At 45.7% G+C, this 72,089-nt stretch overlaps 1 protein-coding gene across 1 annotated transcript; it reads left to right on the top strand.

The window, feature by feature from the left end:
- The first annotated feature begins 21,900 nt into the window (after positions 1-21,900).
- LOC143961909 (uncharacterized) lies at positions 21,901-56,781 on the top strand. Its single transcript, XM_077471243.1, has 6 exons — positions 21,901-22,058; positions 39,081-39,835; positions 45,257-45,367; positions 46,768-46,822; positions 50,013-50,180; positions 56,365-56,781. The coding sequence occupies exons 1-6, from the start codon at positions 22,013-22,015 to the stop codon at positions 56,511-56,513; spliced, it is 1,284 nt and encodes a 427-aa protein (XP_077327369.1). The 5' UTR covers positions 21,901-22,012; the 3' UTR covers positions 56,514-56,781.
- The last annotated feature ends 15,308 nt before the right edge of the window (positions 56,782-72,089 follow it).

Genomic DNA, 72,089 nt, shown 5'->3' on the forward strand with positions numbered 1-72,089 from the left:
CTCCAGGGAGAGGGAGTAGTCAGGCTAAGACACGTCTGCCTCAACTACCCTAATGGCAGTTCCCACTGTGATAAAAGAATGTTGCCAGGTTAAGATCAGTAAGCGCTCGTCATATGGCCTTATTTTTGCTCAGCGAGTTTGATGCTGACATTTTGTTTTTGCAAGAGACCCATCTGAGTAGTTTGGCTGATATACATCTGGCTAGAAGGAACGGAGACGTGGTACCTCATTTTGATCTATTGCGGCTGAGCCTTACAGCGGGGTTGCAGTCCTTTTTTCTGGTATGGTAACGTGCCGGCGGGTAATTGAGGTAGAGATTGGGAGATGCATGGTCTTGGACATCTCTGTAAGGGGACAGGACTTGCGCCTGATTAACATCTATGGTCCCCAGACAAAGTGGGACGGGAAATGCCTCTTTACAAAGATTAAGCCTTTTCTTTTTACGGCCCAACAGGTTATCTTTGGAGGTGATTTCAACGCCATTACTAGGTCTAAAGACAGGAGAGGTTTCAGAGATAAGCTGGGCTATGACACCCTTTTTCTCAATGCCATAGTTAGGGAAGCAGGTCTGGTGGATGCGCACATTAAGCGTTGCCCAGACAGCACGGGGTTCACTTTTCAGCGAGGTAGTAGTCAGAGTAGGATACATTTTTTTACATTTTTTTTAAAGGGAGACTCTGCTTTTTCGGCACCTGTGTGTCAGAATACAGTGATCAGAAAACTCCACTGCCCATCTGTGACTCTCAATGCCTCAGACATGCCACCTGGGGGGGTATCTGGAGATTGAATTCGGCCCTCCTGGAAGACGAGAGAGTAAGACAATCCTTTGAGGATTTTTTTCAAGCACAGGTAACGATCCTAGACTTTTGCAACAGCAAGTCAGAATGGAGGGAGCTTGTAAAACAGCGGACTGTTAGGCTTTTCAAGGCCATAGGAAGAAAGAAGCAGCAAGATAAGTATATCACCTACTAGCGTTTGCGGAGGAAACTTGACCGGCTTTTTTCGAATGGAGGAGATTCTGGGGCGATCTCTGAGGTGAAGATCCTCCTTAGAAGACATGAATATGACCGGCACGCCTCTTTGGTTCAGGAGAGGGATTACGGGAAATACCATTCGCCTGACCCTTACCAGAACTGTAAACAGAGCGTAGCAGTTAAGACGGTCCATGGCCTGAAGGACAGTACGGGCTCTCTGACGAAGTCTAGGTCAGGGATCCTGGAGGTTGTCAGGTCATACTATGCCGATCTCCTGGGAGGAAGGAACCTTTATCGGGCAAGGATGTTGGGTTTTTTGGACTCTACAACAGGACTGGAAAGTAATGTTCCTTTGATGAATTTGACAGATGAAATCACTGCAGATGAGGTAGTCCAGGCTATTGATAAACTGGCCATCAAGAAAACGCCAGGGCCAGATGGGTTGACAGCTGAGTTTTATAAATGTTTTAAGACGATCCTGGCTCCCTACCTTGCGGAGGTTTTTAATAGCTGTTTGCAGGAGGGTTCTCTCCCTCCCTCCATGAGGCAACCTGCAGTGATCCTTCTGTCAAAGGGTAAAGATCCTTCGATGATTGAGAATTGGTGCCCCATTAGCCTTCTTAATGTCGATAGAAAGATACTGGCAAAGATTTTTTTCTGCCGATTATCACCAGTGGCAGGCAGTTTTTTATCCCACCACCAGCACTGTTCGGTCCAAGGTAGAAGCACTTTCTCAGCAGTGTTAGCTGTCCAGGAGGCCTTGAAGCGTTTTAGGGCTGCTGGTTGGGGTACATTTTTGCTGACATTGGATCAGGCTAAGGCCTTTGATAGGGTTAATCATGAGTACTTATGGCTCCTTCTTGGCAGATATGGCCTGGAGGGGGGTTTCATTGATTGGCTCAAGATTTTGTACAAAGGGCCTGAAAGCTTTCCTCTGGTTAATGGTTGGGTCGGGCAACCCTTTGTGGTCATCTCGGGTGTGCGTCAGGGGTGCCCATTGAGTCCTCTGTTATATGCATTTGCAATCGACCCCATTCATTAGAAGGCTAGAGAATGGGCCATTGTGTGGGGTACCTTTGGGCATCGCTGGTAAGCCTCCTTTGAAAGTTGTGGCCTATGCTGATGACATTTCTGTTTTTGTCTCTGGGACTGGGAAGGCGCAGGAGGTGGTCTCAGTGATAACGCAGTATACAGAAGCATCAGGTTCAAAGGTCAGCCAGGACAAGTGTGAAGCTTTCTGGTTGGGCGTGGAAGATGAGAGCTTTGTTCTCACGGATGACTTCCCGGAGCCCCAACGAAAAATGAGAGTTCTAGGCATTGAATTTGGCCCAAGTGACTATGGTCATGCAAATTGGGTGAACAGGCTGGAGAATGCCCATGCCAAGGTGGCAAGCTGGAAAGGTTGGTGACTTTCCTTAAGGGAAAAGGTTGATCTGATCAAGACTTACCTGATTCCGTTTATTTTGTTCTTGTTCTTTCTTGTTTGTATAGTGATATTCAATTATTTAGTAAATATGTTTTATTTATTATGGTTTTATTGTATATATGTTGTTGTTTGTAAGATTTTCCAATAAATAAAATTAACCCCTCACAACAGGTGAGCACAACAGGTGTACAGACCTGACAACTCAGGACAGGGATGGTGGTAACCCCTCATGATGGACACAGCAATTGTATAGACCCAGGAACTCAGCTCAGGGATAACAGGAACCCCACAGACCCACTAACTCACCACATGGATGGTGGGAACCCCTCATAATGGGCACAGCAGGTGTACAGACCCAGTAACTCAGCGCAGGGATGGTGGGAACTCCTCATAATAGGCACAGTAGGTGTACAGACCCAGGAACTCAGCACAGGGAGGGTGGGAACCCCTCATAATGGGCCCAGCAGATGTACAGACCTGGGAACTCAGCACAGGGATGGTGGGAACCCCTCATAATGGGCACAACAGGTGTACAGACCTGGGAACTCAGTACAGGGATGGTGGGAACCCCTCATAATGGGCACAGCAGGTGTACAGACCCAGGAACTCAGCACAGGGAAGGTGGGAACCCTTCATAATGGGCACAACAGGTGTGCAGACCCAGGAACTCAGCACAGGAATGGTCAACACATGTGAATGGTCCCTACACCCAGGGGTGTCATGGGTAGGGGACGCTGGATGTGGACCTACTCCTGGCCTCAAGGTTAAACAGTAATCTGGATATGTTTCTCCCCATGTACAGCAGACGCTCTGGTGGCTTTGTGGCATCAGTACAGCCTGCCCTACACCTAGATTCCCTGGAAATCTGCCATTTCTGTGACCTTCTTAGTTCTGGAATGGCCCAGGAAAATGTGGTATGGACTCCTGGCAACTGATCCTTGGGCTTTTCCAGATCGCCCAGATCTTCTGTCCCAAGGCTCGGTTTACCTCCCTGATTTGCATTCACTGGCTCTAACCATATGGTGGTTGAAGTTCAGATCTTGAAGAACAGAAGCCTCATTGAATTGGTGATTTCTATTATACTGAATTCGAGGAAGTCCACTTTCCACAAGATCTATTATCACACATGGTAAGCAAACTTTCATCACAAAAATTTCCCAGCGGCACAAATCCTGGCCTTCAATACCACCAATCAGTAGATCTCAGCATTGCGATCTTGTTCCACAAGCCACTAGCCTTCCACTCTTTCATGTAGACTTTTGTACAAGGTGACTGTCATGTGGCTCCCCATGTGGGATCTAAATCTAGTTCTCATAATTCAAAAACTAACTTTTGATCCTATCAAGGATATTTGCCGTTCAACCCCTATGTGGATTTTTCCTGTAAAGAACTCTTCCTGTTCTTACCATAGACAATCTGGTGTTGAGGCCTAGAGCCTCCTTTCTTCTTAGGATGACTTTGGTCTTTCAACTCAACCAGGACATTGTGCTTCTGTCCTTCTGTCTGGCTCTAATACTATCAGAAGGAGATCTCCCTCCATCGCCTGGATGTAATTGGTTCGGTGTGTGTCTGCCTATATAGACTGACTAGAAAGACAGACTGTATTTGTCATCCCTTAAAGTCCCCGTAAAATGGGACCAGCTTCTTGTTTCACCATTTCTCCATGGCTCATGCAGACCACCATCCAAGCTTAGGGTCCTAAGGATTGGGTTCCTCCCTTTCCTGTCATGGAGCATTCTACTAGATCAGTGGTCTCCAAACAGTATGTGGCCCTTTGCTTGCCTTTTTTTGGCCCTTAGGGTGCTATTCCTCTTATTCATATAAGACATTTTTCCTCCTACTGACACCAATAATGGGGCACTATTCCTCCAACTGACACTATACCTCCCACTGGCGACAAACTACAATACTTAAAAATTTCCATAGGCGACGCTTTAAAATTTTTGCAGGCTACCAGTTTAGAGTTACAGAAGAGGTCTAGCGCTGGAATTATTGCTCTCACTCTAACGTTCCCGGTGATACCTCACATGTGTGGTGCGAACCCCATTTACATATCTGTGCCTGACTTATACAGTGGTGTGAAAAAGTGTTTGCCCCCTTCCTCATTTCCTGTTTCTTTGCATGTTTGTCACACTTAAGTGTTTCGGAACATCAAACCAATTTAAACAATAGTCAAGGACAACACAAGTAAACACAAAATGCAATTTGTAAATGAAGGTGTTTATTATTAAAGGTGAAAAAAAATCCAAACCATCATGGCCCTGTGTGAAAAAGTGATTGCCCCCCTTGTTAAAACATACTATAACTGTGGTTGTCCACACCTGAGTTCAATTTCTCTAGCCACACCCAGGCCTGATTATTGCCACACCTGTTCACAATCAAGGCATCACTTAAATAGGAGCTGCTTGACACAGTAAGGTCCACCAGAAGATCCTTAAAAGCTACACATCATGCCGAGACCCAAAGAAATTCAGGAACAATTGAGAAAGAAAGTAATTGAGATCTATCAGTCTGGAAAGGGTTATAAAGCCATTTCCAAAGCTTTGGGAATCCAGCGAACCACAGTGAGAGCCATTATCCACAAATGGCGAAGACATGGAACAGTGGTGAACCTTCCCAGGAGTGGCCGGCCACCCAAAATTACCCCAAGAGCGCAGCGACGACTCATCCAAGAGGTCACAAAAGACCCCACAACAACGTCCAAGGAACTGCAGGCCTCACTTGCCTCAGTTAAGGTCAGCGTTCATGCCTCCACCATCAGGAAAAGACTGGGCAAAAATGGCCTGCATGGCAGAGTTCCAAGGAGAAAACCACTGCTGAGCAAAAAGAACATCAAAGCTCGTCTCAATTTCTCCACAACACATCTTGATGATCCCCAAGACTTTTGGGACAACATTCTTTGGACCGATGAGACAAAAGTGGAACTCTTTGGAAGGTGTGTGTCCAAGTATATCTGGCGTAGAAGGAACACTACATTTCATAAAAAGAACATTATACCAACAGTAAAATATGATGGTGGTAGTGTGATGGTCTGGGGCTGTTTTTCTGCTTCAGGACCTGGAAGACTTGCCGTGATAAAAGGAACTATGAATTCTGCTGTCTACCAAGAGATCCTGAAGGAGAATGTCCGACCATCTGTTCGTGTACTCAAACGAACTTGGGTTCTGCAGCAGGACAATGATCCTAAACACACCAGAAAGTCCACCACCGAATGGCTGAAGAAAAACAAAATGAAGACTTTGGAGTGGCCTAGCCAAAGTCCTGACCTGAATCCTATTGAGATGTTGTGGTATGACCTTAAAAAGGCCGTTCATGATCGAAAACCCTCTAATGTAACTGAATTAGGACAATTCTGCAAAGATGAGTGGGCCAAAATTCCTCCAGGACGCTGTAAAACCCTCATTGCACGTTATCGTAAACGCTTGGTTGCAGTTGTTGCTGCTAAGGGTGGCCCAACCAGTTATTAGGTTTAGGGGGCAATCACTTTTTCACACAGGGCCATGATGGTTTGGATTTTTTTTCACCTTTAATAATAAACACCTTCATTTACAAATTGCATTTTGTGTTTACTTGTGTTGTCCTTGACTATTGTTTAAATTGGTTTGATGTTCCGAAACACTTAAGTGTGGCAAACATGCAAAGGAACAGGAAATGAGGAAGGGGGCAAACACTTTTTCACACCACTGTATATGCGAGCACAAAGGGTTGGGGGTGCTTTAAAAAAAATCTATATATATTATTTATTACACTGTCCCTTGATTATTTTTTTTTTAATCACTTTTATTCCTCTTACAAGGAATATAAACATCCCCTGTAATAGAAATAATGATGACAGGTCCTCTTTATGGAGAGATCTGGGGTCTATAAGACCCCAAATCTCTCCTCTACCTTTGAAAGCAAAAGGTAAAAAAAAATAAAAATGATCTTTTGCTTTAAAAAAAAATAAATAAAAATGATTAGTTTCACCCTAGACCGGAAATGAGACCTCGCTCCAATCTTCCGAGATCATAGAGTTGATCAGAGATGATCTGGTCTCTGTTCACCTCTGTGGCCAGCCGTACGAACCGTTGGATCGTTTCCTGGGCTCGCCGGTAAGAAAGGTAGGCCTGAGAAACACCGGTGAGCGACGGGTGGGGCTGGGAACTATCCCTCAGCCTCTTAATCAGCCGCTTGGATTGCTTTTATGAAAAACAGAATCGCCGGCTTAAAAAAAAATATCAGGGTTATGGCTGACGCTTTACACCACTTCAACATATACAGTGTAAACTGTATATATTGCAGTCGGCAAGTGGTAGGATAGCAAATTAGCTTGACTGTGCATTGGAACTGTGTTGGGAAAGCACGCCAAGCTCAATGCATAGGGTGGGAATTGTCTCCAAGCACAAAAATAACAATAATTTTTGTGCTTTTGTGCATAATTGCAGTTCTTACAACTTACAAACTCATCATAGACGCGGCAAGTGATTGAGAAATCTTTGCGCAAGGAATTTTCTGAGAGCATCTGTTCTTACTTCCCCTTTGGATGGTCACACGACCAGAATGAGTCAACCCCTTATGTATCAATAGAGGGATATGTTCATCATTCTGACAGAGCCACGTAAGACAGCAGGCAGGACACCAGTAACCGCATAGACTCAGCGTGACCCAACCCCATTGTCACAAGTGATGGTGGATCTCTTGACTTGCCATCACATGAACCAACCAAGTCATCCTGCCATGTGCTATTAGAAGATCTGATGGCCTCGCCACTAGTGATGGACGAACTTCCGACGGGACGTTTCGCGAACGCGAAACGCGAACGGGCACAAACGTTCGCGAAAACGACCGTTCGCCGCGGGCTCCATTGACTTCAATGGGAGGCGAATTTCGCAAACCTTTAGGTCGAATTTGCGGCCACGGGGTAATTATTAGGGGGTAGCACGCAGTCCCACCACCTGGACAATAGCATAATACATGTATGAGGTGAATTTGGGATCGATAACTACAAGCATTTTTTTTTTATTTGGGAAATTGTTCTGACAATTCAGGACTATGGAGCTAATGAAGGCAATGGAGGAGAGGGAAGGTCAGGGACCAGGGTAGGCAAACAAGAGGGTGCAGGAGATACAGAGCACTGACAGCAGCACCGTAATACAGAGCACTGACATCAGCACCGTGACATACAGCGCTGACAGCAGCTCCGTGACATACAGCGCTGACAGCAGCTCCGTGACATACAGCGCTGACAGCAGCTCCGTGACATACAGCGCTGACAGCAGCTCCGTGACATACAGCGCTGACAGCAGCTCCGTGACATACAGCGCTGACAGCAGCACCGTGACATACAGCGCTGACAGCAGCTCCGTGACATACAGCGCTGACAGCAGCTCCGTGACATACAGCGCTGACAGCAGCTCCGTGACATACAGCACTGACAGCAGCTCCGTGACATACAGCGCTGACAGCAGCTCCGTGACATACAGCGCTGACAGCAGCACCGTGACATACAGCGCTGACAGCAGCTCCGTGACATACAGCGCTGACAGCAGCTCCGTGACATACAGCGCTGACAGCAGCTCCGTGACATACAGCGCTGACAGCAGCTCCGTGACATACAGCGCTGACAGCAGCTCCGTGACATACAGCGCTGACAGCAGCACCGTGACATACAGCGCTGACAGCAGCTCCGTGACATACAGCGCTGACAGCAGCTCCGTGACATACAGCGCTGACAGCAGCTCCGTGACATACAGCGCTGACAGCAGCTCCGTGACATACAGCGCTGACAGCAGCTCCGTGACATACAGCGCTGACAGCAGCTCCGTGACATACAGCGCTGACAGCAGCTCCGTGACATACAGCGCTGACAGCAGCTCCGTGACATACAGCGCTGACAGCAGCACCGTAAGCAGCCCCAGGAGGAAGTCAGCACAGCACAGGGATGGTGTGATCCCCTCATAATAAGAACCCCCAGGAGGAAGTCAGCACAGCACAGGGATGGTGGGAGCCCCTCATAATAAGAACCCCCAGGAGGAAGTCAGCACAGCACAGGGATGGTGGGAGCCCCTCATAATAAGAACACCCAGGAGGAAGTCAGCACAGCACAGGGATGGTGGGAACCCCTCATAATAAGCAGCCCCAGTAGAAATATGACACCGCTCAACCTCTTCAAAGAGGAGGGTAGGGGCATATAGTACGGTGTGCTTTTTTGGGTCAGGGAAGTGAGCCAAATGAATTAAGAAGGTCTGTGTGCTTGATTCCAAAAATTGTTTATAGACATATACATGGTCTACTGATCACATGTGTTGAATTCCTCCGAGATCCATGCCTCATTCATTTTTAGAAATGTGAGGTAGTTAACACTGTCGTGAGCTAGGCGAGTACGCTTATCGGTCACAATCCCCCCTGCTGCGCTGAACGTCCTTTCGGACAGGACACTGGATGAGGGGCAAGCCAACAGTTCGATTGCAAATTGGGCAAGCTCTGGCCAGAGGTCAAGCCTGCCCACCCAGTAGTCTAGGGGTTCATCACTCCTCAGAGCGTCCACATCGGCCGTTAACCCAATGTAGTCGGACACCTGACGGTCTAGGCGTTCCCTGATGCTGGATCCGGATGACACCTGTCGATGGGTCGGCTGAAAGAATGACCTCATATCCGAAGTCACCAACACATCTTCAAACCGGCCTCTTCTTGCAGGCGCTGTTGGATTGGTACCCGCAAATCCTTCTCTGGGAGTGGGAATTGCTCCTCTGCCAGCGCACGCAAAAGCAGAATGCAGCATTTCTCGAAGCAAGGCCTGGAAGTGCTGCATTCTGACAGCCCTCTGCGACGGCGGTAACATTTCCGCCATTTTGTGTTTGTACCGGGGATCTAAGTACGTTGCCACCCAGTACTGGTCCTTGACCCTCATGCTTTTTATACGGGGGTCCCTATTAAAACACTGGAGCATGAAGGCCCCCATTTGCACTCAAGCGGAAGGTATGTGGTGGTGGTGGTGTTGTTGGTGGTAGTGTCTTTGGGGGTGCACATAGCAGAGAGTGAAGAAGAGGGTGCAGATCGAGAGGATGAGGAGGGTGCAGAAGAGTAAGGCTGAGTGAGCCACTCAACCAAGTCTGGTGCGTCCTTTAAAGTAATTGAACGCACCTTCTGCAACTTCCCACTTTGGCTCAAGGCTGTTGCTCCTGCCCTACCCCTACCACCCCTGCGGAAGGGCCTGCCTCTTCCTCTGCCTGTCATTTTTTAAATCACCCTGTGACAAAACTCTTAGTCCCTATACCGCTGAAGGACTGCTGCAGTATAGGGCAGCGGTCAGCAGTAGTGCACGTCAACCCTATGTATTGTGGACCGATAGCGGTCCTTACAGAACAGCAGACTGTACTGCACTCAGGCCTATGTACCGTAGCACCCTATACCAAGTTACCAGTCCTTATAAGAACTTTTGTGGACCAAGCAGGTTGTGTGTTAGTGATTAGCAGACTGTACGTCAGTCCCTATACCAATGAAGGACTGCTGCAGTATAGGGCAGCGGTCAGCAGTAGTGCACGTCAACCCTATGTATTGTGGACCGATAGCGGTCCTTACAGAACAGCAGACTGTACTGCACTCAGGCCTATGTACCGTAGCACCCTATACCAAGTTACCAGTCCTTATAAAAACTTTTGTGGACCAAGCAGGTTGTGTGTTAGTGATTAGCAGACTGTACGTCAGTCCCTATACCAATGAAGGACTGCTGCAGTATAGGGCAGCGGTCAGCAGTAGTGCACGTCAACCCTATGTATTGTGGACCGATAGCGGTCCTTACAGAACAGCAGACTGTACTGCACTCAGGCCTATGTACCGTAGCACCCTATACCAAGTTACCAGTCCTTATAAAAACTTTTGTGGACCAAGCAGGTTGTGTGTTAGTGATTAGCAGACTGTACGTCAGTCCCTATACCAATGAAGGACTGCTGCAGTATAGGGCAGCGGTCAGCAGTAGTGCACGGCAACCCTATGTATTGTGGACCGATAGCGGTCCTTACAGAACAGCAGACTGTAACGCACTCAGGCCTATGTACCGTAGCACCCTATACCAAGTTACCAGTCCTTATAAGAACTTTTGTGGACCAAGCAGGTTGTGTGTTAGTGATTAGCAGACTGTACGTCAGTCCCTATACCAATGAAGGACTGCTGCAGTATAGGGCAGCGGTCAGCAGTAGTGCACGTCAACCCTATGTATTGTGGACCGATAGCGGTCCTTACAGAACAGCAGACTGTACTGCACTCAGGCCTATGTACCGTAGCACCCTATACCAAGTTACCAGTCCTTATAAAAACTTTTGTGGACCAAGCAGGTTGTGTGTTAGTGATTAGCAGACTGTACGTCAGTCCCTATACCAATGAAGGACTGCTGCAGTATAGGGCAGCGGTCAGCAGTAGTGCACGTCAACCCTATGTATTGTGGACCGATAGCGGTCCTTACAGAACAGCAGACTGTACTGCACTCAGGCCTATGTACCGTAGCACCCTATACCAAGTTACCAGTCCTTATAAAAACTTTTGTGGACCAAGCAGGTTGTGTGTTAGTGATTAGCAGACTGTACGTCAGTCCCTATACCAATGAAGGACTGCTGCAGTATAGGGCAGCGGTCAGCAGTAGTGCACGGCAACCCTATGTATTGTGGACCGATAGCGGTCCTTACAGAACAGCAGACTGTAACGCACTCAGGCCTATGTACCGTAGCACCCTATACCAAGTTACCAGTCCTTATAAGAACTTTTGTGGACCAAGCAGGTTGTGTGTTAGTGTTTAGCAGACTGTGCGTCAGTCCCTATACCGCTGAAGGACTGCTGCAGTATAGGGCAGCGGTCAGCAGTAGTGCACGGCAACCCTATGTATTGTGGACCGATAGCGGTCCTTACAGAACAGCAGACTGTAACGCACTCAGGCCTATGTACCGTAGCACCCTATACCAAGTTACCAGTCCTTATAAGAACTTTTGTGGACCAAGCAGGTTGTGTGTTAGTGATTAGCAGACTGTACGTCAGTCCCTATACCAATGAAGGACTGCTGCAGTATAGGGCAGCGGTCAGCAGTAGTGCACGTCAACCCTATGTATTGTGGACCGATAGCGGTCCTTACAGAACAGCAGACTGTACTGCACTCAGGCCTATGTACCGTAGCACCCTATACCAAGTTACCAGTCCTTATAAAAACTTTTGTGGACCAAGCAGGTTGTGTGTTAGTGATTAGCAGACTGTACGTCAGTCCCTATACCAATGAAGGACTGCTGCAGTATAGGGCAGCGGTCAGCAGTAGTGCACGTCAACCCTATGTATTGTGGACCGATAGCGGTCCTTACAGAACAGCAGACTGTACTGCACTCAGGCCTATGTACCGTAGCACCCTATACCAAGTTACCAGTCCTTATAAAAACTTTTGTGGACCAAGCAGGTTGTGTGTTAGTGATTAGCAGACTGTACGTCAGTCCCTATACCAATGAAGGACTGCTGCAGTATAGGGCAGCGGTCAGCAGTAGTGCACGGCAACCCTATGTATTGTTGACCGATAGCGGTCCTTACAGAACAGCAGACTGTAACGCACTCAGGCCTATGTACCGTAGCACCCTATACCAAGTTACCAGTCCTTATAAGAACTTTTGTGGACCAAGCAGGTTGTGTGTTAGTGATTAGCAGACTGTACGTCAGTCCCTATACCAATGAAGGACTGCTGCAGTATAGGGCAGCGGTCAGCAGTAGTGCACGGCAACCCTATGTATTGTGGACCGATAGCGGTCCTTACAGAACAGCAGACTGTAACGCACTCAGGCCTATGTACCGTAGCACCCTATACCAAGTTACCAGTCCTTATAAGAACTTTTGTGGACCAAGCAGGTTGTGTGTTAGTGATTAGCAGACTGTACGTCAGTCCCTATACCAATGAAGGACTGCTGCAGTATAGGGCAGCGGTCAGCAGTAGTGCACGGCAACCCTATGTATTGTGGACCGATAGCGGTCCTTACAGAACAGCAGACTGTAACGCACTCAGGCCTATGTACCGTAGCACCCTATACCAAGTTACCAGTCCTTATAAGAACTTTTGTGGACCAAGCAGGTTGTGTGTTAGTGATTAGCAGACTGTACGTCAGTCCCTATACCAATGAAGGACTGCTGCAGTATAGGGCAGCGGTCAGCAGTAGTGCACGGCAACCCTATGTATTGTGGACCGATAGCGGTCCTTACAGAACAGCAGACTGTAACGCACTCAGGCCTATGTACCGTAGCACCCTATACCAAGTTACCAGTCCTTATAAGAACTTTTGTGGACCAAGCAGGTTGTGTGTTAGTGATTAGCAGACTGTACGTCAGTCCCTATACCAATGAAGGACTGCTGCAGTATAGGGCAGCGGTCAGCAGTAGTGCACGGCAACCCTATGTATTGTGGACCGATAGCGGTCCTTACAGAACAGCAGACTGTAACGCACTCAGGCCTATGTACCGTAGCACCCTATACCAAGTTACCAGTCCTTATAAGAACTTTTGTGGACCAAGCAGGTTGTGTATTAGTGTTTAGCAGACTGTGCGTCAGTCCCTATACCGCTGAAGGACTGCTGCAGTATAGGGCAGCGGTCAGCAGTAGTGCACGGCAACCCTATGTATTGTGGACCGATAGCAGTCCTTACAGAACAGCAGACTGTACTGCACTCAGGCCTATGTACCGTAGCACCCTATACCAAGTTACCAGTCCTTATAAGAACTTTTGTGGACCAAGCAGGTTGTGTGTTAGTGTTTAGCAGACTGTGCGTCAGTCCCTATACCGCTGAAGGACTGCTGCAGTATAGGGCAGCGGTCAGCAGTAGTGCACGTCAACCCTATGTATTGTGGACCGATAGCGGTCCTTACAGAACAGCAGACTGTAACGCACTCAGGCCTATGTACCGTAGCACCCTATACCAAGTTACCAGTCCTTATAAGAACTTTTGTGGACCAAGCAGGTTGTGTATTAGTGTTTAGCAGACTGTGCGTCAGTCCCTATACCGCTGAAGGACTGCTGCAGTATAGGGCAGCGGTCAGCAGTAGTGCACGGCAACCCTATCTATTGTGGACCGATAGCGGTCCTTACAGAACAGCAGACTGTAACGCACTCAGGCCTATGTACCGTAGCACCCTATACCAAGTTACCAGTCCTTATAAGAACTTTTGTGGACCAAGCAGGTTGTGTGTTAGTGATTAGCAGACTGTACGTCAGTCCCTATACCAATGAAGGACTGCTGCAGTATAGGGCAGCGGTCAGCAGTAGTGCACGGCAACCCTATGTATTGTGGACCGATAGCGGTCCTTACAGAACAGCAGACTGTAACGCACTCAGGCCTATGTACCGTAGCACCCTATACCAAGTTACCAGTCCTTATAAGAACTTTTGTGGACCAAGCAGGTTGTGTATTAGTGTTTAGCAGACTGTGCGTCAGTCCCTATACCGCTGAAGGACTGCTGCAGTATAGGGCAGCGGTCAGCAGTAGTGCACGGCAACCCTATGTATTGTGGACCGATAGCAGTCCTTACAGAACAGCAGACTGTACTGCACTCAGGCCTATGTACCGTAGCACCCTATACCAAGTTACCAGTCCTTATAAGAACTTTTGTGGACCAAGCAGGTTGTGTGTTAGTGTTTAGCAGACTGTGCGTCAGTCCCTATACCGCTGAAGGACTGCTGCAGTATAGGGCAGCGGTCAGCAGTAGTGCACGTCAACCCTATGTATTGTGGACCGATAGCGGTCCTTACAGAACAGCAGACTGTAACGCACTCAGGCCTATGTACCGTAGCACCCTATACCAAGTTACCAGTCCTTATAAGAACTTTTGTGGACCAAGCAGGTTGTGTATTAGTGTTTAGCAGACTGTGCGTCAGTCCCTATACCGCTGAAGGACTGCTGCAGTATAGGGCAGCGGTCAGCAGTAGTGCACGGCAACCCTATCTATTGTGGACCGATAGCGGTCCTTACAGAACAGCAGACTGTACCGCACCCAAGCCTATGTACCGTAGCACCCTAGACAGACCAAGTTACCAGTCCTTATAAGAACTTTTGTGGAACAAGTGAGTTGTGAATGATTAGCAGACTGCAGCAGAAGGGCAGCAGTCAAGTATAATATTCTTTCTATATTTGGAAGAAAGAATATTATACGTGTACAAGCCTATTACCGTACCACTGATACCAGTCCTGAAAAGAACCTTTGTGGAACTAATAGTAACAGCAAGTCTTTAAAATTATCCTCACTGCCTGACACACTGCTTCCTGCCTGTCCCTATACAAATTGGCAAAAAAGAGTAGGCTGGAACGATTAGCTGGAACAGCTCTTTTGTGGACCTGATAGTAACAGCTAATGATGATGATGATGATGATGATGAAGAAAGACTAATCTGGCTGAGCTGTCCCTAAAATAGCAGCATACAGCGCTCTGTCCCTTTATCTAAACTGACAAAAGAAACTCAGGCTGCTGACCTAACACCTATACCAGTCCTGAAAAGAACTTTTGTGTACCAAATAGCTAGCGTTTTCTCTGTCCCTACTCCACACAGGATCCTTTCCCTACAGTGACAGAAGAAAGAATGTAAAATGGCCACCGGATCGGGTGTATTTATAGGTTAGGGGGAATGTCCAAGTGTCCATGAGCTGTCATGTCTCAATTGGTTGTCCTGTAACACATGATAAACGTGTCACGAAAGGTTAAAGTTCTTGTATACATTAAACACGTAAGTCCGCCGGGGCGAACGACGGAAAAAGGCGTTCGAACCCGCGGACGGCGAAAGTCGGAAATTCGCCGCGAAACGACCGCCGGGCGAACCGTTCGGCCATCACTACTCGCCACAACACACTCTGTAAACAATTGGTAATCGAAACTCTGCTTCATCATTCTACAAAAATGGAGAGTGTTCAGAATCGCAGTTCCAACCCTTGAAAGTTTTTAGAAAAATAAATTTCTACCCAACTAGTGAGGAGGCCAGTTCTTCCTTCAAGTCTTTACTATAGACTGCTAGAGACCCTCAAAGGAAACATTTCCTCCAACAGTGCCTCTAAAACAGTGGTCCCCAAACTGCGGCCTTTTGCTTGCTTTTACCTGGCCCTTGGGGCGCTATTTCATCTATTGATACCAACGATGGGGCATAATTCCTCCCAGTGACACCAACAATGGGGCACAGTTCCTCCCAATAACACCAATCATGAGGCAAAGTTCCTCCCAATTAGACCAATCATGGGGCTTAATTCATCTCACTGACTCCAAAGATGGGGCATGGTTTACTCCCATTGGTGCTGGGACATTTTGTACTCCCATTGGCCACGATCTGGTCCCCCAAGGTCTGAAGGACAGTAAACTGGCCATTTTGTTTAGAAAGTTTGGATATCCCGATCTAAAACAATGCAAACTGAATGGTGACTCAAATTTCTCATCTGCGATTTACACTAAAAATCAACAATGAAAATGCCCCTGGTGGGGGTTATAGTGGGGGAGGATCCCGCCAAGCTTATTTCAAATATATACACCCTACTTAGATCGCGCACGGTAACTGGGATTGCGGAGGTAGCTAAACATAGGTGGGAGGTGGATGTGGGCCCATTAGACACTGAAGACTGGGAGGACATCCTCACCAATGTTGGACTGGTTTCCCCTAGACTGTATGACCGGCTAACCCAACTTTACATTATACACAAGGCTTACCTCACTCCACTAGTACTGAGCAAGTTCCGCACGGCATATGACCCGGGGTGTCTGCGTTGTGGGGATCACCCGTGCACATTTTATCATTTACTATGGGCCTGCCCAGACGTTCAAGCCTTTTGGTTGCATGTCATCCGCTTTCTACATGACCACATGGGTTCTCCGCTACAGGCTGACCCCAAACTTTGCCTACTAGGTCTTCTTCCTGACGCTCAGACCAATCGCTGTCATGCTGCCTTTCTGCACGAGACCCTGTTCAGTGCTAGAAAGCTGATCGCTAAGCTGTGGTTACGCACAGTACCACTCACAGTTAGAGCGTGGATACTTGAGGTGAATCTGTCGCTGCCTTTGAAGAAGGTCATATATGCGCATAGGGGTTGCCCCAATAAATATAATAGGATATGGGATAGGTGGCTTGCCAATCCAGGCACATGTGTGGAGCCTGCTTAATGTTGTACGGTAGGCACCCTGCTTACAATTGAAATTTAGAAATTATGTGTGATCTACGATCCCAGTCTATTGGCGGAGCTGGCCGGTGGGTGGTGGGGTTGGGGGGGTGGGACGGGACTGCCGATGGTATAACACTGTCCTGTATGGCCTCGGGGGTGCGGCCTCTCGGGCGGTTCTGCTCCCTGGGCTGTATTGACGATTGCTTGGTGGTCCTGAGGGATGGGTTGGTGGGGTGGTTTTGAAGAGAGTTTGACCAACGTAGCTGTAATGTTTATCGTTGCTCTGTATGACATCTGTATCTGTACTCTGATAGCCATGTTACTCTCAAATGCTTTGTATGCTGTATGACTTGCTGATCTTGTCCACCAATAAACTTGTTGTTTTTGAAAAAAAAATCAACAATGAAAGGTTATGAAAAGCAGTTAGTGACGGAGGAGTGGGAGGAGTAGAACACAAAAGGGGCCATGTCGTTTTTAGGCCCCTGCTAAGGGGTTCTTTTATTGAGGGGTTCAACTAAAAAAAGGGTTCTGGGCAAAGGGCTAAATTCACAGGGCAGCAATCACAGGTCAAGGGTGGTAGCAGGGCACAACAAAGAAAAAAATGGGTGGCAACATGGTACAGCAAGGAATGAGGCCCCAAACAGCATCACGGAACATCAAGGATAAGTCCAGAGTCACAATGATAGCAGTCTGAGGTGCAAATAGGGTTTATCTGATTGGGGCTACAGACAGCAATACAGAACAGCAGGGGGATAGGTCCCGGGAGCACAGGGCAGAGATCTGGGCATCACAAGGGGCAAACAGCAACAGGATGCAACCTCACAGGACAAGGATCCTAGCCCAGCAAGGGTATCAGGGGCCTAACCTGAGGAGGAATAAGCAAAGACCTGGCACGTATGCCAATCTCCAACATGGGCACGCTAATCTCCTTCCCCCCAGAACAATGACTTCTCCCACTCCAGTGTGATGACTCCTTCTCCAGGGCAATGATTCCTCCCTCCCTCTCCAGGACAGTGAATAATCTCCCTCCAGAGAAATGATTCCCTATCTTCTCTTCAACTGTGAACATGAACCTAAAAAAAGAGTCTGAAGGCAAACAGCTTCTGCTGTGCTCTCTGATATATAACCCACAGTAATCAGTGATACCGATGTCATAGCTGAACTCTATCTGTTGTTTATTTGAAGAAAAAAAAATGGATTTGTATTAACAGTTATAAAAAAATATGAGTCATAATTTAAAAACCTCCAAAATAAATAACTAATGACCCCAAACCATTATCATTTCCTTTTTTTTTCTTACGCTGCTATTTTTAATTGCCTGTAAAATCTCCACCAGCAGCTAAACACCATCTGACATTTCAGACCTGACTAACCACCTGTGACAGTCTCACATTTCAGGCACTGGGGGAAGTCCTCATGCAACTACCAACGGCAGCTGCTATAAAAACGCGTTTTTTTTTTAAACAATCATTTTTATTGAGTTTTTTTAGTAGCTTTTTGCATTGGCGTTATTTGCTGTTTAGGCTCATCAGCTTTTAGCAGCGTTTCTCTGCCTCTATTCAAAGTCAATGGCTCCCTATGAGGAGGACTGGGTCGGCGGCAAAGAAGAAGACCGGAGGGAGAAGACCAGAGGAAGAATACTGGAGGGAGAAGACCAGAGGAAGAAGACCGGAGGGAGAAGACCGGAGGGAGAAGACCGGAGGGAGAAGACCAGAGGAAGACCGGAGGAAGAATTTTTATAAAGGACTTGTCAAAATAGTCTCTTGTTTTTAATTACACTACACTGCCTTTTTTAGGGTGAATGGGTAGGGGTACAATGTATATGGAGTCTGGGGGCCCCTTTTAAAGAGGGTTTCCAGATTCCTATAAGTCCCCTGCCCACAGACCCCTACAACAACCGCCCAGGGTTATTGGGAAGAGGCCTTTCTCCCCATCAACATGAGGACAAGGTGCTTTGGGTGGGTGGCACAGAGCCCCCCCCCTGCCCCAAAGCAGCTACCCCCCTATGTTGATGGCATGGTCCAGGAAGTGGGGGTGGCCCTCGCTCATCCACCCCCTTTCCTGACTTGCCAGGCTGCATGCTCGGATAAGGGTCTGGTATGGATTTTGGTTTGGACCCCATGCCATTTTTTTTTGGCATGGGGTTTCCCCTCCAAATCTTGGAGGGGGCTCCCCACACTGTTTTTTTTTTTTTTATCTTGGCATGGGGTTTCCTTTCAAGATCCATACCAGGATCTGTCCCGCCCTTTTCCTGACCTGCCAGGCTGCATAGTTGGATAAGAGTCTGGTATGGGACCCTCACCACTATAACATGATAATATTCGGGATAATATAAAACACGCACAACTTTTTATATACCTTCCTTTACTTTATACGTTAGTATATATATCACCTACAATCTTAGTGCCTATAGAATATACTAGCCTCCTAGGCTTAAATTCCCTGTTATAGTACCGCGCATCACTACTTTTTTACCTTCTTACTCTGTTACTGGGACTCAAGCACCCCACCTCAGTGTATGCAGCAGTACGAATACTAGATTCTTTCCTGATTAGGCCCAGGAATAACCTTTTCTTATTCACCTTAAGGGTCTGGTATGGATCTTGAGGGGAGGATCCTCTGGTCCTCTTCCAGACCCTGCAATTTCTGCTTCCCAGTTCCGCCCCCAGATTCTTCCCAGTAGCAGCACAAGGTAAGGGGGTGCACTGAGATATAAGGCAGGGTGAGGGACTCTTGATTTATGATGGTGGGGGGGCTCTAGACATCTAATGTAGGAAGGGTCGGTAAAAGGGGTGAGCAGAAGGGGCAGCTCCCCGGGCGCAGAGGAGCAAGGGGGCAAACAATAGATGGAGGGTGGTACACCCAATCTATAATATTTATTAACAGTGTGGGAGGGGGGCACAAGTCTAGATCCATGCTTGGACACTAGACGACCCTGTCCCGGTACTGAATGTAAGGTTGGGGGTGCTCTGGACATCTAGCCTTACACATACAACCGGTCCTTTGAGGGCAACCATAATGCTGATGCGGCCCACAATTAAACTGAGTTTGACACCCTTGATTTACAGCATGCCTGTATAGGGCTCAGTGGCCACTTGCCTTATGAGGTGGATTCGGTAGACCTGTCCTTTGTCACGTCCTAAGCTTAAAGAGGCCTTTGTTTTATTATATCACATTTGATATATTCTGTATACATGTCTGTGGAAAAAAAGGGAATTTACAAAAGAAAACCCAAAACAGTAAACCCAACTTCACTGTACAAATTATGGAGTCCCATAAGAAGTCTCCTCCAGGAGACCTCCTATTAGTCATCCAAGGCCCATTCTAACCCATTGTCCACTTGAGGTCCAGTACACCACTCACTTCCATTTCTCCTTCCATTTCTCCTTTCCTCTTCCCCCGGGGGGGTGCATTCTTCCTACTGACCCCTGTAGTCTACAAAGATAGCAGTGGGATATTTAATAGACCAAAAGGTATCAAGTAATCGTAGATCTTTGTTTATAGATATGTTAATCATATGGTTTAGGCAATCTCTATTGGACTGGAGAACAGTTGAAGGGTCTGTCAGATCTTATATGCACCCAAATGTTCTTGCCAGGTGGCTCCAGTGATATATCTATTAGATGCTATGACTCAGGGTCATAGCATCTAATAGATATATCACTGGACCCATCTGGCAAGAACATTTGAAGAAGTCTCCTCCAGGAGACCTCCTATAAGTCATCTAGGGCTAATTTTACTCCATTCTTCACTCTGCTGAGGTCCAGTACTACACTCCCTTCCATTTTCCCTCCACTTCTCCCCTAAGGGCGGTTCATTCTTCCTACTGACCTCAGATGAGTGTTTTTAGCATTGGACGCCTGAATTTTTTTAATGGTTGAGAAAGGCCGGTCTTGATGTATAATATCGTTCCCTCATTTACCTGGAATCTTTTGTTATATTGTTGACAATGCGTGTTTTTTAGGCCCTACGAATAAAGTACTTGAAAAAGAAAAAGTACGAACAGTTGATAAATGAGTCATGGTGCCCCAGGACGAGGTTAATCTTTAAACTAGTTGGGCAGATGGCGTGCTGACGTCATCACGACTTATGAAGTCCCAGATGTGCGGGTGTTCATTTTTCATAGATTTTTATTTGTTCCTCCATGTATGGGGGATATTTTTAACAATAAAGCAATGGATTCACACGATTTGGAGCAAAAATCATATTTTATAGTTTGTTTTTGCAAACAGGTAATTTTTCTCCTTCATTGCTATGCGCTGATGAGGCAGCACTGGTGGGCACTGATAGGCTACACTGGTGGGCACTGATAGGCACAGTTATGGCCACTGATAAGATGGCACTGATGGGTGGCAGTGACGGCCACTGATAGGTACCACTGATAGATGGCACTGATGGGCACTGGTAGGTAACACTGATTAGCAGCACTGTTGATGAGGCAGATTGGTGACACTGATAGGTGGCACTGTGGGCACTGATGGGTGGCACTGGTAGGTGGTACTGGTGGGCACTGGTAGGTGGCACTGTTGTGAATGAATGAATAAATAATTTGTATAGCGCTGCAATGCAAACTGAATCGCCTCAAGGCACTGGAATCGTCCTGTGTTGTCCAGCTTCTTAGAAGAGGTAGGTCTTGAGTTTTTTTCCTGAAGGCCTGATGGTTTTCTTCAATGCTGAAGTCGGTAGAGCGTTCCATAGCCGTGGTCCTTGGACTGCAAATCTTCGTTCTCCCTTTGATTTGTAGCGGGATTTGGGAATGAGGTGGAGGTTCTGGTTAGATGATCGAAGACTGCGATTGGGTATGTAGTGTTTTATTTTCTCGTTGTGCACTGCTAGGTGGCACAGGTGGGCACAGATGGGCTGGCGGCAGCTCTCCTTGATCAGCTTCTTTTTTTTTCTCCTCACGCTGTCAGCACGAGGAGAAAAAATAGCCGATTAGACTCATTGGCTGACAGCTGATCACGTGGTAAGGGGTCAGGATCGACCCCTTACTCCGATCTGTGATCAGCCGAGTCTCATAGACTCGCTGATCACAGAGTGTGCCACGTGTGCCCTGCAGGTGGCACGCAGGCCGCTCGGGCCACGGGAGGACGTCTATTGACGTCCTCCCGGCAAAGTAGGTCCGCACTGTAGTCATCATTCGGCTATAGCACAGATCTGAAGAAGTTAATTTTATGTTGTTCTTGTGTATATCACACATTAGAGTTGCTCCTGATCTTGATTTTTAATTTATTTGGTAAGCGCGGTTTCATCCACCATATACGGTGAAGCTAAATGATTGCAGGTTTCATTTTTGAGGAATGACTCCTGTTAACCCTTATTGTTGTCTCGCTGCTTCCTCCTCTCACTTCCTCTAACTGATAGAAAAGGGACGTTCAAGTTTGCTGAGCGGTCACATGAGCCTAGAGCCTCGTACAAGAGATAACGGGACGGGGAAATAATCATCAGACTGGGGGAGAAACAGCTAATCACAGCACCTGACTCTAAACATGGATTATCTATGGAGACTTTTCATCATTTCTGTCCTCATAGCAGGTAAGGTACCCACCATTTTCCATCTTGACCTCCAATGGAGTCATTAGATCAGCGATTGTCCATTCTTCTGCTTATCCACCTAGAACAGGTCAGTTTTTCAGGATTTTCCTCACCTGACATCCCCTGGGTCCTTTCTGATCCAGGAACAGTTATATAAAGAAAAACCTGCAAAGATGCCATGTTGTTTGTACTTGGGGAGATTGACGGTCCATTCAAAAGAGTGAGAGGTCAAGGGCTGATAATCTTGTGATGAATCTTGATGTGGGGGGTGGATTTATAAATGGTTGCTTTAAATAAAAATATATCTAAACCCAAAAACAGGAATGTAATATATTGCACCTTACCAGTCCTTTGAGGTGGTGGAGGTATTCGGTTTTTTTTTTTTTGGAGGTTTTTTTCAGGCTTCTTTCCTCCCATTGACCTAGGGCAGTGATGGCGAACCTTGGCAACCTAGATGTTTTGGAACTACATTTCCCATGATGCTCATGCATTCTGCAGTCATGGGAAATGTAGTTCCAAAACATCTAGGGTGCCGAGATTCGGCATCACTGAACTAGGGTGACAACATTCTCTGTATTGTCTCCATGGAGGAGCAGCATTGTCACCCTAAGACGGAACAAGATCAGAGAACACACCCCGTCTTTTTATTTTTATATCAAAGGGGAGGGAATGAGGTTCTGTGGTCCATGGAGATAGCTGGGAACAATGTAACTGATAAGAATGCAGCACAGGATGTTATCAGCTTGCAAGATTTTTGGCAGATCAATTGGTATTTTTCGCACTTATTGAAACAGCTATAACAAAGTGCTTTCTGTTTCAATATTTTTATTGAGGCTTTCACAAAAGAGAATACAAACTTGATTATAAGGAACAAGTACAGTATAAAATATATACTAAATCTATGGATATCCAAATAATTTGCAAACATGTAGATACACCTACAGTGTGTGTTATTTTAAGTATAGATCTTTACTGTTGAGAGATTGAAAGCCCCTGTCTGATCTGAGCATAACTCAGGAGAGTTGGTGTTGGAGAAGTTGCTGCAGCCAGCACAGAGGTGTCCCAACCCGGATGACGGGTGCTGGTGTTCCTCCCTCTGGATCGAAACAAAGGGGAGGGATATGTGAGATTGAGAGCCCCTGTCTCGGTGAAAATGTGTGTAAAATGTACACAGGACTCTCAAAGAGGCAGTTTGAGAAGTTCCAGCAGAAGATTGGTGAAGCATAGAAAACTAGGCATTAAGTCTTCTCTGGATTTTATAAGTCTAGATTGGGGCTGGAAACTTGAAGACTTCAAAGAGCAATGGGAGGGATGGAGTCTTCAGTTTTGCGGCTGGGATTTCCAGAAGTTCTGCAGGTTGTGAGCGTGTGTGTGTCCAGGTGCACAGACTCATTATAAGCCCTTGTACACACAATCGGAGATTCAGACGGAATGTGTCCGATCAGAGCGTTTTGTCGGATATTCCGACTGTGTGTGGTCTGCATCGAACTGTTTCCGTCGGAATATCCGTCGGACCAAATTTTCCAACTTGCCGGAAATATTTTCCGACAAAATGCTCCGATCGGACATACTCCGATCATGTGTAGAGAATTTCGATCGGACAAAGTGCCACGCATGCTCAGATCAAATTCCTACATCAAAGCTATTGGCTACTAGCCTGAACGTAGTCCCGTCGTAACGAAATTATGTCATCACGTTCTGACCGATCGGATTTTCCGACAACTTTGTCCGACCGTGTGTATGCAACAGTTTTGGACAAAATCCGACGGATTTGGTTGTCGGAAACTCCGACCGTGTGTACAAGGGCTTAGGCAGATCTGAACATAACTCAGGAGGGAGGGGTGCTACCGTTTAAGAACCCAGGCAATATCCTTGAGATGGCACTCCATGTGGGAGAGGTTCCAGGTCAGTGGACTGAGAGAGTTGGGCCAGCTGAGAGAGTCGGGGAGACCATAGCTGAGACAACTGGAAGAGAGAGTCTTGGGGACCAGAGGGGACTGTGAGTCTTGGAGGAGTGTGAAAGCCTGGAGTGTCAAGAGAACCCCTTCATAGAGGTCAGGAGTGGGCCTGCGCAGCTTTGTACTGCAACCAAGGCTGAGTGAGCCTTGAGAGCGAGGTGGCTTGGAATTTTTGTTTGTGTTGTAATTTTTTGAAGAAGAACCCCTGTGTGGACAACCCATGCATGTATGAACTTTCATTTTTGTTACTTTCAATAAAAGTGGGCTACCACGCCCTTAAACTGAAGTTCCTGTTGGCTGTGAACTTACTGAAAACGCATCTATTACTGAGCTAGACATCCCCTCCCCCAATATCACACTGTCTATAAAAATTATACTAGCCTCGTCTGTATGAGGTAACCCAAATTCTCGTTTAGCGCTTCAGATGTGACCTAAATATAATATATTGCATCTTCTATATACTGTTATGCCGCGTACACACAACCGGACTTTTCGAGGGACTAGGTCCGACGGACTTTCGGCGGAGTTCCGACAGACTTTCCGAATGAATGGACTTGGCCACACACAATCACACCAAAGTCTGACGGATTCGAACGTGATGACGCACGACCGGACTAGAATAAGGAAGTTCATAGCTAGTAGCCAATAGCTGCCCTAGTGTCCGTTTTTGTCCGTCGGAGTAGCATGCACACAAACGGATTTCTCGGTCCGGTGGAAAATTTTTAAATATGTTCTATTTCTAAAGTCCGCTGGATTTTTGTAAAGCAAAGGTCCAATGGAGCCCACACACGATCGAATTGTCCGACTGACTCGTTCCGTCGGACCTTTGCTGTCAAAAAGTCCGGTCGTGTGTACGCGGCATTAGAGATAGAGCCTCTACTTTTTGTAATTTAAAATTGACCTTCCACTTGTAGATGCACGTATTGTCCACTGTATGTATTAACAAAAGGGTATTGAGGATACCACATCCCTTGGCTCCCTGAGACCAGAAATAATTCTGAAGAAGTAGTCACTGTTCAGGGGTTATAGGGAATATTCCAAGGCGACCCTCATAAAACTACAGTAAAGACCAAGAGGGAAAAAAAAGTGGAAAGAGGGAGAGGAAGGACAGGTTGAAAGAAAAGTAGGAAAGTAGAGAAGTAGAAAATGACCCCGTGCTCCAATTCCCACCATTCAGAAACAGCTCTAATCGGGTATCTCCCGTCAAATATTTGACCCATGGGTCCCAGACTTTCTCGAACTTCTGCATTTTATCTTGTAAGATAGCTGTCATGTGCTCATTAAGCAATAATCCAGGAAAGTTTGTGCTTTAACTGTACGAATGTCAAGGCAACCGTTTTCCAGGATTTTGCAATAATAATTTTTGCTGACATAAATGTCATGAGACGTCTCTGGGATTTCAACACTGTCTCCATCTTGCTGCCCAGCAGCGCCGGTCTCGGGGATTTGACAAGGTTCACTTGGGTGAGAGTGTATATGAAATTATACACCCTAATACAATAAAGCCTTACCTTAGGGCACTGCCACCACACATGGTACATTGTCCCTTCCTGTCCACATCCGCGGAAACACAAAGGGGGTGCTGCCTGCACATAAGTTGCCAGCCTGGCTGGAACCATGTACCATCTCAGAAGCACTTTATAATTGGCTTCTTTGATTGAAGTATTTATAAGTGACCTCGAGGCCCATTGGGCTATAATATGCCATTCATCTAGTTCAATAGTCTCCTGGAGGTCTACCTCCCATTTTGCCATGTAGCCCTTTTAATAGAGGAATTAGTCAAGATAGTATACATTTCTGAAATATGTCCTCAGATTTTATTGAAATTCTGACACAGGTATTTTATCGGGGACATCGTTGCTCTATCAGAATTTCGTGATATAGTGCTTAAAACGTACATTATCTGTGTGTATCGGAAGTATTCTGAGACGGCATTTGATATTTCTCCATTAAAACCTTTCTTGTCAATATTCCCTTATGATCGCATAGGTCAGCTATATGTAGGAGTCCTTTGTTGGTCCACCAATCAAATGTTGAAAGTAGTATGTAGGGCCATAGGACCCATATAGAGGAATTAGGACCTTCTTCTGGTGATCCCTCTAGTGCAGTGATTCTCAATCAGGGTTCAATGGAACCCTAGGGTCCCTCCAGGGGTTGCTAGGGGTTCCTTTAGCATTGGGCAATTTTTGCCTCTCAGATGAGTTCCCACTCACACTATTGATCTTTTTAGCTATCTGTAAGGAGGGAATTCGTCCCAATGACCACAAGTGTAAGGACCATTCTTCCCACTGACCATCACACTAATGTATCAGTTGTAGATTTAAAATTTTTAGAAGGGGTTCCCCAACACCAGAGAAGTATTTCAAGGGTTCCTCTGTGTTGAAAAGGTTGAGAAAGGCAGCTCTGGTGATATAAAGATCTATATAGAGGAATAAGGACCTCCTTCCTCCTGCTGGTGATCCCTCTAGTGATATAAAGATCTATATAGAGGAATCGGGACTTCCTTCCTCCTGCTAGTGACCCCTCTAGCGATATAAAGATCTGTATAATGGAATGAGGACACTTTTCCTCCTGCTGGTGATCCCCCTAGTGATTACTATGATCTCTATTGACTAATAAGGACCTCCTGCTGGGGATTCCTCTACTGATACAAAGATTTATAGTCAGAAATCAGGACCTGCAAGGAACCTCCACCATGTCTCAAGCCCCATACACAGATTTTCTGCTGATTTTTTTTTTCCTTCAGATTTACCAAAACCATGTAGTGCAAGGGCCTGCCTGATTGCATACAAATTGAAACTCCTAAGCCCTTGTACACACGGTCGGACATTCCGACAACCAAATCCGTCGGATTTTGTTCGTCGGATTTTGTCTGTCGGATTTTGTCTGAAACTGTTGCATACACACGGTCGGACTAAGTCGTCGGAAGATCCGATCGTTCAGAACGTGGTGACGTTATTTCGTTACGTCGGGACTACGTTCAGGCTAGTAGCCAATAGCTTTGGTCTAGGAATTTGATCTGAGCATGCGTTGCACTTTGTCCGATCGGAATTCCCTACACATGATCGGACAAGGTCCGATCGGATCATGTTGTTGGAAAATTTTACCGACAAGTTGGAAAACTTGGTCGTCGGATACTCCGATGGAAACAGTCCGATGAAGACCACGCACAGTTGGATTATCCGACAAAACGGTCCGATCGGACACATTCCGTCGGAATCTCCGACCGTGTGTACAAGGGCTAAGGTTTGACCTCATATTATATGGTTTTGGTAAATCTCAAGGAAAAAATCAGCAGAAAATCTGATAGTGTGTATGGGGCTTCACTGTTGCCTGCAGACACTGATCCTTTACTATTTACTTACTATTCTCCAGGCTTTGGCCAAACAAACTGCTTTCTGTTACAGACAAAAATTTGACTTTTGAGTTCAGAACACCTGCTGCCATTTTTCTGTGCACCAGTTCTCGTGTTTTCATGCATAGACGAGTCACAAGGCCTTCTTTCCACATAAAGGTATGGTTTTTTTTTATCAGCAAGTCTTCCATGAAGATAATTTCTGACCAGACTTCTCTAGACTGTAGTTGGGTTAGCAGGGTCCCACAATTTTTTGCCAAGTCTGAGCTGATGGCGCCACTGGACATCTTCTGATTGTAAAGGGAAGCTTTACATTTGCTTTCATTTCACTTCTTTGGACAATCTCTGTGTTTTTGGTCCTCGGCGTTGACTGTTTCTTAATGGTTCTACAGAACAAGCTTGAACGGCAAATCTGGAAACACCTGTTTTCCTTAAAGTTTCTGCCTGTGAGAGACCTTGATGATTTGGGTTAATATATGGGTGTGGGGAGGTACAGCGTGGTGTGGCGGCATTAAACACTCTGAGACCAGATGCAGTCACAAAGCTGAATTGTGGTTAAAGTTCAAACAACTACCCAGCGAGAAGGTAACCCGACCGGGTGCACTCACAAGATGTTGCCGAAGACAGTCTAGCAGCAGGTCTCGAATGCTTCGACAGCGTCTGTCTTTGCTGCTAATACTGTCCCTGTCAGACGGATAACCTGTCCCTACACTGCCCACATGCAAAATGAAAGCCAAGCCCAGAAGTCAGGACCCTAAATAAGCTCTGCCTGACCCTAGTTGATTTGATAAAGGACCATGCCCGTAATGCATTGTCATGACTACAGCCTGCTGACAGCTTTCCATCTGCTCTACCACCTCATCTGCGTTCCATCTGAAGCATCGTTGTGGTGAGTCGCTCCAACATCGCTCTGTGTTCGTGACATCACATCCAGCATGCCCCCCGACCACACCAGCTGCACCATCCGGCGGTTTGGAGTCCTCTGTCCAGTCCATCGGGGGCCTCTCCACATCACTGACCCTTATGGGTTCAACCAGTGGTCTACCATCCCTTCCACTGGGTGGATGCCCAATGCGACATCTGGCTCCTACACACCTTTTAGTCACCCCTAGCACCGGCCTTGATATGCCTGCCGAGGTTTTGGTGAGTTCATAATCAATCATGATGTTTAACATTGATTGTCTGTCAGACATATTTTAACCCTGCAAAGAGTATCGCCTCAATAGACAAACATTGAAAGAGGTACCATCATCCCTAAATAACATGTGGAAGCAAAAAACTCAAAAAAGGGGTACTACTCCAGAAGGTACCCTTAGAGCATAGAGGACAATGATTGTCCTCATTGTCCTCTATGCTCTAAGGGTACCTTCTGGAGTAGTACCCTTTTTTTGAGTTTTTTGCTTCCACATATTTTAAACCTTTCCATTATTGGAATCAATTGACTTTGATTTTACAATTAATCTTTTTATCAAAAACCGTGGGCATAGACATTTTTATGACTTTTCTGATGTATGCCTCAAGTAGTTTGTAGCCATAAACCCCCCTCAGTGCTGGATTAAGAGGAATATTTTGTTGTTTGTTCTTCTGCCTAACCTAAGATGGCCTCCAGAGTCATACAGATGGCAGCATCCATCCATATAGCTCCCCCAGTGACCCATGAAACCATAGAGGAACCATATTCCTCTTGACTTCCCCTCCAACTGCAATGGGCTGAACGGACCCCTGTTCCGTTTGCACCCGAACTTCTGAACACCGCAAAAGTTCAGACCCGAATAACGAATCTCATTAAAGTAAATGGGACCCGAACGTCAAAAATCAAGTGCCCATTTTAGAGGTTTACATGCAAGTAATTGGCCATGCAATGGTTATAGGGGTCCGGGTCCTGCACTGGGGGACATGTTTCAATAAACAAAAAAGTTTGTGAAAAACATAATTTTTAAATGAGCAGTGTTTTTTTTTGATTTTTAAAGTGAAAGCCTAAAAATTAAAAAAAAAATCCTTACAAAATAGTGCCGGGGGGGGGGCCTCCCCTTAGCCTATCTGTAAAGTGGCAGATCTGTACCATGTCTAGAATCTGCTACAGCAATAATTGCATTTATAAAGCCAAAAAAAATTATACATTTTCCCTGCAAGCTGCCTTTATTTTGCTCAGCAACAGCTGGGGAGTCAGTGTGTATGATTGGGCCACAATGTAGTGCGCTGGGAACAAGATTTGAGATTTTTTGGATACATTCTGGTGCCACTTTGACTTTGGATAGAAGTAATTGATGCGTAAAAATTGGTCTTTGGGTGTCGGGGGCGCCTTCTCACCGTAATATGCACCTATCAAACAGGTGCGAAAAATTACTCTTTGTGTTGGGGGCTCCTTCCCACCATAACCCTATAGAGGCACTCTTAATGAAGGCAAAAAAAATTGCATTGATATGCATATGGTTGGTGTTTTTGCCATGTTTGATGTGCCGAAGACACAGTTTGCAGATAGCAACAGTGCGATCTGCTGCAGATGTGCTGAAAAAGGCCCAGACAGTTGAACTTTGGGGAGTGGGCCAGGAGAGGACAGCTGCAGAATGTGATGGAATAGGGTGGCTGCTCTCTACTCTTTCTTGATGTCGACCTCCTTGGGGTTGTGCCGCCTCACCTTCAGTTTCCTCCTCTGCTCTATCTGGCACCCAAGTCGCATCAGTGACCTCATCATCATCATCATCATCATCATCATCATTATCATCTACATCTCCTCCATCTTCATCATTACCACTGGAGAAAACTTGGCAATACACTGTGGCTTGGGGGACATGAATGCCAATTTGTCTACCGGTGTTCTCCCCTCTCTCTCGGCTCATGTTCCTGTCCTCCTAAACCTCAGAACCAATATCTGAATACAGTAATGGCTGGGCATCATCAAGGTGCATGTGGCTGACGCTGTGGTCAAATAACTCAGCTGACTCCTCAATGGCTGATGTTGGGGCTATGGCAGGAATAGATGTGGACAAGTAGGCAGGTTTATCCACTCTGGCAACTGCAGGGGACTGCACACTTGTCTCTGCTTGTGTGACAGAGGAGGAGGAGGAGGAGGATGAGGAAGGTTTAATAAGCCAGTCCACCACCTCCTCTGCATGCTGTGGCTGGATAGCACGAGCAAACTCACTAAACAGAGGAAATTATGCTCTGCCTGAGGACTGACCACCATGTCCACCTTTGCCTGTGGAAACATTTGTTACTGCACCCCCCCCCCCCTTACAGGGCCAAGGGAACATCTGCCTCTCCTTGTTGTCCTCCTAGACATTATTGGGAGGGAGAGAGGGGTTGGTGCTTATAAGCAAATTTAAAGAAGAAGTTGAAATCTGTACGTAGATGCACTTTAATCAATAAAAAGAGGTGTTTGGTGCACTTTAATTTGAGTACTCACACTACACAGACACACTCCATGGATACACTATAATATACTGCAATATAATGCGCCAAACATACAGTGACGCACAGAACTATATGGTGGTAAACTGGCAGTAACGCACAAAACTATATGGCGTTAAACTGTCAGTAACGCACAAAATGATATGGCATTAAACTGGCAGTAACGCACACAGAACTATATGGCGTTAAACTGGCAGTAATGACCAAAACTATATGGTGTTAAACTGGCAGTAACACACACAAAATTATATGGCGTTAAACTGGGAGTAACACACACAGAACTATATGGGGTTAAACTGGCAGTAACTCACACAGAACTATATGGCGTTGAAATGGCAGTAACACACAAAACGATATGGCGTTAAACTGGCAGTAACGCACAAAACTATACTGGCAGTAACGCACACAGAACTATATGGCGTTAAACTGGCAGTAACAAACAAAACTATATGGTGTTAAACTGGCAGTAACACACACAGGACTATATGGCGTTAAACTGGCAGTAACGCACACAAAACTATATGGCGTTAAACTGGCAGTAACGCACACAGAACTATATGGCGTTGAAATGGCAGTAACACACAAAACGATATGGCGTTAAACTGGCAGTAACGCACAAAACTATACTGGCAGTAACGCACACAGAACTATATGGCGTTAAACTGGCAGTAACAAACAAAACTATATGGAGTTAAACTGGCAGTAACACACACAGGACTATATGGCGTTAAACTGGCAGTAACGCACACAGAACTATATGGCGTTAAACTGGCAGCAACGCACACAAAACTATATAGCATTAAACTGGCAGTAACGCACAGAGAAGTAAATGGCGTTAAACTGGCAGTAGCACAATCAAATAGACAGTGTTCAACCGTCACTACACTGACGCTATCTGAACTGTCCCTCCTCTAGGCTATACACTAATGTAAATGATTACTGACACAGTCTCACTACACTACACTGAAACTATCTGAGCTGTCCCTACTGTACACTAATGTATGTATGAATGACACGGTCTCACTACACTACACTGAAACTATCTGAACTGTCCCTACTCTAGCTGCACACTGTGCAAAGCTGAATGATGGTCCTCCTCACTACACTCACACTATCCCTAGACTGACACTAAACTAATATTCTACACTGACAATTGAAGCAAAATAGCACAGTATAACACACTAACTAACTGATAGCACTGAGCAGAGCCCTGTTCTATCTCTCTCTCTACATCGAAATCACACTGAAAATGGCTGCCATTGAAAGAATACTTTTCTACTGTGGGGGCAGGAATGAGCCATGATTGGATAAAGTCATAATGACAATGTCCAATCATGACTCTGACAGTGCTCTTTGCCCTGATTGGCTGAAGCTTTCACTGCTTCAGCCAATCATGGCTTGCAATGCACTGTTCAGCTCCACAATGCATTGTGGTCGGTTCGGGGGGGCCAAACAAACAGTCAAATGACCTGTTTGTTCGGCTGTTCGTCAAACGTCCGAACAGCGAAAGTTCGGCCCGAACTTGTGCTCGGGCCAAGCCATTCACCCATCCCTACTCCTGATTTGCTTTGCACTGTATTGGCCCCCATCAGGTAACAACTGCCTACAAAACAAGTACATCTTCCCTTGTTAAGTGATAGGACACAGCTGCCTGTAATCACTTGCACTATCCCCGTGGTTTATTACAGAAGTGTGAAAGTTTGTACCCGGGCCACCTAGACATTTAGCAGACCCCAGCTTCTTCCTAGCCTTGTGGGTGATCCAGCTTTGCTACCCTCCCAATATGGGTTGAAACCATTGAAAACGGCTATGAAGAAGTTGTCTGCCTCTGTTTGAACATTTGCCAAATTAAGCCACAAAGATAATCACATACCGGGGGAAAAAAGATTCCATGGATTCTAAAAGTGTTCTATCTTTGGTTGTATAACATTAATCTGAAAAATGAAACTTTAGTCTTGCAGACAGTATTGCAATGGCTCCCCTTGTCTGAGGTTATGGGCAAGAATTAACCTTGGATAAGCAGAAGTAGCTGTCAGCAGTTAGTCAATCCTGATAAACACAGTTTCCTTTATTTTCCCTGCAAATAAAAACCCTCAATAGTTGTCGTGTTATGTAGTGCACTATAGCAATGAGGACCACATTGGTTTATTATTACTACCCTTTGGCTGTCGTACACCTGTAGACATTAATGTTGCTGTGGAGGCCCGTTGTAGGCAGATAGTGGTTGCTCCTGTGTCAGTGGGAAGTTGAGGGTTAACTGTAGTTCCTGGGTTTTTCTAGGCGGGCTTTTGCTGAGTCCGACCCTCCGGTCCTGTGTGATATAAAAGGGATGAAGATCCAGACCAGGGGGGGGGGGTGGCGCAGAGTGAAATAAAGGGGAGAAAAAGAAGAGGTTCGGCTTAGGCCTGCCAGAGCCGCCTGAGCCTTGGTGGCCAGTAACATGCTGTAGTCGAAATTAAATGCCAGACATGGACTTTTACAGGTATGCTGGGGCAGCCACAAGACTGTAGTTAGGGACTAGGGATGTTAGGGAATGTTGGCACTTTATCTTGGATTGTTGATTGTCTCTGTCATCATGTTCATTTATTCTTCAAGTTAGGGCGGCTTTTGCTGAGTCCGACCCTCTGGTCCTGTGTGATATAAAAGGGATGAAGATCCAGACCAGGGGGGGGGTGGCGCAGAGTGAAGGAAAGGGGAGAAAAAGAAGAGGTTTGGCTTAGGCCTGCCAGAGTCGCCTGAGCCTTGTGGCCAGTAACATGCTGTAGTCGAAATCAAATGCCAGACATGGACTTTTACAGGTATGCTGGGGCAGCCACAAGCCTGTAGTTAGGGACTAGGGATGTTAGGGAATGTTGGCACTTTATCTTGGATTGTTGATTGTCTCTGTCATCATGTTCATTTATTCTTCAAGTTAGGGCAGCTTTTGCTGAGTCCGACCCTCCGGTCCTGTGTGATATAAAAGGGATGAAGATCCAGACCAGGGGGGAGGGGGCGGGGGTGGCGCAGAGTGAAGGAAAGGGGAGAAAAAGAAGAGGTTCGGCTTAGGCCTGCCAGAGTCGCCTGAGCCTTGTTGCCAGTAACATGCTGTAGTCGAAATCAAATGCCACACATGGACTTTTACAGGTATGCTGGGGCAGCCACAAGCCTGTAGTTAGGGACTAGGGATGTTAGGGAATGTTGGCACTTTATCTTGGATTGTTGATTGTCTCTGTCATCATGTTCATTTATTCTTCAAGTTAGGGCGGCACAGTGGTGTAGTGGTTAGCACTGTCACCTAGCAGTAAAAAGGGTCGCTGGTTCAAATCCCAACCACAACACTACCTGCCTGGAGTTTGCATGTTCTCCCTGTGCCTGCGTGGGTTTCCTCCAGGTACTCCGGTTTCCTCCCACACTCCAAAGACATGCAGGTAGGTTAATTGGCTTCTGTCCAAAATTGGCCTTAGTATATGAATGGGGACCTTAGATTGTGGGCTCCTTGAGGGTAGGGACCAATGTGAGTGTGCAATGTACAGGGATAGGGGTAGACACTCACACAGGTTGAACTGGATGGACTGGTTTCTTTATTCAACCTTACTAACTATGAAACTATGAAGTAAGATATGTAAAACTTTGCCTTGGCCTGGTCTGAAGTGACTGGTCTGAAGGGGTGAAATGCAAGTAACTGGCACATGTAGCCTACAGATTGGGGTCACTAGACATATTGTGATATGAAAACATCAGTACCAGAGTTAATGCAGTCTGAAGATACAATGGTTACCAAAGGTTTCTCTAGTAGCCTGTCATAAGTGTATAGGTGGCAGGTGAGATAGCCTCTTGCAGTGAGGGAGTTGTTGTCGAGACTCGTGATTAGTTCTGTGTGTGTTACTGCAAGTTTAATGCCATATCGTTTTGTGCGTTATTGACAGCTGTGATTTGCCTCCGATATCAATGGGTGCAGTTCAGCACCATAGAGGTCCTTATCCTGTGCACAGATAGAGAAGAGTAAGAGTTAAGTGAAGTGCATGCATGGCGGGACCCCATACCAATACTGGGAGTGAGTTAAAGGTGATACAGTGAACAGGTGGAGAAAGCATTAGCCCTGCGTATCTCTCCTAAATATACACGTAATCGAGGTGATGCTTAGAGTATCAAGAGAGTTTACTAGAGTTCATGTTTGATCATCTGTCAAGGTCGAGCATGGCTCGAGTAATGGTACCCCATGTATATGGCAGAGACCCTGTATAAAGTGCCTAGCATAGCTCAGAAGAACCCACCCCGGGGTATGCCTCTCATGTGACCCTTGTTTGGCACCCAACGAGGAGGGAAACATGGAGGACATGATGATCACCACACGACACCTACCCTGTTGTCTTTTCTAGTCATTAGGAGATCAACCTTGACCCACCAACCAAACCACTGCAAGCTGAATAAATGGTCATCAGGGAACAAAAAGCACTGTGCAAAAAAGTTTGGTGTGCCTGTCCACCTCCAACAGGCCAAGGATCATCTGTCCCCAGTGTTAGATATTGGTGGGTTCAACCCAAGGTTAAATGTCACCTCCAGGACACCAATGTCCTGTAGGCAGAGAACCCCTGCCTTCTACTTTCTAGAAAATGTATTTTCCTTTTCAGTAACCATACTGACAAGCAGGGGCGGACTGACAACTCATCACATGTGAAGCTACTGGATATTCATTTGTAGTTTCTTTAGTGCAGAGCACAAGTACACATCTTTTAGTTAAGCAATCTCTCCTCTCTCCTTGGGAGCGCCAGCGATTTGGGACCTCTTCCATACACACACTCTTCCATAAGTCCACGACATTAAGCTTCCATCACCAAGTCACGGGACCTGCAGCTGATGGTCAGGGGGAACAAGGTGCTTTCATTAGTATACCAGTCTCTTCCCTTCTATACTCTTTGCCCAGCTGAGCGCGCTCCCGGATGACACACTCATTCCCGGGCTTCACCACTACTCCATCAGAGGACTCTGTCCAGGACTTATGCACCCGGCTATATGGTGACTACAGAAATTCCTCCCATGATCTGTACCAAGTTTCCTGGGACTTTAGCCCTGAAAGGGGCCTTTTAGATTAGCTCTGTGTAGGACTACATGTTAGCACCTCTGAGGTGTCCTGTTTGCATAGCCTGACCCCTCCCACACTGGCATATATATGGGCACTAACTCCACCCTTTACTTCACTAGAGGAGGGGTTTCTCTAAAAGGGGAGCCACACCTGCCCATCTTCTTCATGGATAGGGCAGCCACCCACCCGTTGTCGAGTTAAACCCTCCACCATATTGTGTCACACTCCCGGCCAGAGGCACCCCCTATAGGACCTGCAGAAGAAGGTTGGGCGAGACAGGGTGATTTCAGCAATTCCTCCCTTGATCTGTAACAAATTTCTTGGGACCTCAGCCCTGCTCAGGTCTCTGAAGACTAGCTCTGTGTAGGACAACATTTTAGCAGCTCTGAGGTGTCCTGTTCCCATACCCTGGACAATCCAGGGGCCCCCTCACTTACTGGCATTTATATGGACACGAACTCCAACTATTACTTCAATAGATGAGGGATTTCTCTAAAAGGGGGGCCAACACCTGATTAACATTTTCTCTTACCATATTCCATTGGCAACAGATCCATCTAGTGGCAGGCAAACTAACTGCTCCTGCCAACATGCTTGTAGCTGCTGGTGGGTTTACCATGCTTGTGGCTGTGTATGCCCTCCTTTTTGTAATTTTCCATCATTGTGGTCCCTCTTGGAGCTTCAGTTGTCATGGTGGATCAGCTGAGAGCCAGCAATGTGTGTTATTGGTCTATCATAGACAAACAGATAGCCCCTGCCCCCACCTATAACTGGCCTTCACAGCAAGGAGCACATGGAAAGGCACAGGGAAAGGCAACACATGAAAGACAAAACCAGAAAACATTCCCCCAGCTCAACTCACCAAGCAGTCTGCTTACCAACCCAATTAACCTGTCCAACAGTATGCGTTACAAACAGGGGTTTAGTTAGCATACATTTGCAAACGCATGCGTAAGCCGCAAGGCCCCTTCACGGCACACTGTATTACTTGCAGTCCTAACCAGTGTTGGCCATTTTACTTTAAAAAATTAATTAGTTAAGTTACAAATTACTTCTCCCAAAAAGTAATTGCGTTAGTAACTTGGTTACTACATTGGAAAAGTAATTAGTTACTCAGCAAAGTAACTGACTTTTTTTTTTATATTCTATAGACGGGACTAGCGAAGGAAGTGAATGTCCATCGGCAAGATTGACACCTTGCGAGCCCCATTGCCTGGTATGGATTTAAAGGGGAACCCCTATACCAAAAAAACTGCGGGAAAGGGGGTGGGGACGAGTGAGCGCCCCCCCTGAACCGTACCAAGCCGCGTGCTCTCAACATGGGGGGGTGCTTTGGGGAAGGGGGCACCCCAAAGCACCTTGTCCCCATGTTGATGAGGACAAGGGCCTCTTCCCGACAACCCTGGCCGTTGGTTGTCGGGGTCTGCGGGCAGGGGGCTTATCAGAATCCAGGAGCCCCCTTTAATAAGGGGGCCCCCAGGTTCCGACCCCCTACCCTTTGTGAATGAGTATGGGGTATGATGTACCCGTACCCATTCACCTGGGGAAAAAAGTGTTAATAAAAAAAACACAACACAGGTTTTTAAAGTACTTTATTAGACAGCTCCGGGAGTCTTCTTCCGACTTCGGGGGTCTTCTCGCCGGGCTCCTCCGCTATCTTCTGCTCTTTTACCGCTAGCTCTTTTACTAGCGGAGGAGCCTGGCTTTCTCCTTTGTCGCCTTCCGGGGGTCTTCTTCCGACTTCGGGGGTCTTGTCCCACTCTTCGCTTCTTCTGCTGGGCCTCCGCTATCTTCTTGCAGCTCTTTTACTAGCATTGGCCCGGTCTTGTCGCTTGTTGCTGTCGCCTTCTTCTTCTTCCACGACACTCTCTCCAGCCGTAATGACAGGGATGCGTTGTGCAGTGACTAAATATATGCAGAAGGGGTGGGGTCACCGGGTGATGTCACATGGTGACCACACCCCTTATGATGTCACAGTCCCGGGGATGGTGACCCCGCCCCTTATGCCTATATAAGTTGCAGCACAACACGTCCCTGCCATTACGGCCGGAGAGAGCATTGTGTCAACATCGGAAGGAAGAAGGCGCCGGCAACAGCAACAGCAACAGCAAAAGCGACAGCGACAAGACCGGACCAACACTGGTAAAAGAGCTGTAAGAAGATAGCGGAGGCCCGGCAGAAGAAGCGAAGAGCGGGGCAAGACCCTGAAGTCAGAAGAAGACCCCCGGATGGCGGCCCCTTCCCCAAAGCAACCCCCCATGTTGAGGGCACGCGGCCTGGTACGGTTCAGGAGGTGGGGGGAGCTCGCTCGTCCCCACCCCCTTTCCTGACCGGCTGGGCTGCATGCTCGGATAAGGGTCTGCTATGGACTTTGGGGGGACCCCCACGCCGTTTTTTTGGCGTAGGGGTTCCCCTTTAAATCCATACCAGGCAACGGTGCTCACGAGGTGTCAATCTCACTGATGGAGGTGGCGACTTTCACTTCCTTCGCTAGTCCCGTCTACCTGGAGTCACGTTCAAAATTAAGCTGGTCAGCTGACTTCATTTTTCAGTGTCCGCCCCGCCTCCCTACATTCTCTCTCTCTCTGGATAGGCAGGGCGGGATGGGGCGGTCCAGACAGGATGTAATTGCGGTAACGTCGACCAAGTAATGGGAACGGCGTTACCATGAGGGGAAGAGTAATCAGATTACTCTTTACCCTCTAAAGTAACTGCGTTAAGTAACTCCGTTTATTTTAACTGAGTTACTTACATTGCTGATCCTAACCCTTCTAAATTTATGAGAGTCTCCATATTCTATTAGATAAGGGGCAGGGGGGCCTGGAGGTAGCCCAATCCTCCATAAAGGATGGGTCCATCATAGACATCAGACTCCAAGCTTTTCTTGATTCTGGGTTGATCTTTTCAGATTTGTACCATGCCAGCGCTGGGCACCATTTCTGGAAATTGGCAAGATTTTTTAGATCTTTTCTTCTTACTTTACGGTCAGATGGTTGTGATGTGAATGGATCATTTCAATTACAGTTCTGTCACTATTTTTACATGCAGTTTCTGCAGTCTCTCGTTCTTCTCAAAGGAAAAATGGCTCAAAAATTTGTGTGATAACTTGTCTACGTTCATTATGCATGAAACGTGATCTACAGTATCGACTGTTGCTATATTCAGCAAAAACCTAATATGCCATAGCTGTCATTATGATGTCACTCAACTGTCTTCATTTTGTGTTTTTATTACAGAGTGCTTCGGTGACAATCAAGCTGTCAGACCAACATCGGCTACTATGCAGATTACAACAACTCCGCAGTGTGTCAATTGTCCAAAAAAGACTACTACACACCAAACAACAACACATTCCACACTACTTACAAGCCACACTACAACTGCCCCAACAACGGCCCATACCAATCATACAACTGAACCACCCACAACGGCCCATACCAATCATACAACTGAACCACCCACAACGGCCCATACCAATCATACAACTGAACCACCCACAACGGCCCATACCAATCATACAACTGAACCACCCACAACGGCCCATACCAATCATACAACTGAACCACCCACAACGGCCCATACCAATCATACAACTGAATCGCCCACTACGGCACATACCAATCATACAACTACAGCAGATCCAACCACACATACTAACTATACAACTACCCCACACACATCAGCACACACCAATCACACCACTGCTCCACACACATCAGCACACACCAATCACACCACTGCTCCACACACATCGGCACACACCAATCACACCACTGCTCCACACACATCGGCACACACCAATCATACAACTGAAGCATCTACGACTTCACCTAGCAACCACACTACACCACATACTAACCAAACTACTCCCTCTCATACCACACCTTCCCCTCTACCGCCTCCCACAGAGTATTTTGTGAATAGTACATCCGAAGTTTGTCTAAGGATAAAGGCTGTCTTTGTGTTGACATTGAACACTACGTTTCCAAATGTAAGTTACTGGTCATAGCTGAGTAATTTAGCAAAAACCCTGGGCACAATCTAGAAGGTGATCTCGTAGAGTACAATATTTGGGGAACAGTATTACTAAGAACTAAGGAAAATTTTGGGGGGTGCTCATTCCATATGATTGCACAATGAGCAAACAATATTGTCAGACAGCAGGGAAATCAAACTGTGGGGTGCAAAACCAGAGGGGTCACCAACGGAAGGGAAGGAAGTCCTGATTCCTCTATATAGATCTTTATACCACTAGAGGGGTCACCATCTGAGGGAAGGAGGTCCCGATTCCTCTATATAGATCTTTATATCACTAGAGGAGTGACCATCTGGAGGAATGAGGCCCTGATTCCTGTATATAGATCTTTATATCACTAGAGGGGTCACCAGCAGGAGGAAGAAGGCCCTGATTACTCTATATAGATCTTTATATCACTAAAGGGATCACCAGCAGGAGGAAGGAGGTCCTGATTACTCTATATAGAGCTTTGTGTCACTAGAGGGGTCGCCATCTGGAGGAAGGAGGCCCAAATTCCTCTATATATATCTTTATATCACTAGAGGGGTCACAAGCAGGAGGTCCCAATTCCTCTATATAGATCTTTATATCACTAGAGGGGTCACCAGCAGGAGGAAGGAGGTCCTGATTCCTCTATATAGATCTTTATATCACTAGAGGGGTCACAAGCAGGAGGAAGGAGGTCCTGATTCCGGAAGGAGGTCCCAATTCCTCTATATAGATCTTTATATCACTAGAGGGGTCAACGGCAGGAGGAAGAAAGTCCCAATTCCTCTATATAGATCTTTACATCACTAGAGGAGTCACCATCAGAAGGAAGGAGGACCCGATTCCTCTATATAGATCTTTACATCACTAGAGGGGGTCACCTTTAGGAGGAAGGAGGTCCCGATTCCTCTATATAGATCTTTATATCACTAGAGGGGTCACCAGCAGGGGGAAGGAGGTCCAGATTCCTCTATATAGATCTTTATATCACTAGAGGGATCACCGGCAGGAGGAAGAAGGTCCCAATTCCTATATATAGATCTTTATATCACTAGAGGGGTCAACGGCAGGAAGAAGAAAGTCCCGATTCCTCTATATAGATCTTTACATTACTAGAGGGGGTCACCATCAGGAGGAAGGAGGTCCCGATTCCTCTATATAGATCTTTATATCACTAGAGGGGTCACAAGCAGGAGGAAGGAGGTCCTGATTCCAGAAGGAGGTCCCAATTCCTCTATATAGATCTTGATATCACTAGAGGGATCACCGGCAGGAGGAAGAAGGTCCCAATTCCTATATATAGATCTTTATATCACTAGAGGGGTCAACGGCAGGAGGAAGAAAGTCCCAATTCCTCTATATAGATCTTTACATCACTAGAGGAGTCACCATCAGAAGGATCACAAGGGGTCACAAGCAGGAGGAAGGAGGTCCTGATTCCAGAAGGAGGTCCCAATTCCTCTATATAGATCTTGATATCACTAGAGGGATCACCAGTAAGAAGAAGGAGGTCCTGATTCCTCTATACAGATCTTCATATCACTAGAGGGGTCACCAGCAGGAGGAAGAAGCTGGAGACCAAAATGGCTCCTCCATCAACACTGCCTTTGACAAGCAATTTTTCTCTCCTGAAACCCATTAAAGCCGGCCATAGACAGTTCAAGTCTCGGCCGGTTCTGCAGGCTGTTGAGAATGGACAATGGGTCAAAAGGGACAAAGGTCAAGGGACAAAATGGCTTGATTCCCCTATCAATGTGTTGATAGGGGAATGGAGCCATTTTGCTCCATCTCTGGATGGCTTTAGGGAAGAAACATATTAGGAGAGACTGGAGGAGCCCAAAGTATTTAAACTCAAAAATAAAAATGTATTATACTGCATTCTACCATTCCTTAGGTGCGTTGATTTCCTTGTTTTGAGTTTTTGTATTTTCATCAGGCAATGTCCCTGGTTTTAACCCAGGCCGCAAGTGAAACATGTCTTCCTTTGTTCATCTCCATGGCATGTGGGCTAATGGGGTTAGTAGTAGTTTGCACAGTAGTCATTTTTTTTCTTCCAGGTCATCTTACAGGAAGCGACAAGGGCATTGTATTTCTAGTGAGATCAACAGGCCGGTATTTTCTATACCAATATTGTTCATAGTTTGAATAAGAACTATGGTAGCCAGTGACTGTAAAGATGGGTAAGCTGCAATATATAACACATTTTTGGGTTCGGTTACACTTTAACCACTTAAGGTCCGCCCTATAGCAGTTTTACTGCTAGAGGGAGGCACCTCTGCACCGGATCAAGTATATATTCGTGATAAGGCTCTTCCGGGTAGTGGGCGCGCATGCGTGCCGGCTCGCTCTTGCTGTGATTTTACACAGCAGGTGCCCAACAGTGCGTATCACAGACTTGATGTCCGCAGGCACCCACCGATCATCCAGGGGAGAGGCAGAGCGGCGATCTGACAGGAGGGAAGGCATGGGTCCTGTGTCTCCGCAAAAGCAGGAACTAGGATCTATGTCTTCCCCTAGTAATAGCCCCTCCCACAGTTTAGTAAAACACTGGCTAGGCACACAGTTAACCCTTTGATTGCCCCTGATGTTAACCCCTTCCCAGCCACTGTCATTAGTACAGTGACAGTGCATATTTTTAGCACTGATCACTGTATTTGTGTCACTGGTCCCCCCAAAAGTGTCAAAAGTGTCAGAATGTCTGCTGCAATATCGCAATCTCCCCCTACCCCTGAGGAAGAGAAAAGGAACACATAGTGAAAAGTCTCAAAACGCGTTGGGTACATATATCTGCCGCAGTGTTGTACAGCGTAGCGGAATTAATGTGACATGCATCAGTTATATGAACAAACAATATGTACAATGTGTTGCTCCAGTTTCCTGTAAACATGTATATTTAGGATTGTATTGTCTACTTTAATTTGTAAGTGCCCATATATATTTTACTATTATTATTAGAATTATATTTTTTACTATATGCCTTATATTTCATTGGCCACTCACCCTGCTTGAAAGTCCCCCTTATAGAGGAGATAACTTGTATTTCAATTTTCAATATCGCAATCTAGTCGCTGATCACCGCCGTTACTAGTATAAAATAAATAAATTAATAAAAATATCCCATAGTTTAGTATAACTTTTGCGGAAACCAATCGATATACGCTTATTGGGATTTTTTACTAAAAAATATTACATTTATGAAGATTTTTTTTTGTAGATCTGTTTTACAGCAGGAAGTTAAAAATATTGTTTTTTTTTGTTTATTTTTTTCAAAATTGCCTGTCTTTTTTTTTTGTTTATAGCGCAAAAAATTTAAAAAAACGCAGAGGTGATTATTTTACAGAAAGTGTAGTTGATGCTTGGAATAGACTTCCAGCAGAGGCAGTGAGTCAGTTAACAGTAATGCCCTGTACACACGGTCGGATTTTCCGCCCGGAAAATGTGCGATCGCATTGTGTTGTCGGAAAATCCGACTGTGTGTGGGTTCCATCTGACTTTTTCCGTCGGATTTTCCGACGCACAAAGTTTGAGAGCTGGATATAAAATTTTCCCACAACAAAATTCAATCACATAAATTCCGATCGTGTGTAGACAGTTCCAATGGACAAAGTGCCAAGCATGCTCAGAATAAATAAATGAAGAGATCTTTATAGTCCCATAGTACGTGTTCTATGTCACCGCGTTCAGAACGATCGGATTTTCCGACAAATTTGCGCGACCGTGTATATGCAACACAGGTTTCAGCCAAAATCCGTCGTAAAAAATCCGTCAGATTTTGTGGTCGGAATGTCCGACCGTGTGTACAAGGCTTTAGTGAAGGTAAAGTGTATCTGAACCTTGAAATCAAAGTTGAGGACTCGAGTGTCCTCCAGCAGTGATCTGTATTTGGAACCAAAGGCATATCATACTTCGGCATTGGCCTCTTTTTAAGCCCATCGCATTCTCTGTAATGTTCCTAAGAGTTGAAAAAGCCAGAAAATACAGCACCGTTGATCCTTGCAGTCCTCCTCTGAAGGAACCCCTTCCTGTTTGTACTGTAACTGACCATGCTAGGCAGAGGATTAGATCCGTCTGACCTATGGGATGCCATTGCGATGCTCAATATGTCTGTAGTTCCGAATTCAGATTGCTACTGGAAGATATTTCACCGGCCTCTATGGAGTGAAAGATTTTTTGGGACCTGTGACATTGGCGGTAGCCCCCCAAGTGTCTTTTCTTCCGACTCCCACCGTCAGAGCTGGGGGAAGAAAAGGGACGTGAGCAGTCACATGACCACCAACAGAAGGCAAGAAAAAACAGATTTCTAGGACCAGTTGATCTTTTTCTGCTATCATCTGCTATGAGAGTCAGTGGATCAAATATAATCCTTGAAAGCCAAAGATGATTGATTTAGCTTGTCCTGTCAAGACCTTTGATTACCAGATCAATGACTATATGACATCCTATGGTCCCATCCAGGACTGTCAACAAAGGGCAGCACCATATACTGTATTTTAAAACAGCCTGATATTATAATTGGTTGAAAAAATTATGCTTCCCAAGCTCTTATCATCCCATGCCACGTACACACGATCGGAATTCTCGTCGGAAAAATCTCTGATGGTTTTCCCGACAGAATTCCGACGGAATTCGGCTCAAGCTGTCTTGCCTACACGTGATCACATCAAATTCCGATCGTTTATAACGCGGTAATGTACAACACGTATGACGTGACTAGAAAAAGGAAGTTCAATATCCAGTAGCCAATAGCTTCTGTCTCATAGTTGAATCTGAGCATGCGTGATTTTTGACATGTCGGAATTGCATACACACGATCGGAATTACCGATAGAAAGTTCTTCCGTCGAGAAAATTGAGAACATGCTATCAATTTTTGGCTGTCGGAAATTCGGACAGCTAAATTCCGATGGAGCATACACATGGTCATAGTTACAGAGGCGTAGATAAGGGGGGAGTCAAGGGGGACCAACCACCCCCCCCCCCCCCCTCCGAGCATCCATCAACTTTGCAGAAGCTAGGCTAGTGTAGACTTTCAGCTGTGAGAGTCCTTCAGAGGGGATGTCAAGAGGGAGGGACTTTTGTGAGAGTTTAAGCTTGACATTTACTGAGGAGGTAAGGGGGGCGGCAGCGGCCCCATGGCCCACTGCCTCATCAGTATGTTATGTCACCTGGGTACCCAAGGCTGAACACCCACCCACAGGGAAAAAAAATGATCTACGCCCATGCATAGTTATAGTTATCATACTTATCATAGTCATAGCTGTAGGAAGGGTCCTACCAAATACTAAAACATTCCATAAATAGACATCACAATTTTGCTGAATGTATGTGCCAGTCTTGAGTTTCAGGATAGATACATAAGTCAGTTAGGTTAACTTGCACTGATCCCTGTGTTTCTTCTCTTCTTCAGTACACCATCCCATCACCTCCGACCACAAAGGCCAATGGGAGTTGTAGTCCTGACACAGCAGAACTGATATTGACCTTTCCAAAAGGAAGTCTTTCCCTGACATTCAAAAAGGTATGGAGGATGAAGATTGGATGGTGAGACTTTTAAATGCTTTTAACCCTTGGAGTATTGCAATAAAGATACATAAATACGAGAGTACCCATTGAACTGAGTCTATTGGGTGGTGAGTTATAACAGGTGTAACACCCTTTACCTTAGGTAGGTGCTAGAGTAAGATTTTCCTTTGTCATGCAGGTAAATTGAAGCAGGCCTAGCCAAAAACTAGGCCTGTTTGTTTTGATCTGTGGGCTGGGAGTGGCCTAGAGTAGGCTGGTGACTCACAGCTAGCTTCACCTTTTCGGTTACCTTCCTTCTGCTTCTAGAAGCCTCTAGAAGGAAGCTGGGGGAGAAGAGTGGAGCTGTCTAGGGTGTTCTAAGGAGCTCTGACCAATCCCCAACCTGGATTGGCAGGGGGGAGGCCTTCTTAAATACCTAGAGTCAGCCCAGCTGGGGAGGTGTTGTTTGGGTGGAAGAACTGGAAATGAAGTATTAGTTTATCTGGGCCTTTGAGGAAGCTCCCCAGTCTGAGGGAGGTGACCTTGAGCCAGGGTCTAGGAGCTGAACAGGAACCCACACACAACTTAAGGAGGTCCTGAACAGGAGCAGGAGAGGACAGTGGGAAAGACTGCGGGGCAAGTCTACAGGAGGGATCCACCAGGTGTTGGTGAGTGACACACATCCAGGGACACTGGGGAGGCATGTCGGAGCAGATTGGGAGGATGCAATCTGAGATGGATGTAGAGCCATTAAGGTTTCATGGGCAGTAAAAGTAGGCAGTGGCGGCCAGGAGAACTGTTGGAGTCTAAAGAGGACTGACTGGGAGCAGAAGTCCACCAACGAGGGCATCTAGCATCAGAACTTTAATTTGCTACACAATAGTGGCCCTTGGTCCCTGCCTGTAATAAGGCACTTCTGCTAAGGTCTGGCTGAAACCAATGCCAGGCCTAACCATGTTCTAGCTGTGCCTGAAGAACTGTGCTGGAGGGAGAAGGAGAGATAGTCTGCAGTAAGTGCTGTGCAGAAGGAGAATACCTGAATTGTCCCATACCATGCAAGAATCTTTTTTTTCCTGGGCATCCTATGAATTCCTTAACCCCATCCAAGTTCTAATCCCTCAAAAAAACAAAAAATAGAAAAAAAACCCAAAGCTGATGGACTTGTTCATTGTCTTGGAATATGTGGAAGTGAATGCCAGGTTGAAAGGTGGGCCACATCACTCAGCAGGGGGTACCGCTACATTGGTATATGGGAGATGGTGGTGAGGAGTCACAGGCTATCCAGCAGGTAGCCTGTTGTAGCTATCACGGAAAGCATTTTCTAATAAGAGAGCGGCTATCAGAAAGGATAAGATAGACAGTTTGGTGTTTTGTAAAAATTATATTTATGGAATATTTTTCACTCTTTTTTTGAAGGACAAGAAGAAAAGTTCGTTTTATTTGGAGGTCATCAATGTTACCGTTCATGAAGGTAATACACCAAAAACAACTTCAAACTTCTAGAATACAATAGCAACAAAATCAAACCTTGGTTAGCGCTGTATGCAAATGTGTTATTTTAAAGGTCACACCTTCCAAAACTGACATTTTAATGAATGGGAAATGCTGGAAAGTTGGCCTCTTTTCATGGTTTCTTCTATTTTTGGGGGGACTTTGTTGGTGAGATCTCTGTGCTGAGCCCCTGACTCTGCTAGGGCTATTATGAGGAGCTCTCACCATCCTTTCTAGTTTTTTATATATATTTTTTTTATTTGACATTACCTACAATAGAAGAGGAGAAGCTAGAACACACAACATAGCACAAGGAACACCCAGAACTCCCAGAAGGACAGAAGAGGAGTTGAGAAATATGGGAGGGAGATCTTGCCACTAGAGGGTCTAAGCCCTTGTACACACGGTCGGAGATTCCGACAACCAAATCCGTTGGAGTAATTCCGACGGATTAATTCCAGAAGAGGTCCGGAAGTGATGTTGCATACACACAGTCGGACTAAGTTGTCAGAAAATCCGATTGTACATAACGTGATGATGGTATTTAGTTACAACGGGACTACGTTCAGGCTAGTAGCCAATAGCTTTGGTCTAGGAATTTGATCTGAGCATGCCTGGCACTTTGTCCGTCGGAGTAGGCTACACATGATCAGAGTATGTCCGATCGGAGCATTTTGTCGGAAAATTTTACCGGCAAGTTGGAAAAGTTGGTCCGTTGGATATTCCGACGGAAACAGTCCGATGCAGACCACACACAGTCGGAATATCTGACAAAACGGTCCGATAGGACACATTCCGTCGGAATCTCTGACCGCGTGTACAAGGGCCAAGACATATAAGAAGCCAGATGATAACTTTTCCCACCAGGCTCCGTCTGTATCATTTTTGGGTGAACTGACCATTTAAGCTCAGCACTGTATACTTCTGTACTTGTTCTAGTTATACTCAGTATTGTATATTCTCTTAACACCTGGAGTAATTTTCACAGTTGTTGACTTGTATAGCTTCCCCTAGCTAATTCCAATAATTGCTGCACAACTACAGATTTTACCCTTGTGCAGCACTGGTTCATTGCGTACCCATCCTAACCCTTGCTCGCCATTATATCCTTGGGGTTGATTTACTAAAGCTAGAGAGTGAAAAATCTGGTGCAGCTTTTTGTCAAAACTTAACTGAACAAGCTGAAGTTAGAAGCTAATTGGCTTCCATGTACAGCTGCACCAGATTGTGCAGCCTAGAGTTTTAGTAAATCAACCCCCTTGTGTCCTAGTAGTTTCTGCTCTACACTGTATAGTTGTGGCCCATTATCACCTATGACCATCTTTGTATGCTGGACCTGGTTACAACCAGTACTCACTCAAGACCAATGTTTCTCAACTCCAGTCCTCAAGGCGCCCAAACAGGTCATGTTTTCAGGAGTTCCCTCAGATGAAACGGCTGTGGTAATTGCTAAGGAAGCTAAACTGATCAAATCACCTGTGCAAAATAATGGTGATCCTAAAAACATGACCTGTTGGGGTGCCTTGAGGACTGGAGTTGAGAACAACCATATTTACAGACTGTCCTGGACCACCTCCTGTCCCTGGGAGCAGTGGTTCTGGTCTCCAGTGTTTCTGGAGGACTGGAGTTGAGAACAACCATATTTACAGACTGTCCTGGACCACCTCCTGTCCCAGGGAGCAGTGGTTCTGGTCTTCAGTGTTCACTCTAGACCAGTCTTCCTCAACTCCAGTCCTCAAGGTGCCCCAACAGGTCATGTTTTTAGGATTTCCCTCAGATGAAACGGCTGTGGTAATTGCTAAGGCAGCGAAACTGATTAAATCACCTGTGCAAAATAATGGAAATCCTGAAAAACATGATTAGTTGGGGCGCCTTGAGGACTGGAGTTGAGAACAACCATATTTACAGACTGTCCTGGACCACCTCCTGTCCCAGGGAGCAGTGGTTCTGGTCTCCAGTCTTTCTGGAGGACTGGAGTTGAGAAACACTGCTCTAGATAAAGCAAACCCCTTAGCCCAACAATATTGTATCCAGTCTTTCTCTAGTTTTACTAGTCCTTGTGTTTGGCTTCTAGTGTAATGACCCTTCTTTTCAATGCAGGCTGGATTACGACTCGTTTCCTTGTTGCCCTACTTGTGTTTTATTATTAATAATATTATATAGGATTTATATATAAGAGGAGTCAGTAAAATTACCACAAACATCGAGACATGAGGGTTAGGAGGGCCCTGACAATGAGAGCTAACAATCTAAAAGCGACAGATTAGTTATACAGGAAGGTGTTAACTGTTTGGAGTTAAGTTGATGGAGAAGGTAAAACTTCAGTTGCTAGGTAGAGGTGGGATAGGTTTCTCTGAGCTTTCAGGGATTGTCCAAAGGTGGACAGAGTGGGAGATAGCCGGACAGATTGGAGTAGGGCGTTCCAGAGGAGGGAAAAGGTTCTGGAGAAGTCCTGGAGGCAAGCATGGGAGAAAGTGAAGAAGGACATAGGGAGCAGGGGGTCCTGTGAGGAGCAAAGAAAATTTGAGTGATATTCTGAGATAAGGTTAGTGATGTAGCTTGGGACAGGGTTATTGATGCCTTTGTATGTTGTTAGTGGTTTGAATTTTATTTGTTGGGTGATTGGAAGCCAGTGGAGGGACTGGCAAAGAGGCGTAATGGACAATGAGCGGTTGGTAAGGTGGGTGAGTCTGGTAGTGGCATTCATGAGAGACTGAAGGGGACATGCCTGTGTAGAGATATTCCAATGTAGAAGGAGTTGCAATAGACAAAAAGGGCCTGAATTAGTTGCTTGGTGGTATCATTGGCTAAGAAGGGGCATTTATTTTTTTGGAAATGTTAGAGGTCAAAGTGGCAAGATGTTGACAATGATTGGATGTGGGGTCGGAAGGAGAGGTCAGAGTCTAGGATTACACCTAGCATTATGGGAGGGACTGATAGTTGTGTTATTGATCTTGATGGAAAGGTCTAGTGGGTTGTGATATGGGTGATGGCCACTGTACTTTCTTTATATCAGTCTAGGCAGGTATACAGTAGTACTGTTCACTTTGTATACTAGTTTTTATCCATGTCCAACCTCGGTTCCTTGGATACCAGCCCCCAACATCATTTGCCTTACTGACCTCTGCAGTCATACTTAGACATACGCTCTCTTTTTTTTTCCTTCACAGGGAGGACCTCTAAAGGAGCGAATGTATCTCTAAATGGGATGGTTACCCCACTTGGGCATTCTTTTACCTGTAAAGAGGTGGACTTGGAGGTTTCTTCCAGTGTGAAACTTGCATTAAAGGATGTCAAGGCTCAGGCCTTTGAACTGAAAGGTGGAAATTTCGGACCAGGTAAGTTTTGCTGGGAAGATAATATTGATAAGTGTGTTATCTGCATGTTTAGCTAATGACCAAACCCTCCAGAGGAAACTTGTTCTAAGAGAACAACATGGTCTACAACTTCTGACCTCTCCTCTTAAAAAATACTGTTTGCCTGGCTGGCCCTTGTACTACACAGTAGGTTGATCTAATATTGAACTGTCAGATTGTAATGTGTGTGGTGAGCTTTAAGTGCTGTCTGAGGACACAGAGTGGATTTTCTCTTAGGCACTGTCCCAGTACACTGAGTAGATTTTCCCTTAGGCACTGTCCCAGTACACTGAGTAGATTTTCTCTTTGGTGCTGTCCCAGTACATTGAGTGGATTTTCTTAGGCACTGTCCCAGTACAATGAATAGATTCTCTCTTATGCTCTGTCCCAGTACAATGAGTAGATTCTCTCTTAGGCACTGTCCCAGTACATTGGTAGATTCTCTCTTAGGTGCTGTCCCAGTACACTGAGTAGATTTTCTCTTAGGCACTGTCCCAGTACAATGAGTAGATTCTCTTAGGCACTGTCCCAGTACAATGAGTAGATTTTCTTAGGCACTGTCCCAGTACACTGAGTAGATTTTCTCTTAGGCACTGTCCCAGTACAATGAGTAGATTCTCTTAGGCACTGTCCCAGTACAATGAGTAGATTCTCTTAGGCACTGTCCCAGTACAATGAGTAGATTTTCTTAGGCACTGTCCCAGTACACTGAGTAGATTTTCTTAGGCACTGTCCCAGTACACTGAGTAAATTTTCTCTTAGGCACTGTCCCAGTACACTGAGTAGATTTTCTTAGGCACTGTCCCAGTACACTGAGTAGATTTTCTTAGACACTGTCCCAGTACACTGAGTAGATGTTCTTAGGCACTGTCCCAGTACACTGAGTAGATTTTCTTAGGCACTGTCCCAGTACACTGAGTAGATTTTCTTAGGCACTGTCCCAGTACACTGAGTAGATTTTCTTAGATACTGTCCCAGTACACTGAGTAGATGTTCTTAGGCACTGTCCCAGTACACTGAGTAGATTTTCTTAGGCACTGTCCCAGTACACTGAGTATATTTTCCCTTAGGCACTGTCCCAGTACACTGAGTAGATTTTCTTGGACACTGTCCCAGTACACTGAGTAGATTTTCTTAGGCACTGTCCCAGTACACTGAGTAGATTTTCTGTTATGCGCTGTCCCAGTACATTGAGTAGATTTTCTCTTATGTGCTGTCCCAGTACACTGAGTAGATTCTCTCTTAGGCACCATCCCAGTACATTGAGTAGATTTTCTCTTATGTGCTGTCCCAGTACACTGAGTAGATTCTCTCTTAGGCACCGTCCCAGTACACTGAGTAGATTCTCTCTTAGGCACCGTCCCAGTACACTGAGTAGATTCTCTCTTAGGTGCTGCCCCAGTACACTGAGTAGATTTTCTTAGGCACTGTCCTATTGCACTCATTCGATTTTCTAGTGCTTTGAGTAGGACATTTTAGTGTATGGCCAGCTTTAAAGTGAAATAGTGGCAGTGGAAATTTGCTTTCCCAAATTCCAGGGTTGCTGTGACCAGACCTCACTGTCCTCCAAAGAATGACTGTTATTCTTAAAGAGACTTTGTCACCATCAAAAAACAAAAAAATGGGTAAAGACATAGGAAAATCAAGCATATTGAATGCTTACTAAATTTTTTCCTTTCCATGTAAGATGTTTTATTCATTTGCAATATGCCTTGGTAGAAAATGTGACTACTCCAGGAAGAGTCAATTCTCAAGCACATCCCCCACCCTCCTTGCATGTCATAGCCCTCTCCATTTCTGCAAGTGTCTAATTCAGTGATTCTCAATTTAAAGTTCCTCCAAAAGTTGCTAGGGGTTCCTTCAGCATTGGGCAATTTCTGCATCTCAGAAGAAGTTCCCACTGACACCACTGACCTTTTTAGCTCTCTGTAAGGAGGTAATTCTTCCCAATGACCACAAGTGTAAGGACCATTCTTCCCACTGACCATCACACTAATGTATCATAAGTTGTAGATTTCTCATTTTTAGCAGGGGTTCTCCGAGACCAGAGAACTATTTCAAGGGTTCCTCTGTGGTGTTGAGAAAGGCTGGTCTAATTACTGTCTATCTTAGCCCAGTTCCTCTGCCCCCCCCCCCCCCCCCCTCACTTCCCTACATAACCTTTTATGCAGCTGCTAAGGGAGAAGCAAAGAGGGAACTAGAGTGTCACTCGAGTAACCGCCCTGAGTCTGCCGGGGCTGCTGATATCACATCCAAGATGGCGGCACCCAGCAGGGTCTCAGGGCTTATGGATGTCCATACAAAGGCGGATTTACAGGTAAATCACATGAATATGTTAAATGCACATAGAATATTATGGAAAGATTTTGATGAATTATCTGGTGATGGGGTCTCTTTAAGGTGTATGAAGACTGCCAAATTCTGTCCTGTAAATTTACTCTTTTATGTTGGGCCATCTGTTTGTTGTGAGGTTGTTTCTCTCCAATGCACAAGTCTTTACATCCTTCACTACACTAAACTGCATATACCAAGTTACTTCGCTTGTGTTTGATCTTTGGGATGCACCAGCTTCTCAGTGTATTGCTTGGCTACAAAGACAAGACTTCGTTCAGGGATATAAAGCCTATTTGAATTTAATTTAAATGTGAAAGAGAGAGGGAACAACCTGCACTACTGCTCACAATGGTTTGTAATTTGAATAGTTCTTTCTTCTCACCACACATTTCCTCTCCTACCTATAGAAAAGGGAACTAGCATATTCTCAATGGACCATGGTCACCAACACGGTGTGATTCCGTTGCTATTTATGGACCAGAGGTAGATTATGCATTGCTCACTTCTCTAGTGAAAGCTAAAGATCTAAATAGAGGTATCAAGACCTCCTTCCACCTGCTGGTGGTCCCTTTAGTGATATAAAGATATATATATATATATATATATATATATATATATATATATATATATATATAGAGGAATCAAGACCTCCTTCCTCCAGATGGTGATCCCTCTAGTGATATAAAGATCTATATAGAGGAATCAGGACCTCCTTATTCATGCTGGTGACCTCTCTAGTGATATAAAGATCTATATAGAGGAATCAGGACCTCCTTCTTCCCGCTGGTGACCCCTCTAGTGATATAAAGAACTATATAGAGCAATCAGGACCTCCTCCTTCATGCTGGTGATCCCTCTAGTGATATCAAGATCTTTATAGAGGAATCAGGAACTCCTTCCTCCTGCTGGTGATCCCTCTAGTGATATAAAGATCTATATAGAGGAATCAGAACCTCCTTCTTCATGCTGGTGACCCCTCTAGTGATATCAAGATCTATATAGAGGAATTATGACCTCCTTCCTCCTGCTGGTGACCCCTCTAGTGATATAAAGATCTATATAGAGGAATCAGAACCTCCTTCTTCATGCTGGTGACCCCTCTAGTGATATCAAGATCTATATAGAGGAATCAGGACCTCCTTACTCCTGCTGGTGATCCCTCTAGTGATATAAAGATCTATATAGAGGAATCAGGACCTTCTTCCTGCTGCTGGTGATCCCTCTAGTGATATAAAGATCTATATAGAGGAATCCGGACCTCCTTCTTCATGCTGGTGACCTCTCTAGTGATATAAAGATCTATATAGAGGAATCAGGACCTCCTTACTCCTGCTGGTGATCCCTCTAGTGATATAAAGATCTATATAGAGGAATCAGGACCTTCTTCCTGCTGCTGGTGATCCCTCTAGTGATATAAAGATCTATATAGAGGAATCCGGACCTCCTTCTTCATGCTGGTGACCCCTCTAGTGATATAAAGATCTATATAGAGGAATCAGGACCTCCTTCCTCCCACTGGTGATCCCTCTAGTGATATAAAGATCTATATAGAGGAATCAGGACCTCCTTCTTCCCGCTGGTGACGCCTCTAGTGATATAAAGAACTATATAGAGCAATCAGGACCTCCTCCTTCATGCTGGTGATCCCTCTTGTGATATCAAGATCTTTATAGAGGAATCAGGAACTCCTTCCTCCTGCTGGTGATCTCTCTAGTGATATAAAGATCTATATAGAGGAATCAGAACCTCCTTCTTCATGCTGGTGACCCCTCTAGTGATATCAAGATCTATATAGAGGAATCAGGACCTCCTTACTCCTGCTGGTGATCCCTCTAGTGATATAAAGATCTATATAGAGGAAACGGGATGTCCTTTCTGCTGGTGACCCCTCTAGGGAAAGCTCTATGAAGTGAGGGGAAATCCCCTCTTGGACAGCTGTCACCTGAACAGGTGTCCCTATTGGAAGTTTCCCCTCTTCTCTTGTTGTGGTATATACTAAATGAGTTTAATTAAATTGAAATAGAAAATGCCATTTTTCATTCACCCATATTACTCAGAACTGCCAATTTTGCAATATGTACAGTGGGGAGAATTATTATTTAATCCCCTGCAGATTTTGTAAGTTTGCCCACTTACAAAGAAATTAAGGATCTATCATTTTTATCATAGATGTATTTTCAATGATAGAGACACAATTAGACATGTGCAAAAGGAAAAAAATGTGTTTAGTTTTAATTTGTTAATTAATTAATTTTGTTTAGTTATATTCGTTAAATTTGTGCTTTGGGGGGGGACCCCAAAACACCCTCCCATGTTGGGGGGGATGTAGCCTGGTATGGTTCAGGAGGGGGCCTGCCAGGTTGCGTGCTCGGATAAGGGTCTGGTATCGATTTTGGAGAGGACCCCCACTCAATTTTTTTAAAATTTTTGACTCGGGTTCCCTTTAAAATCCATGCCAGAACTGAAGGGCCTGGTATGGATTTTGGGGGGACTCCCACGCATTTTTTTTTAAATTTTGGTCCAGGGTTCTCCTTAATATTCACAGCAGGCCCAAAGGGCCTAGTAATGGACTGGGGAGGACCCCATGCTCTTTTTTTTCCAATGATTTTTTATCTATATTGTCGAGACCTGACAATTCATTACAGCCGCAAGCAGTTTTAAATTACATTTTTTCCTTTAGAAATGTAATTTTGCTGTGGTATTGTTCTAAACATGGGAAAGATGTGCTAATTTACAAGCAGACCAAGGACACCCCTCAGACACGATATTTAAAGGAATATTTCATTTTTATTGTTTTCACTTTAAGCATTATTAAAATCACTGCTCCCGAAAAAGCGTCAGTTTTTTTTTGCATTGATACATGTCACCTGGGGAGGACCCGGGTCCCCAAACACAATATCTTGCATATAAGCCTTTAAAATTAGCACTTTTGATTTTTTCATGTTTGTGTCCCATAGGCATGCGCACAAATTTTTTGGGCTGTTCGCAAGTTTTGGTGCGAATCGAACCGGGGGGGGGGGGGTTGTTTGTGTAATGCGTACACACGACCAGACTTTCCGGCACACTAGGTCCGACGGTCTTCCAGACTGACTTTTCAGCGGAGTTCCGACAGACTTTCCGAACGAACGGACTTGGCCACATGCGAATGGACTAAGTCCGTTCGAAAGTCCATTCATTTTGAATGTGATGACGTACGACGGGACTAAAAAAGGAAGTTCAATGGCCAGTAGCCAATAGCTTCCCTTTGCGTCATATTTGGTCCGTCGGACTAACATACAGACGAACGGTTTTCCCGATAGGAATTTCGTCTGTCGGGCAGATTTGGTCGGATTTTTTTAATGAAAACCGATCTAATTAGCCCACACACACACGATTGGATTGTCCGACGGACTGATTCCGTCAGACCTAGTCTGCCGGAAAGTCCGGTCGTGTGTACGTGGCATTAAGCTCATCCCTACTGGTCACCAACTACAAGAAAGGTCTGACCTCTGTGCTTGTCAACAAGGGTTTCTCCACCAACTACTAAGTCATGTTTTGCTTGAGGATCAAATACTTATTTTACTCACTGCACTGCAACTTAATTTATAGCATTTGCTTTATTTTTATTTTTTCTGGATTTTTGGTTGATGTTCTGTCGCTATCATTTAAAATGCATCTATGATAAAAAATGATAGACCCTTAATTTCTCTGTAAGTGAGCAAATTTATAAAACCTGCAGGGGATCAAATCATTATTTCCACCCCCCCCCCCCCCCCCCAATGTATTATGGAGCGATGAAGAATGTTACAAAGTTGTGAAAAGATGTAACAGTACGTCTCTTTTTCCCTTGCAGAGATGAACTGCTCCTCTTCCCCCTCTCACAATAAGACGGTGCCGATCGTGGTGGGGATCGTCCTCGTGGTGCTGATCATCGCTGTGGTGGCTGCGTACGTGATTGCTCGTAAATTACGCCACAGATCTGCCGGATACCAACCTCTGTAACACCTTTTTTGGGAGGACAAACCAACATAGATCAGAGCTCCACCATTAAAAAAAAAAAAAAGAAAAAAAAAAGATAACTTTTTCTGTTATGTTTTTTTAAATTGTTTCCATTTGTGTCTTTTTTTTTACTTTTTGTATATTTTTCAACCCTTTTTTTCCAATCTCAAACGATCAACTTGCTGTTTATTTGTGAGTGATTTAGAAAAGCTGTAGGTTATTTATGTTTGTTATTTAAAATAAAGGGAAACCAATGACGATGTTCACTCATCGATGTAGTAAATTACAATTCTTGTACGATGTCTTGGGTGCATTGACTGGTTGGGCAACTTCATGGCAAATGAGGTTTAACCTTGATAAATTATAAAAAGTTCTGAATGTGGGGGGAGGGGGGGGGGTAAAAACATTCATCCATCATATCACAGGGGTCTCTAAACATTCTAAACAAGGGACCGGTTTATTGTCCTTCAGACTCTATAGGAGGGCCAGACTTTGGCCAACAGGAGTGGAAATGTTCCTAGTATTAGACATTTGCACTGACATTTTTTTTTTAATTTTCGTTTTTATTTGTTTTTTTTGCTTTTTTTGGAAATTGGAAAATTTGAGAATTCCTAAATCCGAAAATTCGAATTTTCAAATTTCCGAATTCTCGGATTTTCGGAATTCGAAAATTCAAAAATGATAAAATCCGAAAATCTGAAAGAAAGAAAATCAGTAAAATTTGAAATAATAACTAACTTTTAAATTATAGGTATTGGAATTTCTTTTCAAATTTGGCTGTATGTGAATGTAACGAATACAAATTTATCTGAATTTACGAATTATCCGAAATAATGAATGCCGCGTCTAAACAAATGGAATGAAACAAATTAATAATAACAATAATAATAATAATAAAACCTTTTTATTATAATTTATTATTATTAGATTGTGACGTTCCATTCATTTAGATGTGGCATTCGTTATTTCAGATAATCCGTAACTTCGGATAAATTTGACTTTCCTCATTTTGAATTTTCAAATTTCCGAAAACTTTGGAAATTTGAAAATTAGAAAATTTTAAATGTCTGAAATTTCGAATTTCCCAAATTCCCAAATTTCAAAACTTTGAATTTTTGAAAATTCAAAATTCTGAAATTCGATAAATGGAATATTCGGAAATTTCAGAATTAGCGACTTTGTCAAAATTTGTTAAAAAACGAATTCGGAACTACGCGAATTGCACATGTCTACTTAGTATCAGTGGAAGTAAACTTCTGTTATTACTTCCCCATCATTGGTATCATAGGAAGGAATAGTGCCCCATTATTGGTATCATAGGAAGGAATAGTGCCCCATTAGTGGTATCATAGGATGGAATAGTGCCCCATTAGTGGTATCATAGGATGGAATACCGCCCCGTTAGTGGTATCATAGGAAGGAATAGCGCCCCATTAGTGGTATCATAGGAAGGAATAGTGCCCCATTAGTGGTATCATAGGAAGGAATAGTGCCCCATTATTGGTATCATAGGAAGGAATAGTGCCCCATTATTGGTATCATAGGAAGGAATAGTGCCCCATTAGTGGTATCATAGGATGGAATACCGCCCCGTTAGTGGTATCATAGGAAGGAATAGCGCCCCATTAGTGGTATCATAGGAAGGAATAGTGCCCCATTAGTGGTATCATAGGAAGGAATAGTGCCCCATTAGTGGTATCATAGGAAGGAATAGTGCCCCATTAGTGGTATCATAGGAAGGAATAGTGCCCCATTATTGGTATCATAGGAAGGAATAGTGCCCCATTAATGGTATCATAAGAAGGAATAGCGCCCCGTTAGTGGTATCATAGAAAGGAATAGCGCCCCATTATTCGTATCATAGCAAGGAATAGCGCCCCATTAGTGGTATCATAGGAAGGAATAGTGACCCATTAGTGGTGTCATAGGAAGGAATAGCGCCCCATTAGTGGTATCATAGGAAGGAATAGTGCCTCATTAGTGGTATCATAGGAAGGAATAGTGCTCCATTAGTGGTGTCATAGGAAGGAATAGCGCCCCATTAGTGGTATCATAGGAAGGAATAGTGCTCCATTAGTAGTATCATAGGAAGGAATAGTGCCCCATTAGTAGTATCATAGGAAGGGATAGCGCCCCATTAGTGGTATTATAGGAAGGAATAGTGCCCCATTAGTGGTATCATAGGAAAGAATAGTGCCCCATTAGTGGTGTCATAGGAAGGAATAGCGCCCCATTAGTAGTATCATAGGAAGGAATAGCGCCCCATTAGTGGTATCATAGGAAGGAATAGCGCCCCATTAGTGGTATTATAGGAAGGAATAGTGCCCCATTAGTGGTATCATAGGAAAGAATAGCGCCCCATTAGTGGTGTCATAGGAAGGAATAGCGCCCCATTAGTGGTATCATAGGAAGGAATAGTGCCCCATTAGTGGTATCATAGGAAGGAATAGTGCCCCATTAGTGGTATCATAGGAAGGAATAGTGTCCCATTAGTGGTGTCATAGGAAGGAATAGCGCCCCCTTCATTGGCATCATAGGAAGGAATAGTGCCCCATTAGTTGTAACATAGGAAGGATTAGTGCCCCATTAGTGGTGTCAGGTGGGAGAATAGCGTCTTGATCAGTGAGAGGGATAGTCCCTCAAGGGCCGGATTAAGGCAAGCAAAGGGCCGCAGTTTGGAGATCTCTGTCATATAATGTAGGGGAAGTACAACTGGGGGAAGTCAATGGTGAAGAACATGCCTGATGAAGGGGTCCCGTGTGGCTCCGAAACCTTACTTTGGACACATTCTGGAAGATCCATGGTGTGCTGGTCGCATTCTTTTGCTCTGACTATCCTCGGGTTCCAGCTGGGGGGTCTCTGCAGCACCCACTTACACACAACCATCTCTTCAAGAACAATTTGAGTTGGGGAAATAGTGCATTTGGATCAATTGTGGAGAAGGATGTGGATGTCCCTCTAGATCATAGACCTAATAATAACATGCAATACCAGTAAAAAGAGATATAAAGTCTAGAGCAGCCATTCTCAACCAGGGTTCCTCCAAAAGTTGCTAGGGGTTCCTTGTGCTTTGGCTGATTGACCTCCTATCTTAAGGTGTCTGCATAGTTCTGAGGTCAATGCCACTTGGTAGAGCCAGTTGCATGAAGCCAACAGAGCAGCCAACCTTCTTAACCAGGGTTCCTCCAAAAGTTGCTAGGGGTTCCTTGAGCTTTGGCTGATTGACCTCCTATCTTAAGGTGTTTGCATAGTTCTGAGGTCAATGGCACTTGGTAGAGCCAGTTGCATGAAGCCAACAGAGCAGCCAACCTTCTCAACCAGGGTTCCTCCATAAGTTGCTAGGGGTTCCTTGAGCTTTGGCTGATTGACCTCCTATCTTAAGGTGTCTGCATAGTTCTGAGGTCAATGGCACTTGGTAGAGCCAGTTGCATGAAGCCAACAGAGCAGCCAACCTTCTCAACCAGGGTTCCTCCAAAAGTTGCTAGGGGTTCCTTGAGCTTTGGCTGATTGACCTCCTATCTTAAGGTGTCTGCATAGTTCTGAGGTCAATGGCACTTGGTAGAGCCAGTTGCATGAAGCCAAAAGAGCAGCCAACCTTCTCAACCAGGGTTCCTCCAAAAGTTGCTAGGGGTTCCTTGAGCTTTGGCTGATTGACCTCCTATCTTAAGGTGTCTGCATAGTTCTGAGGTCAATGCCACTTGGTAGAGCCAGTTGCATGAAGCCAACAATCTTTTTGGGCCGCCTCATTCCACATGACCACAAATGTAAGAGCCATTTGTTTTTACTGACCAGTGTGACCACCAATGAATTGGTTTTAGTAAGGGTTCCTTGAGACTAGAAAATGATTTCAAGGGTTCCTCCAGGATAACATTTTTGAGAAAGACAGGTCTGCAGAGAGAGAGAGACAAAATGCCCCATGCAAAGGATTTGTAGCACTCTCCCCCAAAATGGCCCTCTGGTTTGGTTTCAAGGTTCCTTCCACAATAAGAGCACCAGCAGCCAGGCACACAGTGTCAGTCACTCTTCTGGCTCAATGATCAACCCAGGGAGATGCCTGCCCAGCCGGGTACACACTCACGGGTTCCAATGATGTGAAGATGATAGGTATCAGTTGGATTCACAGCATCTGTTAAGACTGCGGAAATGCGGCCTAGTCATTTCTTGCCCAAAGCAGGAAGATGTCCAAAAGGAGTTGGGACCCTACGCTTTCCCTCCTCTTCAGGAACCTTTCCCTACTGCTAGTACTGTCCCGAACAGGTGACCACCAATGAATTGGTTTTAGTAAGGGTTCCTTGAGACTAGTGCTACACTGTACCCAAACACATTTTTTTATAATTTTTCCCCCCACAAATAGAGCTTTCTTTTGGTGGTATTTAATCACCACTGGGGTTTTTATTATTTGCGCAAAAATAAAAAAAAGACCAAAAATTTTGAAAAGAGAGATTTTCTCTTGAAAACGGTTTCCCTTTTTTCGTTGAGTATGACCCCATTTTGCAACAACAGTTACAAAACCCATCATGTGACATTCCATAGAGGAAGTTTAAGGTTGCGTTTCCTGAACTTGGCAACGATTGAAGATTCCAGATGTTTGTAACTTTCAGCTTTGAAATGGAAAAGAAATTACGAAGGGCTGCTGGCAGGACAAAAACGTCAAGTCAGATGGAAAAACCTATCAGAGGAGGAGGATGGCTTGATCAGGGCCGAAGTATTGTGAGATTTTTGCACCTTTATAGCCAACGTGTACGCAGGTGTGGAATCTTGAAAAACGTCTGCACTTAGGGACCTGAAGCCTTCTGAGATGTTTGATATGAAGACCTACCTCCCAACTTTCGAACTTCAGAATGAGGGGGTGTGGGCAGGCTTACCTGTTTTTGCATTAGTGAGTGCAAATATGAGATCGCTCAGCACCAAGGTACACCCGCTGAGAGACCACATATTTGCATGCGGCTTGCGCCAAGAGGTTAAAGAAGAACTTCATAATGCAGGGGACAGGAGTGTAATCCACAGAATGCAGGGAACAGAAGTGTTATGCACAGAATGCAGGGGGTGGGAGTGTTATGCAGAGAATGCAGGGGGTAGGAGTGTTATGCACAGAATGCAGGGAACAGAAGTGTTTTGTACAGAACGCAGGGAATAGAAGTGTTATGCACAGAATGCAAGGGGCAGGGGTGTTATGCACAAAATGAAGGGAACAGGAGTGTTATGCACAGAATGCAGGGGGTAGGAGTGTTATGCACAGAATGCACGGGACAGGAGTGTAATCCACAGAATGCAGGGAACAGAAGTGTTATGCACAGAATGCAGGGGGTGGGAGTGTTATGCAGAGAATGCAGGGGGTAGGAGTGTTATGCACAGAATGCAGGGAACAGAAGTGTTTTGTACAGAACGCAGGGAACAGAAGTGTTATGCACAGAATGCAAGGGGCAGGGGCGTTATGCACAAAATGCAGGGAACAAGAGTGTTATGCACAGAATGCAGGGGGTAGGAGTGTTATGCACAGAATGCACGGGACAGGAGTGTAATCCACAGAATGCAGGGAACAGAATGCAGGGGGTGGGAGTGTTATGCCGAGAATGCAGGGGGTAGGAGTGTTATGCACAGAATGCAGGGAACAGAAGTGTTTTGTACAGAACGCAGGGAACAGAAGTGTTATGAACAGAATGCAAGGGGCAGGGGTGTTATGCACAAAATGCAGGGGGCAGGAGTGTTATGCTCATAATGCAGGGGGCAGGAGTGTTATGCACAGAATGCATGGGACAGGAGTGTTATGCACAGAATGCAGGGGGCAGGAGTGTTATGCTCAGAATGCATGGGACAGGAGTGTTATGCACAGAATGCACGGGACAGGAGTGTTATGCACAGAATGCAGGGGGTAGGAGTGTTATGCACAGAATGCTGGGAACAGAAGAGTTTTGTACAGAACGCAGGGAACAGAAGTGTTATGCACAGAATGCAAGGGGCAGGGGTGTTATGCACAAAATGCAGGGGACAGGAGTGTTATGCACAGAATACAGGTGTAGCGCCGGCTCCTGAAGAGCACGCGCTATGTGTTTTTCTCATTTAACATTCCTGGAACCACAGTTTGGTTTTGGGTTCAATTACACCAAATTGTGGTCTCAGTACCAGTCTGGCTGGATTGCACTGTGTTCTGCTTGGCTATAGGTGGCGCTGTCATCTCTGGCAGGTGTGAGAACGCAGTTCAGCTGGGTGCATTGGGTGCCATCTTTCTCGGAATCAACTCAGTGGGCGGGTCGTCCTGCTTTGCATTCTGGTAGAGGGTACTTAAAGGAGTTGTAAAGGTAAATGTTTTTTCATCTTAATGCATTCTATGCATTAAGGTGAAAAAACATCTGACACTGCCTGCGCCCCAAGCACCCCCGTTTTACTTACCTGACCCCTCGAAAATCCCGCGCTCGCCCCCGCTGTCCTCTTCACCGTTCAGCCTGGCCCCTGATTGGCTGGAGTGGATGGATGGAAAGCAGCGCAGCCATTGGCTCGCACTGCTGTCAATCACAACCACTGATGCGGAGCGCCGGGGGGCGGGGCCATGTGATACAGCGAACGGCTATAGCCACCGGCTGTATCACAGGAGCGCGCCCGCAGGTGCATCTCACCATGCGAGGGAGCTTGTATGAACGTGAGAAGTACCTGCGGGAGGAAGCAGAGACAGCCGCCGAGGGACCCCAGAAGAGCAGGTTCGGGGCCACTCTGTGCAAAACGAGCTGCACAGTGGAGGTAAGTATAACATATAACTTATGCATTAAGTCCAGAGCACAGAGTTCAGGGGTGCACCACACACAGACTACAGTGCTCAGGGGTGCGCTACACACAGAGTACAGAGTTCAGGGGTGTGCTACATACAGAATGCAGAGTTCAGGGGTGCACTACACACAGAGCGCAGAGTTCAGGGGTGTGCTACACGCAGAGTTCTGGGGTGTGCTACACACAGAGCGCAGAGTTCCTGGGTGTGTGACACACATGGAGCACAGAGTTCCTGGGTGTGCTACACACAGAGTGCAGAGTTCGGGGCTGTGCTACACATAGAGCGCAGAGTTCAGGGGTCTGCTACATACAGAGTGCAGTGCTTAGGGGTGCGCTACACAAAGAGCGCAGAGTTCGGGGGTGCACTACACAAAGAGCATGGAGTTCAGGGGTGCGCTACACACAGACTACAGTGTTCAAGGGTGTGCTACACACAGAGCACAGAGTTCAGGGGTGTTCTACATACAGAGTGCAGTGCTTAGGGGTGCGCTACACACAGAGTGCAGAGTTCGGGGGTGCACTACACAAAGAGCATGGAGTTCAGGGGTGCGCTACACACAGACTACAGTGCTCAAGGGTGCGCTACACACAGAGCACAGAGTTCAGGGGTGTGCTACAGAGTGCAGTGCTTAGGGATGTGCTACACACAGAGCGCAGAGTTCAGGGGTGCGCCACACACAGAGTGCAGAGTTCCTGGGTGCGCTACAAACAGAACACAGAGTTCTGGGGTGTGCTACACGCAGAACAGAGAGTTTAGGGGTGTGCTACACAGAGCGCAGAGTTCAGGGGTGTGCTACACACAGAGTGCAGAGTTCAGGGGTGTGCTACACACAGAGTGCAGAGTTCAGGGGTGTGCTACACACAGAGTGCAGAGTTCAGGGGTGCGCTACACACAGAGCGCAGAGTTCAGGGGTGCGCTACACACAGAGCGCAAAGTACATGGGCTAGAGGTGGTGGAACTGAGTTCTAGCTGAAAAAAAGCTCTTCTTCTGGGTAAGGGGTGAAACGAGACACAGTGCACACCTGTCGACAAGTCTCAGTGCTGTTACATGGGCGTAGTGCAACACAGAAGGGATAGAAGGGGACAGAAACAGAATCAGACTCTTACATAGCAAAAACCTACCTCATTTACACTGGGGGAAAAAGATCTGTCAGAGACCTGTGTGTTTCCAACACCTTCAGCTTTGGATTGCCAGCCACAACAATTTTGCAAACAGCTCTGACAGATTTGTTGTTTTTATGGCCCTTTTTCACTTTAACTCCAGCCAAAGTTGTTCTTTTTGGATGTAACTTTTGCCAACTATCTTTTTTTTTTTTTGCAGCCCATGTCCTTATTTATCAAGGCACCCTTCCTATTTAACAAAACAGGAAGTAAAAAGCAATAAACGCAGATTTTTAGTAGAGTAGGGAAGATTTAGAACCTTGATCAGGATATCATTCCTGATTGTGTCCTCATTGGGGAGATTCCCTCCTGATTTTCTGTGCAAGTGCTGGATGTCAAAACAAGAGAACATCTTCACAGCATGGACACAGCAATAAAAACCCAACAGAAGATGTAACCCTACCCTACATCATCCAAAAATAAGCCTTTTGGTGGGCTTAAAAAAAAAAAACACTGCTGCTTAAATGATGAGACCTACAGAGTCTCTTTCCCCATAACAATAAAACTATCATCAGCATTTTCTCATTATACTTCTACTTTAGAGTGTGTGGGCTTCCCTGTGGACAGCTTATATTTGTCCCCTTATCTAGATTTACTGCTGGGAGGACCTCTGAGGTCTGACACTGGCAGCCCAGCCTGACACCCTACAGATGCTCACAGCTCCTGTGTGTGCATAACAGCAAATAACAGATCCATGTAGAGGACTTGCACACTGTTATGTACTCTCAGGAGCTGGAAAATAGTGTGTGAGGTCAAGTGAATGCCATGCCAGCAATTGTCAGACATCAGGCAACCTGCTCCTTGACACTTAAGCTAAAGCCCCATAAAAGAAGATGTCTTATTTACATATGTAGCAGCGGGCTCCTGAAAAGCACATGCTATGTTTTCAAAATTAAAGCTTTACCCAAACCACAGTTTGGTTTGTGCCAATTTGACTAAATTTGGCTCCTGTGTTAGGACGATGAGATGTTCAGCTTGGCCACAGGGGGGCGCTTACAAACGGTGCCTTGGGTGAACTTGCGTCATCCAGGAGGTTGACTTGCTTGAGTACTTATCTTGCTGGTCATTGTGAAATTCTCTAATGCTACAGCTACTAGTCTCCGAACCTGAACCCTGACAGTGCAGTTGTCCCTAGAAATATAAAGAATATAAAGAATTCTGTTGCTCGTTTAAAAAAAAAAAACTCTCCATCATTGCTAATAAAACCTTTCTGACTCTGGTGTACATAATGTGACTTTTGGCTCCAGCAGGTACACTTCCCTCTCGAGAAATCACACTTCCCTCTCTGAGACTACTCTTCTCCCTTAACCACATGTGCATCCTATGCTCTTTCTGTTTCAGAATGACTATATCCCTGTCTACAAATCCAGATCCATAAAGACATGGTTTGACCAGTTTGGTGTGGAGGAATTCCAGTGTCCTGCACAGAGCCCTGACCTCAACCCTATTTTACCTTTGGACCTTTGTGATGAATTGAAGTACTACCAATTGTGACTCAGGTCTCCTTTCAAACCAACATCAGTACCTGACCTCACAAATGGGCACACATTCCCACAGACACCCTATTAAATCTTGTGAAATGTCTTCCCAGAAGAGTGGGGGATGTTATAGCTGCAAAAAAAGGGGAGGGGGCTCAATATCAATGGTGATGGTTTTGGAATGGGATGACCAACAAGCTGATATAGGTGTAATAGGTGAATGTACTTGAGTGTCCTGCACAGAGCCCTGGCCTAAACCCTACTGAACACTTCTGGGATGAATTGGAACACTGATGGTGAGCCAGGCCTTCTCATCCAAATGTTCTTTTGTCTGTTTGGACACAAATTCTCACAGAAACACTCCAAAAATCATGAGGGAAGGCTTCCCGAAAAAGCGGAGCCAGCTCCATAAAGACATGGTTTGACCAGTTTGGTGTGGAGAATCTTCAGTAGCATCCTTAGAGCCCTGTTCCCAACCCTACTGAACAACTGAGGGATGAATTGGAATTTTTTATTGTGCACCAGGTCTTTCCCTCCAAATGGGCACAAATTCCCACAGACACACTCAAAAATCTTGTGGAAAGCCTTCCCAGAAGAGTGGGGACTGTTTTAGCTGCAATGACGGCAACTCCATATTAATGACCATGGTTTTGCAATGGAATGTCCAACAAGCTCATGTGATGGCCAGGTGACCACAGACTTTTAGTCATATAGTGTATATTAATATAACCATGTTCCTGAGACTGCTCCCAAAAAGTTCTAATCATATGCAGGTAGCGATACTCTGTTTTTTTTAAATTTATCCATTCTCTACATCAGGCATCACTAAATGGCAGACCGTGGTCCCCACACGGACCGGGTGACAGTCCTGTCTGGACCGTGGCCGCACCACTTAGCAGCCCAAGTGGATTCCTCTTTTCATCTCTCATCAGTGCAACTATTAAAAATCACAGCTTTGTAGAGGGCGGGAAGAATGGCAGGGTGGACACCTCTTCTGTATGCGCTTTGCCTGGCGCTGCTGAACTCACAGCAGAGAATGGGGTGGGAAGAATGGCAGGGTGGACTCCTCTGGTGAATGTACTCACATGCCACCGCTGCTGAACTCACAGCAGGGAGGAGGGTTGGAGAAATGGCAGGGTGGACTCCTCTTGTGAATGTGCTTGCATGTTACCGCCGCTGAACTCACAGTAGGGAGAAGGATGGGAGGCACGGAGAGTCTACAGGGGGAGCAGCGGCTGCTCAACCTTTCATATTAACAAAGTGCTCTTGCCTTCAGTGTAGACCTTTTTGCCTCCCGTCCTTTTCCCTGCTGTGAGTTTAGCAGCGGTGGCAGCAAGTCAGTACATTTAAAAGAAGAGTCCACCCTGCAAATCCTCCCACCCTCCACAATGCCGAGTTAGGGTAGGGGGAAGATTATGGGGGCAGGCTGTGATGTCGGAGGGGGGAGTCTGTGTAAAGGGGGGGCTTTGAAATGAGAGGGGGGAGCTGTGATGTGAGAGGGGGGAGTCTGTGTAAAGGGGGGCTGTGAAATGAGAGGGGGGAGCGGTGATGTAAGAGGGGGGAGCTGTGATGTGAGAAGGGAGTGCTGTAATATGGGGGGGGGCTGTGATTTGAGAGAGGGAGCTGTGAGATGGGCAGGCTGTGCTGTGAGAGGGGGGAGCTGTGATACAGGGGGCTGTGATGTGAGAAGGGGAAACTGTCATATGGTGGGGCTATGATGTGAGAGTGGGAGCTGTGAGATGGGCAGGATGTGATGTGAGAAGGGGAAGCTGTCATATGGGGGGGCTGTGATGTGAGAGTGGGAGCTGTAAGATGGGTAGGATGTGATGTGAGAAGGGGAAACTGTCATATGGTGGGGCTATGATGTGAGAGTGGGAGCTGTGAGATGGGCAGGATATGATGTGAGAAGGGGAAGCTGTCATATGGGGGGGGGGCTGTGATGTGAGAGTGGGAGCTGTAAGATGGGTAGGATGGGATGTGAGAAGGGGAAGCTGTCATATGGGGGGGGGCTGTGATGTGAGAGTGGGAGCTGTAAGATGGGTAGGATGGGATGTGAGAAGGGGAAGCTGTCATATGGGGGGGGGGGGCTGTGATGTGAGAGTGGGAGCTGTGAGATGGGCAGGATGTGATGTGAGAAGAGGAAGCTGTCATATGGGGGGGGGGCTGTGATGTGAGAGTGGGAGCTGTAAGATGGGTAGGATGGGATGTGAGAAGGGGAAGCTGTCATATGGGGGGGGGGGGGGCTGTGATGTGAGAGTGGGAGCTGTGAGATGGGCAGGATGTGATGTGAGAAGAGGAAGCTGTCATATGGGGGGGGGGCTGTGATGTGAGAGTGGGAGCAGTGATATAGGGGACTGTGATGTGAGGGGGAGCTATGATATGGGGGGCTGTGATGTGAGAGGAGGAAACCGTGATATGAAGGTTCTGTGATGTGAGTAAGAGGGGTGTGATTAAAAGGGGGCTGTGATGTTACGAGGGGGGGGGAGCTGTGATGTGGGGGGTTGTGATTGCAAGGGGGACTGTGATGTAAGGAAGGACTGTGATGTGAGTGAGGGGTCTGTGCTGTGAGTGAGGGGTCTGTGCAGAGGCGGTCCATCCATTAAGGGTGCATGGGTGCCACCCCCCCCAAGCAATCCTATTGGACTGTCTGGGGTGGGGAGGGGGGTTGGTGCTGCTCGTGGGGGGGGGGGTGGGATGGGTGTTTTTTTGTCCCCACCAAAAAAAACACCAGCCGCCCCTGGGTCTGTGATTGCAAGGGGAGCTGTGATGTAAGCAGGGCTGTAATGTTGGGCGGGGGGGCTCTGATGTGAAAGGGGGCTGTGATGGGAAAGAGGGGACTGAGGACACTAATGTAAAGGGGGCCGTTAGGTGAAAGACCTGAGTCATAGAAAAAAAAAATTAGATTCGGACTAAAATTAGATTTCCTTTGTGGAAAGAAAATGTTATTAACCTGACCTCCGTGAATTTTATTTCAGTACCTCTGCTCTACATATAATTATATGTTAATTCCAGTACTAAACAATAGGCTCCTTCTTGATGCACAATATCATCAAGTGATTTACAAGGCCACATGCATTGCGACATAATGGAACGTCCATTAAATATCATAAAACATGAAAACAAATACATGTATTGGAATTATATGTAAGGGAGAATAAAGGGACTGCTCCAATCTACCCAAGCTCTTTCTCAAGGGTTTCATTTTATTGGCTTGCAGACATATACAGTAAGGTAAGGGATATATGGGACATGGTAGGTATGTTTTGTTATGAAGGACATATGGAGAGAAGTAGGAGTCAGGGGGCCTCTTGAATGGGTAAGTCTGAGCCCACGTACACACGGTCGGAGATTTTGCCAACCAAATCCGTCGGATTTAGTCCGACGGATTGTGTCCGAATCTGTTGCATACACACGGTCGGGCCAAGTTGGCGAAAAATCCGATCTTTCAGAACGTGATGACGTAATTTAGTTACGATGGGACTACATTCAGGCTAGTAGCCAATAGCTTTGATGTAGGAATTTGATCTGAGCATGCGTGGCACTTGGTCCGATGAAAATTCTCTACACATGATCGGATTAGGTCCGTCCGGCCTAGTTGGTCGGGAAATATTTCCAACAAGTTGGAAAATTGGGTCGGACGGAGATTCGGACAGAATCAGTCCGATGCATACCACACACAGTCGGATTATCTGTCGACACGGTCCGATAAGACTCATTCCGACAGATTCTCCGACCGTGTGTACAGGGGCTAAGAAATAGTATGAACAAGCATAGTCAAGAAGGGGGGGGGGAGGATAGTAAGGGCAAGGAAGTGTAGAGAAAAAGGGAAAAAAACAAATCTGTATATACAAGTAGTAAGTAGTGCAGAGTCAGCACCCCCTCCCCATTCCCAACCCAGGGGAATTCCAAGACATTTGTCGATCGTTGGGTTGGGCAGGACCATCTATGAGTGATATTGACTAGCTTAGTCAGTATCAAGCCCCATACACACGGCCAGTTTTTCTGCTGATTTTTTTCCTTCAGGTTTACCAAAACCATGTAGTGCAAGGGCCTGCCTGATTGCATACACATTGAAACTCCTAAGGTTTGACCTCATATTATATGGTTTTGGTAAATCCGAAGGAAAAACTCAGCAGAAAAACTGATGGTGTGAATGGGGCTTTAGGCATCAATAGTTTGTATGTTTACGTATAAAAGTTTTTTAGTTTTTCTTCTTTACTTAACAATAGTTCTTCCAACTCACATACCGTATAAGAGTTACCTGTTATGCTCTGTTGGGGACGGAGTTCGGGCTGACCTCCAACATCTTGGAAATTTTGCCCGTGCTGCCTTTATCAAATGTCTGAGCAAGGGTTTTGTAAAGGACGAGTCATCTGGTAACTAAGTGGACAAAATATGTCTCAGGAGTAAACCGATAATCCATTCCTGTGATACTGGTTATCAGGTTGTCTTTTTTCCATCAATAGGACTTAAGGCATGACCAAAAGATATAGGAGAATCCAATTCCTAAGTAATCTCCAACATATCTGGGGCACTTGAGGAGGATATATCCTGCTTAGATTTAATAGGGTTCTATACCAATGTGTTAAAGTCTCATAATTCGTTTTCTGGCTTAGACTGCAGACAGGACTCTTAGGTACCAAGAAACAATCATCCCACCATTCATTGTCAGAAACAGAAATGTCTAGTTCACTTCCTACTTGGGTGGACCTTCTCCTTCACATGCTTTCTCGAAAGAGGCGAGATGTCTCCCAAAGTTTGTTATTCTGCGGAGGTGTCAGATAATGGAAATAGAACCACCAGGGGATGAATTCCTTCCCTTGAACGATCCTGTATTTTTTATTATAATTTATAAAATATTTGCATTATTTTCTCAGACTGTTCCACATTTTCACAGCTCTTCCTGTAAATAAGCCTTTCCATATGCAAAGATTAAACTTCTTTGCCCAGTTATACAACATGTCCTCATATCATGGATCTGTGCAGGTTTTTCAAAGAGTACCGTATGATTTAAACTATTTGCATGAAATGTCCACCTTTGACCAAGGTCATACATATAAAAGGCACCTGCCTAATCTGCAGAAGGAACTGATCCCCGGGAGGTGTCACTGGGGGGCTCTGTAGAAGGATGCTGCAAAACCTGCCTAGTCCCATTTAGAAGCTATGGGTCCAAGAAGCTCTTGATTCCCCCAGGTCCAGCAAAGCACCAACAGCCTTGGAGCGGGGTACAGGAATCTTACCATTCATCTGATTACGGGCAGAACAGGGGAAGGCAGCTGGAAGACCTTTCTTAAGAGGCTGCAGATTAGTCCAAAGAAAGAGAATGTATCCCCATTGAACAGGTTCCATAAAGTACTCTGGATGTGCTTTGGATTCTGGATTTCCCACAGAACATATCTACAATAGGAAGCAGGTGTGGTCCTCCTGTCAACAATCCAGGGAGGAATAGGACCCTCAAACGACGATGTCTGCCCATTGTGTAGGATCTGAGGTGCACCTAGGTGCACAATCCTTCTCTTGAGGAGACATTGTTCTTACAGGAGACAGAACAAGCAAAGCTAATACTCCCAGCATCGTTCAGAACAGGGACCAGAGTACTTCCCCTCTATATGCAAGGTCACTGCAACACCCAAGATGGTGTCTAAAACAAGAAACTTGCTCAAGGCGGGGTCCCCTGACTTGGAGGGAACTCTCTGCTCTGGAGGAACCAAACAGGAACCCTGGGGATAGAGGTACTACAGATAATTAAATCCTGAGGTAAAGGGAGAAAGAACCACCCAGTCACCCAAAGAGGATAAAGAATCATACTAGGGACTACCTGATCTATAGAGACAGAATTCTGAGGTTGGCCCAGAATTCAAGTCTGTGACCACAGAGAGGGGGGTTGAAAAGGACCAGGAAAAAAGAGGAGTATGCTCAGGCCACCTTGAAGGGGGTTCCTCCCAACATCCTACATTCCCACAATAGAGAAGAATGGTTGAACTCCTTTGTTTGAGGACATAACAATCTAAGGGTGTGGACCTTTTTCTAGCAAGGGTTAAGCTGAATAGCCTTGTTCACTGGCGACAGGTAGCTGTCAAGGATGGAACCCAGTGCAGCCTAATTTGGCCAGATGTTGCAGGTGTTAGGCACCTTCGGGAAGGTGTTGACGACAAGGGTCTATAAAGATCGCTTCAC

This window comes from Lithobates pipiens, unplaced genomic scaffold (assembly GCF_037356315.1).
Source record: "Lithobates pipiens isolate NorthernLeopardFrog02 unplaced genomic scaffold, aLitPip1_a1.2 Scaffold_8, whole genome shotgun sequence".
Classification (NCBI taxonomy): Eukaryota; Metazoa; Chordata; class Amphibia; order Anura; family Ranidae; genus Lithobates; species Lithobates pipiens.

Bases quoted from the DNA above. Each gene is read 5' to 3' on its own strand.
- LOC143961909 (XM_077471243.1), top strand. From the start codon at position 22,013: ATGGATTATCTATGGAGACTTTTCATCATTTCTGTCCTCATAGCAG. The intron at 39,836-45,256 runs GTAAGTTACTGG...TCTCTTCTTCAG, and splicing joins TGAACACTACGTTTCCAAAT to TACACCATCCCATCACCTCC. The intron at 46,823-50,012 runs GTAATACACCAA...TTTCCTTCACAG, and splicing joins CAATGTTACCGTTCATGAAG to GGAGGACCTCTAAAGGAGCG.